The sequence below is a fragment of the Lolium rigidum genome, chromosome 5, assembly GCF_022539505.1.
Source record: "Lolium rigidum isolate FL_2022 chromosome 5, APGP_CSIRO_Lrig_0.1, whole genome shotgun sequence".
In the NCBI taxonomy this organism is placed as follows: domain Eukaryota; kingdom Viridiplantae; phylum Streptophyta; class Magnoliopsida; order Poales; family Poaceae; genus Lolium; species Lolium rigidum.
This window is the reverse complement of record NC_061512.1, coordinates 79426922-79499010: the sequence shown is the minus strand read 5'-3', so window position 1 is coordinate 79499010 and position 72089 is coordinate 79426922. Positions and strand designations below refer to the sequence as shown.

Here is a 72089-nt window from a genome sequence, read left to right as displayed (position 1 = left end):
TTGGGGAAGAAGGGGCCCTTAAATAGGCTCCTCCAAATCCAACCGTTATGTCCAGATTTGGCCTAAGCGGTACTACCGCTTCTGGGAAGCGGTACTACCGCTTCTGGGAAGCGGTACTACCGCTCTGAGTTCGAAATCCTCCCAGATCTGGTCAAAGGACGCAGAGCGGTACTACTGCACGAGGTACCGCTTGAGGTACCGCAATAGGGTCCAGACCTTACTGGATCCAAAGCGGTACCAGGGCGGTACCAGGGCGGTACGACCGTAATTCGGTTACGGTACCTAAGCTGTACCGTGAGCGGTACTACCGCTCGTGAGCGGTACTACCGCCCCAGGTACTACAGGGGTACCGTAGCGTGTTCTAGGAGATGAAGTCAGCGCAGACTCAGAGCGGTACCGAGGGCGGTACCTATAGGGGTAGCGGTACTACCGCTACAGGTACCGGTAGTACCGGCCTGGCTAAATCTGGTTTTCTTCCCTTTTTCTCTCCAACTATGTTACCTCGCTAAACACACACAAAACCAGAAAACCTATCAACTACGTTTAAGTCTTCCGTACTTGACGCGTCCGGCGAGGTCACCGTATACTTGCAAATCTAACAATGATACTCAAGGCACACGGTGAGATTACTCAAGTGTTGTCATCAAACACACAAAACTTGGGGTGTGAATTTTGCTCTTACAATCTCCCCCTTTTTGGTGTTTGATGACAACACAAGAGTTGACAATAACATATGATATTATGATGAGATCATTAGATTTGCAAAAACTCAACAGAGCTCCCCCTACACATGTGCATATCATGAATATGTATTTGAATATAAATACACATGTTATAGAGACATCACTCCCCCTAGTTTTTACAAACCAAGCACATATGCAACATAGATAAATGACATGTTCAAGTAGCATATGCACAATATGGAGGTAACATAAGATCATGCATGGAGATTTGGGTGAAGTTATCATACCATCGCCTTGAGAATACCCAAACTCACAATAAGATGCCTTCATAGGGTTGTTGATGTAGCCATAAGACAAGATAAGCAACTAGAACCAAACGGCTACAAACAACAAAAGGTCCCCATCCACCTAGGAACTTCTCCCCCTTTGGCATCGGAACACCAAAAAGGAGGGTAATGAAACTAGAAGGATGGAGGAAAAGAACATACAACCAAGCTTGCAAAAATCACGAGAAAACAAGCTTGAGGGAGGTTCTCAAAAACAAGAAGAAGAAAGCAAAGAAGAAAGACAAAACAAGGTCACAAAGAACCGAAAAACCCTCAAGGAGGGGGTGTTGGTGGCCGAAGCCACCGTGTAAGAGTATAGTAGTTGTGAGGTCGCGTAGATGTATCTAGGACTCACGGACTACAACTCAACATGAAGCTCATAAGTCACTTAATTGACAAATAGCAAATGTTTTGGATTTCTTTATGCATTATGGGGGAGGGATAGCTCAATGGATTTAAACCGCACTCCCCCTATGTCCATGCGTGCCTTTCATCTAGATAAGACGGTAAGATTGGTATGTGCGCACGACGGTCAAGCAAAAGATGGTAAGATTGCTTGAAACCGTGCACACATACCAACGCTTAACATTATATCCGGGCGAGAGGCACAAAGGTAGAGAAGCGAACCTATCATCGAACGGTAGAGCTTGGTATCCACCGCCTTGCCGCCCTCGTCAAGAGTGAGTTGACACTTGAGTTGCATCGGAGTTCCAATCCCCTTGGCATCCTTCATATCAAAGCGCTTGATCATGTCTTGGAGGTACTTTGCTTGATTGATGAAGGTGCCTTGTCGCATTTGCTTGATCTCGAACCCAAGAAAGTACTTGAGTTCACCCATCATTGACATCTCAAACCTATTTGTCATCAACATAGCAAACTCATCGTTGAATTTTGTGTTAGTAGAGCCAAATATGATGTCATCTACATAGAGTTGGCATACGAAAAGCTCCGCATTGACCTTCTTAGTAAAAAGAGTGGGATCGATTTTCCCCACTTTGAAACCACGGTCTTCAAGCAACTCCTTGAGATGCTCATACCAAGCTCTAGGAGCTTGTTTGAGACCATATAGGGCCTTTTTGAGCTTGAAGACATGGTCCGGGAAATGGGGGTCCCCGAATCCCGGGGGTTGCTTCACATATACTTCCTCATGTAGAGGACCATTAAGAAAAACACTCTTAACATCCATTTGTTGCAACTTAAAGCCATGATGTGAGGCAAAGGCCAAAAGGATACGGATGGACTCGAGCCTTGCAACGGGTGCAAAGGTTTCACCAAAGTCCACGCCTTCGACTTGAGAATAGCCTGCTTGTGCCACCAATCTTGCTTTATTGCGGATGACTGATACGTCTCCAACGTATCGATAATTTCTTGTGTTTCATGCCACATTATTGATGTTATCTACATGTTATATGCACACTTTATGTCATATTCGTGCATTTTCTGGAACTAACCTATTAACAAGATGCCGAAGTGCCGGTTCTGTTTTCTGCTGTTTTTGGTTTCGAAATCCTAGTAACGAAATATTCTCGGAATTGGACGAAATCAACGCCCGGGTTCCTATTTTGCCCGGAAGCATCCGGAACACCCGAGAGTCGCCGAGTGGACCCACGGGGGCCCGGACCATAGGCCGGCGCGGCCCGGGCCCCGGCCGCGCCCCCCTATAGTGTCGGCGCCCCTTCGACCTTCTGACGCCGCCTCTTCGCCTATAAGAAGCCCCTGGATCAGAAAACCCTACACCAATTGACGAAACCCACAAAAACCTTCCAGAGCCGCCGCCATCGCGAAGCCAAGATGCGGGGAAAGGATCTCTGTTCCGGCACCCTGCCGGAGCGGGGAAGTGCCCCCGGAAGGCTTCTCCATCGACACCGCTGCCATCTCCACCGCCATCTTCATCACCGCTGCTGCTCCCATGAGGAGGGAGTAGTTCACCCCTGAGGCTGAGGGCTTCGCTGTAGCTATGTGGTTCATCTCTCTCCCATGTACTTCAATACAATGATCTCATGAGCTGCTTTACATGATTGAGATCCATATGAGTTTTGTATCACTACTATCTATGTGCTACTCTAGTGATGTGTTATTAAAGTAGTTCTATTCCTCCTGCACGTGTGTAAAGGTGACAGTGTGTGCACCGTGTTAGTACTTGGTTTGTGCTATGATCATGATCTCTTGTAGATTATGGAGTTAACTATTGCTATGATATTATTGATGTGATCTATTCCTCCTACATATGCATGAAGGTGACGGTGTGCATGCTATGCTAGTACTCGGTTTAGTCTGTTGATCTATCTTACACTAAAGGTTACTAAAATATGAGCATTATTGTGGAGCTTGTTAACTCCGGCATTGAGGGTTCGTGTAATCCTACGCAATGTGTTCATCATCCAACAAAAGTGTAGAGTATGCATTTATCTATTCTGTTATGTGATCAATGTTGAGAGTGTCCACTAGTGAAAGTCTATTCCCTAGGCCTTGTTCCTAAATACTGCTGCGTTACTACTCGCTGCGTTACTACTTGCTGAGTTACTACTGCTTGTTTACTTGTTTCTATGCGTTACTCTGCTGCAATACCACCACCATCAACTACACACCCGCAAGCTATTTTCTGGCACCGTTGCTACTGCTCATACATATTCATACCACATGTATTTCACTATCTCTTCGCCGAACTAGTGCACCTATTAGGTGTGTTGGGGACACAAGAGACTTCTTGCTTTGTGGTTGCAGGGTTGCATGAGAGGGATATCTTTGACCTCTTCCTCCCTGAGTTCGATAAACCTTGGGTGATCCACTTAAGGGAAAACTTGCTGCTGTTCTACAAACCTCTGCTCTTGGAGGCCCAACACTGTCTACAGGAAAGGAGGGGGAACGTAGACATCAAGCTATTTTCTGGCGCCGTTGCCGGGGAGGAAAGGTAAACGGCACACACACACCGGCAACCCCGGCAACAAGCACTTTTCTGGCGCCGTTGCCGGGGAGGAAAGGTAAAAGGCACTCATACTCCGGTCCCAGGTAAAGTATTTTTCTGGCGCCGTCGTGCGTGTGCTCGAAGCTATTTCCTTTAGATCCTGCAATTGCATCTTGTTGTTTCTTGTTTACACTAGTTGGCATAATGGACAACAATGAGCTTCTTGTTCTATTTCCTGATTTAAAACATGGATTGTTTGATGCGGAAATTAAAAAACCTATGAAATCTTATTTGCATGCTGGTAGTAATATTAGTATGAACGCTTTGAACACCATTGTTGATAATGATATAGAAAGTTCTAAGCTTGGGGAAGCTGGTTTTCATGATATTTTTAGTCCCCCAAGCATTGAGGAGAAAATTTTCTTTGATGATACTTTGCCTCCTATTTATGATGATTATAATGATATTGGTCTTTTGGTGCCACCTACTATGGAGAGTAAATTTTGTTGTGATTATACTATGCCTCCAACACTTGATGAGAATAATAATGATAGCTACTTTGTTGAATTTACTCCTACTACAACTAATAAAATTGATTATGCCTATGTGGAGAGTAATAATTTTATGCATGAGACTCATGATAAGAATGCTTTATGTGATGGTTATATTGTTGAGTTTTCTCATGACACTACTGAAAGTTATTATGAGAGAGGAAAATATGGTGGTAGAAATTTTCATGTTACTAAAACACCTCTCTATATGTTTAAAATCTTGAAGTTGAGCTTGTCTAGTTTTTCTATGCTTGTTGCATTATGCTTGTTGAATTTGTTTATTTACAAGATTCCTTTGCATAGGAAGCATGTTAGACTTAAATGTGTTTTGAATTTGCCTCTTGATGCTCTCTTTTGCTTCAAATACTATTTCTTGCGAGTGCATCATTAAAACTGCTGAGCCCATCTTAATGGCTATAAAGAAAGAACTTCTTGGGAGATAACCCATGTGTTATTTTGCTACAGTACTTTGTTTTTATTTTGTGTCTTGGAAGTTGTTTACTACTGTAGCAACCTCTCCTTATCTTAGTTTTGTGTTTTGTTGTGCCAAGTTAAGCCGTTGATAGAAAAGTAAGTACTAGATTTGGATTACTGCGCAGAAACTGTTTTCTTTGCTGTCACGAATCTGGGTCTAATTCTCTGTAGGTAACTCAGAAAATTATGCCAATTTACGTGAGTGATCCTCAGATATGTACGCAACTTTCATTCAATTTGAGCATTTTCATTTGAGCAAGTCTGGTGCCATTTTAAAATTCGTCAATACGAACTGTTCTGTTTTGACAGATTCTGCCTTTTATTTCGCATTGCCTCTTTTGCTATGTTGGATGAATTTCTTTGATCCACTAATGTCCAGTAGCATTATGCAATGTCCAGAAGTGTTAAGAATGATTGTGTCACCTCTGAACATGTGAGTTTTTGATTGTGCACTAACCCTCTAATGAGTTTGTTTCGAGTTTGGTGTGGAGGAAGTTTTCAAGGGTCAAGAGAGGAGGATGATATACTATGATCAAGAAGAGTGAAAGCTCTAAGCTTGGGGATGCCCCGGTGGTTCACCCCTGCATATATCAAGAAGACTCAAGCGTCTAAGCTTGGGGATGCCCAAGGCATCCCCTTCTTCATCGACAACATTATCGAGTTCCTCCCCTGAAACTATATTTTTATTCCATCACATCTTATGTGCTTTGCTTGGAGCGTCTGTTTGTTTGTTTCTATTTTTGTTTGTGTTTGAATAAATTGGATTACATCATGCTTGTGCGGGAGAGAGACACGCTCCGCTGGTTCGTATGAACACATGTGTTCTTAGCTCATAATATTCATGGCGAAGTTTCTTCTTCGTTAAATTGTTATATGGTTGGAATTGGAAAATGATACATGTAGTAATTTGCTATAAATGTTTTGGGTAATGTGATACTTGGCAATTGTTGTGCTCATGTTTAAGCTCTTGCATCATATACTTTGCACCTATTAGTGAAGAATACATAGAGCATGCTAAAATTTGGTTTGCATAATTGGTCTCTTTAAGGTCTAGATAATTTCTAGTATTGAGTTTGAACAACAAGGAAGACGGTGTAGAGTCTTATAATGTTTTCAATATGTCTTTTATGTGAGTTTTGCTGCACCGGTTCATCCTTGTGTTTGTTTCAAATAAGCCTTGCTAGCCTAAACCTTGTATCGAGAGGGAATACTTCTCATGCATCCAAAATACTTGAGCCAACCACTATGCCATTTGTGTCCACCATACCTACCTACTACATGGTATTTTCCAGCCATTCCAAAGTAAATTGCTTGAGTGCTACCTTTAAAATTCCATCATTCACCTTTGCAATATATAGCTCATGGGACAAATAGCTTAAAAACTATTGTGGTATTGAATATGTAATTATGCACTTTATCTCTTATTAAGTTGCTTGTTGTGCGATAACCATGTTTACTGGGGAACACCATCAACTCATTGTTGAATTTCATGTGAGTTGCTATGCATGTTCGTCTTGTCTGAAGTAAGGGCGATCTACACTGAGTTGAATGGTTTGAGCATGCATATTGTGAGAGAAGAACATTGGGCCGCTAACTAAAGCCATGCTCCATGGTGGAAGTTTCAGTTTTGGACAAACATCCTCAAATCTCTAATGAGAAAAGAATTAATTGTTGTTGAATGCTTAAAGCATTAAAAGAGGAGTCCATTATCTGTTGTCTATGTTGTCCCGGTATGGATGTCTAAGTTGAGAATAATCAAAAGCGAGAAATCCAAATGCGAGCTTTCTCCTTAGACCTTTGTACAGAGCGGCATAGAGGTACCCCTTTGTGAAACTTGGTTAAAGCATATGTATTGCGGTGATAATCCAGGTAGTCCAAGCTAATTAGGACAAGGTGCGGGCACTATTAGTACACTATGCATGAGGCTTGCAACTTATAAGATATAATTTACATGATGCATATGCTTTATTACTACCGTTGACAAAATTGTTTCATGTTTTCAAAATCAAAGCTCTAGCACAAATATAGCAATCGATGCTTTTCCTCTATGAGGACCATTCTTTTACTTTCAATGTTGAGTCAGTTCACCTATTTCTCTCCACCTTAAGAAGCAAACACTTGTGTGAACTATGCATTGATTCCTACATATTTGCTTATTGCACTTATTATATTACTCTATGTTGACAATATCTATGAGATATACATGTTACAAGTTGAAAGCAACCGCTGAAACTTAATCTTCTTTTGTGTTGCTTCAATACCTTTACTTTGAATTATTGCTTTATGAGTTAACTCTTATGCAAGACTTATTGATGCTTGTCTTGAAGTGCTATTCATGAAAAGTCTTTGCTATATGATTCACTTGTTTACTCATGTCATATACATTGTTTTGATCGCTGCATTCACTACATATGCTTTACAAATAGTATGATCAAGCTTATGATGGCATGTCACTCCGAAATTATCCGTGTTATCGTTTTACCTGCTCGGGACGAGCAGAACTAAGCTTGGGGATGCTGATACGTCTCCAACGTATCGATAATTTCTTGTGTTTCATGCCACATTATTGATGTTATCTACATGTTATATGCACACTTTATGTCATATTCGTGCATTTTCTGGAACTAACCTATTAACAAGATGCCGAAGTGCCAGTTCCTGTTTTCTGCTGTTTTTGGTTTCAGAAATCCTAGTAACGAAATATTCTCGGAATTGGACGAAATCAACGCCTAGGTTCCTATTTTGCCCGGAAGCATCCAGAACACCCGAGAGTCGCCAGAGTGGACCCACAGGGGGCCCAGACCATAGGCCGGCGCGGCCCAGGCCCTGGCCGCGCCGCCCTATAGTGTCGGCGCCCCTTCGACCTTCCTGCGCCGCCTCTTCGCCTATAAGAAGCCCCTGGATCAGAAAACCCTACACCAATTGACGAAACCCACGAAAACCTTCCAGAGCCGCCGCCATCGCGAAGCCAAGATCTGGGGGACAGGATCTCTGTTCCGGCACCTGCCGGAGCGGGGAAGTGCCCCGGAAGGCTTCTCCATCGACACCGCTGCCATCTCCACCGCCATCTTCATCACCGCTGCTGCTCCCATGAGGAGGAGTAGTTCACCCTGAGGCTGAGGGCTTCGCTGTAGCTATGTGGTTCATCTCTCTCCCATGTACTTCAATACAATGATCTCATGAGCTGCTTTACATGATTGAGATCCATATGAGTTTTGTATCACTACTATCTATGTGCTACTCTAGTGATGTGTTATTAAAGTAGTTCTATTCCTCCTGCACGTGTGTAAAGGTGACAGTGTGTGCACCGTGTTAGTACTTGGTTTGTGCTATGATCATGATCTCTTGTAGATTATGGAGTTAACTATTGCTATGATATTATTGATGTGATCTATTCCTCCTACATATGCATGAAGGTGACGAGTGTGCATGCTATGCTAGTACTCGGTTTAGTCACGTTGATCTATCTTACACTAAAGGTTACTAAAATATGAGCATTATTGTGGAGCTTGTTAACTCCGGCATTGAGGGTTCGTGTAATCCTACGCAATGTGTTCATCATCCAACAAAAGTGTAGAGTATGCATTTATCTATTACTGTTATGTGATCAATGTTGAGAGTGTCCACTAGTGAAAGTATAATCCCTAGGCCTTGTTCCTAAATACTGCTGCGTTACTACTGCTGCGTTACTACTGCTGAGTTACTACTGCTTGTTTACTGTTTTACTGCGTTACTACTGCTGCAATACCACCACCATCAACTACACACCCGCAAGCTATTTTCTGGCACCGTTGCTACTGCTCATACATATTCATACCACATGTATTTCACTATCTCTTCGCCGAACTAGTGCACCTATTAGGTGTGTTGGGGACACAAGAGACTTCTTGCTTTGTGGTTGCAGGGTTGCATGAGAGGGATATCTTTGACCTCTTCCTCCCTGAGTTCGATAAACCTTGGGTGATCCACTTAAGGGAAAACTTGCTGCTGTTCTACAAACCTCTGCTCTTGGAGGCCCAACACTGTCTACAGGAAAGGAGGGGGAACGTAGACATCAATGACCGTGCCACTTTCATCTTGCTTGTTCTTGAAGATCCACTTGGTGCCGATAACATTGCGGCAATGATCAGGTCGCTTCATGAGAGTCCATACATCATTCCTCTTGAAGTTGTTGAGTTCCTCTTGCATTGCATTCAACCAATTGGGATCGTTGAGAGCATCATCAACTTTGAGTGGTTCCTCCATAGAGACAAAGTCATGGTGCGCACAAAAGTTTGCAAGTTGCCTCCGAGTGGTGACATTTCTCTTTAGATCACCAATGATGTTTTGCAAGGAATGGGACTTGAGACGCAAGTGTCTTGTGGTGGGGTCTTCACGGCGAGTGTCGGCTAAAGGATATGGTTCTTGTGAGTCCTCTTCGCCTTCATCACGGTTTAGGTCCTCGCCTTGACCTCCATTGTCGTTGAAAGAGGCAACTTTGTCATGAGATCCGGACGGCTCGGGGTATAGGGAATATTATTGTCCATGAAGATTGTCCCCGAACCACTCGGAGAAGAACTTGAAGCTTGACCTTGGTCACTTGATGTTGAGTGTTGAGGTAGACGAGCTTGCGGTGTATGTTGTTCTTGAGCTTGTTGAGGTGAACTTGGACTTGATTGTTGTTGTAGATGTCGAGGTTGATCTTGAGGTTGAGGTTGAACTTGAGGTTGTTGTAGAGGTTGACTTGCATTTGTTAGATCAATGGAAGAAGCTTGGCCTTGTGGTGTAGATGGCTCCACTTGGGTGGAACTTGGTCCTTCCCCGGTACTCATAGAAGGTAGCTTTTGAGGTAGGCGAATGCCAACACCCATCCTTCCTATGGTATCCAGGGGAATTGCATCTTCTTTCTCACAAGAAGCACTTAGCTCCTCCAAAGATCTATCATCTTCATCGAACGTCACATCACAAGACTCTACAACCCGTCCATTTGACTTGTTGAAGACTCTATAGGCGTGAGAATCCGTAGCATAGCCAACGAAAATTCCTTCTTGAGCTCTTGAATCAAACTTGGATAGGCGTGTGTCCTTGACAAGTATGTAGCATTTGCATCCGAAGACCTTGAAGTATGACACATTAGGCTTATTGCCGGTGAGGATCTCATATGGTGTCTTTTCAAGACCTTTGCGAAAGTAGAGGCGATTAGTAGCATGGCATGCGGTAGAGATAGCTTCCGCCCAAAAATTGTAGTTGGACTTGTATTCCATCATCATGGTTCGAGCGGCTTCAATCAAGGTTCGATTCTTCCTTTCGGCGACCCCATTTTGTTGGGGAGTATATGGCGTGGAGTATTGGTGTTGGATTGCTTCTTCGCCGAGGAAGTCATCCAATGTGTAGTTCTTGAACTCCGTTCCATTGTCGCTCCTTATTGCGAGGATCTTGTTGTCGTACTTGCGTTGAACTTGGTTGGCAAACTCCATCATGGTCCGTTGAGTCTCACTCTTGTACTTGAAGAAGAATACCCAACAATAGCGTGAATAGTCATCAACGATGACGAGGCAATACTTCTTTCCTCCAAGACTTTCATGAGATGGTGGACCAAATAGATCAACATGTAGGAGCTCCAAGCATCTTGTGGTAGAGATGATAGTCTTGGCCTTGTGAGGAGCTCCATGCATTTTTCCTTGTACGCAAGCCCTACAAACACGATCCTTGCAAAAAGAGACATCTTCTTTTAGTCCGAGAATGTGGCCACCCTTGTGAAGACTTTGCAAAGTCCTCATGTTGACATGGGCTAGTCGGCGATGCTATAACCAACCCTTGTCACCTTTGGCGAATAGGCAAAGAGCGGAAGACATTGTCTTTCCAGAGAAATCGACAACATACAAACCGTTCTCTACATATCCAACAAAAGCTACATTGAGTGTCTTGCTCCACAAGAGGACCACCATATGTTCATCAAAGAATGTGCATAAACCCATACGAGCAATTTGATGAACGGAGAGTAAGTTGTAACCAAGGGTCTCGACAAGGAGGACATTCACAAGTGAGATGCCGGGTGTTACCACCACCTTGCCAAGACCCAATACCTTAGAGCACGTGTTGTCGCCATATGAAACGGTAGAGAGAGAAGGCACGAGTTCAACAACAATATCCTTGCTTCCGGTCATATGACTTGTGGCTCCACTATCAACCACCCATTTAGCGCCACCGGAAGCATAGTCCTACAAGGAATCAAGTCTTGGATTAGGTACCCATTTTTCAATGGGTCCTAGCATGTTAGTAACAAGGGGTTTGGGAACCCAAATAGTCCAATCAACATTGTCCTTTTGAGGACCAATAAAGCGAGCACGAATATGTCCATAGTAATCAACAAAAAGAACATGAGAAGGGTTGTTAGAGCCGGCGAAACTCGTCGAGGCGGAGTTGGGTACTCCATCTCTTCTTGAGCTAGCATTGCTCCCTTCAAGGTTGGTCTCCATGTTCTCCTTGTCCTTCTTCTTCCGGGTCCTCCTCTTCCTCTTTCTCTTTGGCTTGGTAGCCACTCCTCCTTCATAGCACGAGCCCTGTTTGGCTCCATCTTTAGTTTCAATGATTCCTTCCAAGTACTTGGCTTGAACTTGGAGTCTATCAACCTTGGCCTTCAAGCGATTGACTTCATCTTCATGCTCCGGGTGTGGATGGCAAATATCAAACACTTGGACCTCCTTTGCCTTGTTCACGCGGAAGTGTTCCATCAAAGCTTCTTCTTGGAGAGCGTTCAACTTCATGAGCAAGCGCTTGTAATTCTCCATCTTGGCAATGTCGCTTTCATGAGTGCAACATGCACGATCCTTGCTCAAAGGAAAGTACTCCTTCAAGGTTTCTTCTTGCATGGAGTTGACCTCCATGAGCTTGGCTTCCCTTCTCTTCAAGGCGGCTATTTCCTCCTCATGATCACAACACGTATCCTTCTCCTTGCTCATGCGGAGACACTCCACCAACGACTCTTCTTGCTTGCTACTCAAACTCAACAGCTTGGCCTTGGTGATCTCAAGAGCGGCAATTTCTTCTTCATGGTTGCAACATGAGGTGTTCTCTTTGAACAAGCGGTAATATTCATCCAAGGCTTCTTCTTGAAGAGCATTGACTTCCAAGAGAAGAGCATTGTGCCTTCTCAAGGAAGTGACTTGATCCACAAGCTCATCATGGCAAGAATTGGGGTCTTCATCATCTTTCTCTTTGTTGGCTTCCTCGAGCGAGAGCATCTTCTTCTTGAGGTCACCAACCAACTCAAGAGCATGGTCTCGATCCTTGGTGACTCGTGAAACAATAGCTTCATTCTTGTCTTCAAGAACGATGACACTAGCTTCAAGAGACATGCGAAGATTCCGTTCATCATCAAGCTCCTCCTTGAGATTGGCAAGCTCAAAGGCCGCTTCCCTTTCCAACTTCTCCCACTTCTCGATAAGATCTTGTGCCGCACCAAGTTGGGCTAAGAGAGCCCCAACATGAATCTTGGTATCCCCCTTCATGTTAGTGAGAAAAGAATCCAAGGAATCCAAACCCATAATCTCACGTTTAACGGTGAGACTAGTGGCATCACCAATATATAAGGCATTAGTAGAAGATGATGGTTTGGAAGGAGATTTTACCTCCGTGGATACCTTTGCCATAAGGCACCGAGCATTGTTGGTGACGAGGTTCTCATTAGGAGAGTCAAAGAGAGAGTTGGAGGGAGTGGAAATGGCGATGGCGGCCACTCCCTCTCCTTCCTTGTTGGAGCGCTTGTCCTCATGCTCCCCATCTTCATCGGAGGTGTACTCTTCTCGAATGATGAAGGCTCTAGGCTTCTTGTTGGAGGAGACCTTGTCGTCATCGGACCTTGGGGAGAACTTGGAGAATCCTTTGGAGAGTGGCTTGTACCTATCCTTTGGGATAAGCTTTCCACCATGATCTTCTCTTCTCTCAAACATACAATCCGCGACAAAATGATTCTTGTCACCGCAATTGTAGCATGTTCTTCCCTTTGTCCCTTCTCTTGGGCTCTTGGAGAGTCTTCTTGGAGAATCACGTGATCTTCTTGGTCTTGTGTTTCGGGACATGTTTCCATCCCAAAACTTCTTGGCGGCGAGAGCCATGTGCTCATGGTAGTTGACCTTGAGATCATCCGATCCCCACTCAACGGGATCCTCATCGCTTTCACTAGCTTCATGCACCTTCATCTTCAATGCAAGGTTGGGCTTGCGGGAGTTGTGGGCGCGAGCAACAAGATCCTCCGCATTCTTCTTGGATATGTCCAAAGCGATGACTTCGCTATGGACTTCATCGGATGTCATAGCACGAAAGGAGGCGTTTTGGCGGATGGCCGTCAACTTCACTTCCTCATAAGGGAGGAGAGCGTTGTAGAACTTGCGCTTGATCAAATGGTCATCCAGGAACGTTGCTCCAAGATCTTGCATTTGCACGGCAAGAGCGATGAGGCGCCGATACATTTCTTCGGGGGTCTCTCCTTCAACCATGACGAAATTGTCGGCCATGTTGTTCACTTCATCTAAACGAGAGCTTTGGATGCTTGCATTGCCGAGGAAGAGCTTCTCAAGTTTGTCCCATGCTTCCTTGGCGGTCTTGAGCGAGCGGATATGAGCGCGGTCCTTGGGGGTGATGGCCATATGAATCATGTTGATGGTGGTGGCATTGAGTTGGTCATCCACCACATCTCTTCTTGTCAATTTCTTGGGATCTCGTGGTGAATAGCCCTCCTCAATGATACGCCAAAGCTCGGTAGAAGCGCTGCGCACATGAGAACGCATTAAGAATTGCCAATTCTCAAAGTTGTTTGACTCAAGAGACGGTGGTGAACCATGCGACAAGATATGCGGCATCGGTATCGGAACGTTGATGGTGTAATCATTTGGTGGTGGCATCGCATGATAACTCCCTTGACGTTCCTCAACCGGTGTGTCATCATCCTTCCCTTTTGTTGAAGTGTCGGTATCCCCAAGCCCTTCCTTTTGTGGATCTTTTGTCGCTTCCGCGACAAAATCAACAAGAGTAAGGGTGTTAGCTTTTGGTGGCGGATCCTCGGCACTTGCTTTTGGTGGAGGGTTTGGTTTTTGTACAACCAACTCCATCATCATCGCCTTCATTTGGGCAACGATGGATGACTCCAATTTCTTGAGGTCATCCAACGTAGCCGTCGTGGAATCGATGGGCGATGATGGAGCGGGTGGCACAAGGGAAGGTGACCCATTCTTATCCGCCTCTTGTTCGGCCATTTCTTAGGCGCTAAAGCCCGAACAAGAAAACCTTGCTCTGATACCACTTGAATGGATCATAGCGAACAAGAGGGGGGGGGGGTGAATGGCGCTACGACAAGTTTTAGTCTTTTCCAATTTTTATGCAACGGAAGGTAAAGGTGTGAACTTTAGCAATAGGGGTGATCCTACAATGAATATCGGATGAGTGCAATGATACGTCTCCGACGTATCGATAATTTCTTATGTTCCATGCCACATTATTGATGATATCTACATGTTTTATGCACACTTTATGTCATATTTGTGCATTTTCTGGAACTAACCTATTAACAAGATGCCGAAGTGTCAGTTGCTGTTTTCTGCTGTTTTTGGTTTCAGAAATCCTAGTAAGGAAATATTCTCGGAATCGGACGAAATCAACGCCGAAGATCTTAGAATCCCCGGAAGCATCCAGAACACACGAGAGAGGCCAGAGGGGGGCCACAGGCCCACCAGACCATAGGCCGGCGCGGCCTGGGGGTGGCCCGCGCCCCCCTATGGTGTCGTCGCCTCGTTGACCTCCTGACGCCGCCTCTTCGCCTATTTAAGCCCCCTTGACCTAAAACCTCGACACGAAAAAGCCACGATACGAGAAACCATCCAGAGCCGCCGCCATCGCGAAGCCAAGATCGGGGGGACAGGAGTCTCTGTTCCGGCACGCCGCCGGGACGGGGAAGTGCCCCCGGAAGGCTTCTCCATCGACACCACCGCCATCTTCATCAACGCTGCTGTCTCCCATGAAGAGGGAGTAGTTCTCCATCGAGGCTCGGGGCTGTACCGGTAGCTATGTGGTTAATATCTCTCCTATGTACTTCAATACAATGATCTCATGAGCTGCCTTACATGATTGAGATTCATATGAGTTTTGTATCACTATTCATCTATGTGCTACTCTAGTGATGTTATTAAAGTAGTCTATTCCTCCTCCATGATGTAATGTTGGCAGTGTGTGCATCATGTAGTACTTGGCATAGTTTATGATTGTGATCTCTTGTAGATTATGAAGTTAACTATTACTATGATGGTATTGATGTGATCTATTTGGTTATGTTGATCTTTCATGCACTCTAAGGTTATTTAAATATGAACATTGAATTGTGGAGCTTGTTAACTCCGGCATTGAGGGTTCGTGTAATCCTACGCAATGGTGTTCATCATCCAACAAGAGAGTGTAGAGTATGCATTTATCTATTCTGTTATGTGATCAAAGTTGAGAGTGTCCACTAGTGAAAGTATGATCCCTAGGCCTTGTTCCTAAATACTGCTATCGCTGCTTGTTTACTGTTTTACTGCGTTACTACTGCTGCGTTACTACTACTTGTTTACTGTCCTGGGCAAAGCACTTTTCTGGTGCCGTTGCTACTGCTCATACTTATTCATACCACCTGTATTTCACTATCTCTTCGCCGAACTAGTGCACCTATTAGGTGTGTTGGGGACACAAGAGACTTCTTGCTTTGTGGTTGCGGGGTTGCATGAGAGGGATATCTTTGACCTCTTCCTCCCCGAGTTCGATAAACCTTGGGTGATCCACTTAAGGGAAACTTGCTGCTGTTCTACAAACCTCTCGCTCTTGGAGGCCCAACACTGTCTACGGGAAAAGGAGGGGCGTAGACATCAAGCTATTTTCCGGCGCCGTTGCCGGGGAGGAAAGGTAAAAGGCACTCATACTCCGGTTCCAGGTAACGATACTTTTCTGGCACCATTGTGTTTGTGCTCGAAGCTATTTCCTTTAGATCCTGCAATTGCATCTTTTTGTTTCTTGTTTACACTAGTTAGGCATAATGGAAAACAACAAAAATATGAGAGATCTTTATGAACTTTATCTTGAATTAGGACATGATGTGTTTGAAGAGAGAATTAAAAAACCCATGGAACTTTATATGCATGCTAATGGGAATGTTATTAATATGAATGCTTTGAACACTATTGTTGCTAATGCTATGGAAAATTCTAAGCTTGGGGAAGCTGGTTTTGATGAGCATGATCTTTTTAGTCCCCCAAGCATTGAGGATGAAATTTACTTTGATGATACTTTGCCTCCTATTTATGATGATTATAATGATAGTAATCTTTTGTTGCCACCTGTTATGGAGGATAAATTTGATTATGATTACAATATGCCTCCTATATTTGATGATGAGAATAATAATGATAGCTACTTTGTTGAATTTGCTCCCACTACAACTAATAAAATTGATTATGCTTATGTGGGTAGTAATAATTTTATGCATGAGACTCATGATAAGAATGCTTTATGTGATAGTTATATTGTTGAGTTTTCTCATGATGCTACTGAAAGTTATTATGAGAGAGGAAAATATGGTTGTAGAAATTTTCATGTTACTAAAACACCTCTCTATGCGCTGAAATTTTTGAAGCTACACTTGTTCTATCTTCCTATGCTTGTTACTTTGCTCTTCATGAACTTGTTTATTTACAAGATTCCTTTTCATAGGAAGCATGTTAGACTTAAATGTGTTTTGAATTTGCCTCTTGATGCTCTCTTTTGCTTCAAATACTATTTCTTGCGAGTTCATCATTAAAGCTGCTGAGCCCATCTTAATGGCTAAAAAGAAAGAACTTCTTGGGAGATAACCCATGTGTTATTTTGCTACAGTACTTTGTTTTTATTTTGTGTCTTGGAAGTTTTTTACTACTGTAGCAACCTCTCCTTATCTTAGTTTAGTGTTTTGTTGTGCCAAGTAAAGTCGTTGATAGAAAAGTTCATACTAGATTTGGATTACTGCGCAGAAACAGATTTCTTTGCTGTCACGAATCTGGGCAAAATTCTCTGTAGGTAACTCAGAAAATTATGCCAATTTACGTGAGTGATCCTCAGATATGTATGCAACTTTCATTCAATTTGAGCATTTTCATTTGAGCAAGTCTGGTGCCTCAATAAAATTCGTCTTTACAGACTGTTCTGTTTTGACAGATTCTGCCTTTTATTTCGCATTGCCTCTTTTGCTATGTTGGATGGATTTCTTTGTTCGATTGACTTCCAGTAGCTTTGAGCAATGTCCAGAAGTGTTAAGAATGATTGTGTCACCTCTGAACATCTGAGTTTTTGATTATGCACTAACCCTCTAATGAGTTTGTTTTGAGTTTGGTGTGGAGGAAGTTTTCAAGGGTCAAGAGAGGAGGATGATACAATATGATCAAGAAGAGAGAAAGATCTAAGCTTGGGGATGCCCCGGTGGTTCATCCCTGCATATTTCAAGAAGACTCAAGCATCTAAGCTTGGGGATGCCCAAGGCATCCCCTTCTTCATCGACAAATTATCAGGTTCCTTCTCTTGAAACTATATTTTTATTCGGTCACATCTTATGTACTTTGCTTGGAGCGTCTGTATGTTTCTTGTTTTTGTTTTTGTTTGAATAAATGCTTGTGTGGGAGAGAGACACGCTCCACTGGTTCATATGAACACATGTGTTCTTAGCTTTTAATTTTCATGGCGAAGGTTGAAACTGCTTCGTTAATTGTTATATGGTTGGATACGGAAAATGCTACATGTAGTAATTGCTATAATGTCTTGGATAATGTGATACTTGGCAATTGTTGTGCTCATGTTTAAGCTCTTGCATCATATACTTTGCACCTATTAGTTAAGAAATACATAGAGCATGCTAAAATTTGATTTGCATATTTGGTCTCTCTAAAGTCTAGATAATTTCTAGTGTTGAGTTTGAACAACAAGGAAGACGGTGTAGAGTCTTATAATGTTTACAATATGTCTTTTATGTGAGTTTTGCTGCACCGCTTCATCCTTGTGTTTGTTTCAAATAGCCTTGCTAGCCTAAACCTTGTATCGAGAGGGAATACTTCTCATGCATCCAAATACTTGAGCCAACCACTATGCCATTTGTGTCCACCATACCTACCTACTACATGGTATTTCTCCGCCATTCCAAAGTAAATTGCTTGGGTGCTACCTTTAAATTTCCATTCTCTACCTTTACAATATATAGCTCATGGGACAAATAGCCTAAAAACTATTGTGGTATTGAATATGTACTTATGCACTTTATCTCTTATTAAGTTGCTCGTTGTGCGATAACCATGTTCCTGGGGACGCCATCAACTACTCTTTGTTGAATATCATGTGAGTTGCTATGCATGTTCGTCTTGTCTGAAGTAAGGGAGATTTACCACCTAATGGTTAGAGCATTCATGTTGTTAGAGAAGAACATTGGGCCGCTAACTAAAGCCATGATCCATGGTGGAAGTTTCAGTTTTGGACATATATCCTCAATCTCATATGAGAAAATTTATTGTTGCTACATGCTTATGCATAAAAGAGGAGTCCATTATCTGTTGTCTATGTTGTCCCGGTATGGATGTCTAAGTTGAGAATAATCAATAGCGAGAAATCCAATGCGAGCTTTCTCCTTAGACCTTTGTACAAGCGGCATAGAGGTACCCCTTTGTGACACTTGGTTAAAACATGTGCATTGCGATAATCCCGGTAATCCAAGCTAATTAGGACAAGGTGCGGGCACTATTAGTATACTATGCATGAGGCTTGCAACTTGTAAGATATAATTTACATAACACATATGCTTTATTACTACCGTTGACAAAATTGTTTCTTGTTTTCAAAATCAAAGCTCTAGCACAAATATAGCAATCGATGCTTTCCTCTTTGAAGGACCATTCTTTTACTTTTATTGTTGAGTCAGTTCACCTATCTCTCTCCACCTCAAGAAGCAAACACTTGTGTGAACTATGCATTGATTCCTACATATTTGCATATTGCACTTGTTATATTACTTTACATTGACAATATCCATGAGATATACATGTTACAAGTTGAAAGCAACCGCTGAAACTTCATCTTCCTTTGTGTTGCTTCAATGCCTCTACTTTGAATTATTGCTTTATGAGTTAACTCTTATGCAAGACTTATTGATGCTTGTCTTGAAGTACTAATCATGAAAAGTCTTTGCTATATGATTCACTTGTTTACTCATGTCATATACATTGTTTTGATCGCTGCATTCACTACATATGCTTACAATAGTATGATCAAGGTTATGATGGCATGTCACTCCAGAAATTATCTTTGTTTATCGTTTACCTGCTCGCGACGAGCAGAAACTAAGCTTGGGGATGCTGATACGTCTCCGACGTATCGATAATTTCTTATGTTCCATGCCACATTATTGATGATATCTACATGTTTTATGCACACTTTATGTCATATTCGTGCATTTTACGGAACTAACCTATTAACAAGATGCCGAAGTGCCGATTGCTTGTTTTACGCTATTTTTGGTTTCAGAAATCCTAGTAAGGAAATATTCTCGGAATCGGACGAAATCAACGCCCGGGGGCCTATTTTGCCACGAAGCTTCCGGAAGACCGAAGAGTCAACGAAGTGGGGCCACGAGGTGGCCGGGAGGTAGGGCGGCGCGGCCCCACCCTTGGCCGCGCCGGCTCGTCTCCTGGGCCCCTCGCGACGCCCCCTGACCTACCCTTCCGCCTACAAATAGCCTTCGTCGCGAAACCCCCAGTACCGAGAGCCGCGATACGGAAAACCTTCCAGAGACGCCGTCGCCGCCAATCCCATCTCGGGGGATTCAGGAGATCGCCTCTGGCACCCTGCCGGAGAGGGGAATCATCTCCCGGAGGACTCTACACCACCATGGTCGCCTCCGGAGTGATGTGTGAGTAGTCTACCCCTGGACTATGGGTCCATAGAAGTAGCTAGATGGTTGTCTTCTCCTCATTGTGCTTAATTGTCGGGTCTTGTGAGCTGCCGAACATGATCAAGATCATCTATCTGTAATTCTATATGTTGTGTTTGTTGGGATCCGATGAATAGAGAATACCATGTTATGTTGATTATCAATTTATATCTATGTGTTGTTTATGATCTTGCATGCTCTCCGTTATTAGTAGATGCTCTGGCCAAGTTGATGCTAGTAACTCCAAGAGGGAGTATTTATGCTCGATAGTGGGTTCATGTCTCCGTGAATGCGGGGAGTGAGAGAAACCTCTAAGATTATGGATGTGCTATTGCCACTAGGGATAAAACATTGATGCTATGTCCGAGGATGTAGTTATTGATTACATTACGTGCAATACTTAATGCAATTGTCTGTTGTTAGCAAGTTAATACTGGAGGGGGTTCGGATGATAACCTGAAGGTGGACTTTTTAGGCATAGATGCATGCTGGATAGCGGTCTATGTACTTTGTCGTAATGCCCAATTAAATCTCACTATACTCATCATAATATGTATGTGCATGGTCATGCCCTCTTTATTTGTCAATTGCCCAACTGTAATTTGTTCACCCAACAAGCTGTTTATCTTATGGGAGAGACACCTCTAGTGAACTCGTGGACCCCGGTCCAATTCTCTTTACTGAAATACAATCTACTGCAATACTTGTTCTACTGTTCTCTGCAAACAATCATCATCCACACTATACATCTAATCCTTTGTTACAGCAAGCCGGTGAGATTGACAACCTTGCTGTTTCGTTGGGGCAAAGTACTTGGTTTGTGTTGTGTAGGTTCCACGTTGGCGCCGGAATCCTTGGTGTTGCGCCGCACTACATCTCGCCGCCATCAACCTTCAACGTGCTTCTTGACTCCTACTGGTTCGATAAACCTTGGTTTCTAACTGAGGGAAACTTACTGCTGTACGCATCACACCTTCCACTTAGGGTTCCCAACGGTCGCGTGATGTACGCGTGTCACAAGCCAACTCCTGCCCCAAGCTCATCCAAGCCGGAGGTCAAGTAGACCACCCTGTCTTCTTACTTTTTTCTTTTTATTTCTTCCTTTTGATGCTGTTGCCAAAGTAGCTTTTGGCGACACTTCTCCCACTAGTTCGCTAGGGTGTCCTCCATTGTAATGCCTTGTAAATATTCTGAAAATCAACGGAATTCTATTTTGCTTGATGATTGATGTCGAACCTTTTGTTTTCAGTTGATATTTGATAACTACACTTCAACTCCTCGTCCCTCCGATGTTTTTCCTACTTCCTCTCGCTCGAAGAAAACGCCTATTGATAGTGAGTTTGGTGAAGATTCCTCGAGTAAGGGTTCAGTGCAGGACTTGGAGGAACTTCGTCAGCAACTTCAGTATGCGAAGAAGCAAACACTTGTGATGATGGAGCAATCTCGAAAATCATCCGAAAAAGAGAAAGTTGCGCTGCAGCAGGCTCAGGAAGCCATAGCTGCCAAGGAAGCCGCCATTTCTGAAGCTGCAAAGGCAACCACCTGAGAGAATTTTATGCTCAAGTTGATGAATGAAGCCAGTTTGGATATGTCAGGTATGTTTTTGCAAACCAAAACTTCTTCTGTTTTTTCGCTGTTTCCTCCTTTGAAATTCTTGTGCTGTCGCCAAATAGGTTCCTTTCTAGACACTGCTGCCGAAGACCAAAGGGTAGACACAAGGACAAATCTCCTGGTTAATCTTTCACTTGACCATGGTTCTCTGTTCTAGGCCACTCCAGAACGCACCCGACAGATTGTCAGATTTCAGGACCACGCTTGTCAAGTTCGTGAGTTCCTTGATTTCTGTACAAAAACTTTGTCCTTAGTTTATAGTATCATGTTTCCTCGGAACGAAATACCAGATACTCTTCCTGCTCTGATGGAAAAATTTCGGGATGCCCCTCGTATCCATAATATTGTGCGAGCTCAACTGTCTGCTGGGGCAAGATTCGCCATGATTATGATACAGATCTGCTACCGAAAATTGGATCTGACGAAGATTGTCGCTAAGTGTCTAGCCAAACAGTCGAAGCGAATTGACAAAGGATTAACTTGTCAAAAACGGGATCATAGCTACAAATACAACTATGATGGTTCTCTTTCCCGCCACAAAGCTCGTTGGGTTGTCCGCGGCTTCTCCCAACAACCTGGCATTGACTACGATGAAACCTTTAGCCCCGTCGTCAAACCGGCCACTATTCACCTTATTCTCTCCCTTGCAATTTCCTCCTCTTGGCCAATTCACCAACTAGACGTCAAAAACGCCTTTCTCCATGGAAATCTGAATGAAACTGTCTACAGCCAACAACCCTTGGGCTTTGTCGATACTCGCTATCCCAACCATGTGTGTCTCCTTCATAAGTCTCTATACGGTCTCAAACAAGCTCCTCGGGCTTGGTTCCAACGCTTCGCCACATATGCCTGCTCCATTGGATTTGTTGAATCCAAATCAGACCCCTCTCTCTTCATCTTTCACACACACACCACCACTGCCTATCTCCTTCTATATGTCGATGATATCATCCTAACAGCCTCCACATCATCTGCTCTTTCTGCCATCATCTCCTCCTTTTCACATGAATTTGCCATGAAGGACCTTGGCCCTCTTCATCACTTTCTCGGAATCTCTGTCTCCCGTACATCTACCAGCCTCCATCTCTCCCAGCGTCGCATACTGTCTTGACATCCTTTCCCGTGCCGGCATGAGTGAGTGTCACCCAGTCTCCACACCTGTCGATACACAAGCCAAACTATCCGCCACCACAGGCTCTCCTGTTTCTGATCCTTCTCTTTACCGCAGTCTTGTTGGGGCCTTGCAGTATGTCACACTCACACGACCTGACCTCGCCTATGCCGTCCAACAAGTATGTCTCCATATGCACGATCCACGTGAACCTCATTTTCTCCTCATCAAACGCATCCTTCGATATATCAAAGGCACACTAGATTTAGGCCTCACCCTTCACTCCTCTACCTCCACAAATCTCATTGCCTACTCCGATGCCGGTTGGGCTGGTTGCCCAGATACCAGACGCTCCAATTCCGGGTTCTGCATGTTTTTCGGTGACAACTTGATATCCTGGTCTTCTTGACGGCAGAACACTGTTTCCAGGTCTAGTGCAGAGGCGGAATACTGTGCAGTTGCCACTGCTGTGGCCGAGTCCTGCTGGGTTCGGCAGTTGCTACAGGAGCTTCATCGACCGGTCACCACTGCCACTGTTGTTTTCTGTGATAATGTCAGTGCGGTTTACCTGGCGCATAATCCAGTGCAACATCGGAGAACAAAACACATCGAGATAGACATCCATTTTGTACGGGAGAAGGTCGCCCTTGGCGCTGTTCGTGTTCTTCATGTGCCATCGACATCCCAGTATGCAGATATTTTCACCAAGGGACTTCCTCGAGCTCTATTCCTTGACTTCAGATCCAGTATTCACGTCGATGCTCTTCCCGGTTCAGACTGCGGGGGCGTGTTGGAGAGTACTGTACGGCAACCATCTATTGTATGTAATTTAGGAAATATACCAAAGTCGGTTCCTAACCGACTCAACTTGTAGCTCAAGCATATCCCTTGTACATGACTATATATATGAATCAATGAGAGGAGGAGGCGCACATATTGTGCATCCAAACACAAACTTACACATGTCTTTAAGCCCCAAACAAGGGCTCCTGCATAACCAGAAGTTATACTGATTCGAAGTTAACTAGTTGAGCGTGATTTAAAGTTTGTGAAGCTATCTAAAAACTTTAGAGCCTCTCGTGATGGTGTGCAAAGTCGGGCCCCCTAAACCAGAGGCTCTATTTTTTGTTTCGTCGTGTCTTTGGCCGTATACACAAACTCCATAATAATGAAATATGTTCCAAACTTTTATGTTTGGACTTCGGGCCGAGTCCATTTCAATTTTTTTTTTCAAAACCATATTAGAAAAATGGATTCAAATCCACCCGAAATTTAGACATCAAAACGGACTGAAAATGCACCGTATCATCGTTCATCCTCGTAGCAACTATCATCGTACATCATCCGAAAGCATATGGAGTAAAAAAAAAAGAAAAAATCATCCAAAAGCAAACATTTTGAGAGAAGACAAGAAAGTCATACACGTTACTCAACGCCATGAGCATCACACATCACCGTTGTCGTTGCCATTGTGGCAACGACACTCCAACATGCGGAGCTCCACACTCCAACATGCGGAGCTCCACTAGCTCCAACATACATGTAATGTTCAACTATTTGTATGTACTTCCTCCGTCCCATGAAACATGTTTGAGATTTATCTAATTTTGAATGTATTTAGATACTAAATAGTAGCCAGATATATCTAAATTTTAATAAATCTCAGACAAGTTTAATGGGGTGGAGGGAGTACTTTTGACAAATTTTGAGCCTATGTGTCACATTTTGTGGTGTTTTCAATGACAAATGAAATTTGCACTTAAAGTATGGCACCCAACCCATGTGTTAAGTCCTGGATCAGCCACTGACCAATGGCAATGTCACTCCAACATACGATGGTGCACTACTAACCCAAATCATCATCGAAGCTAATATCTTTCCACCATTATCTCCCAAATGTTTCTTGCCATGTAATTCATCCCACTTTAATCGACCACCATGATTATGTTTTCCTCAAGCTATGTTGTTCATTTCCCTGACGTGTCCTGCTTCAACCTCATCAACTCGAGTCTCGAGGGCAAAGCCTACATGGGCCTTGTACTCATTTAGTTCATGTTCGTTGAGTCCATGTGTCTATAGGACAACTGCCCCTTCCGGTTCCAGGATGTCTCGACCAGGTATTGGTATTTTTTTTTGAAACAACCTTCCAAGTCTTTTACTTCTTTTTCAGATTCACGTATTTCGTCTAATTTGAGTAGTCTTGGGGTCTCATTGGGTACTACATCTGATGAGATCTCGGTTTCGGCTAATGTGTTGAGACAGACAGAACTTGACAGTTTAACGGTTGTTTCGAACGTTCCGTCATAGCCGATGATGAAGAGGATGACATCCTAGATGGTCAGCTTCTCTCGGCTATCATTGGTAATATCTCAGAGATCGACTTAGAACACTCGGAGCTTAGTTCAGTTTATGACCTAAAAGCTTCAACACGTGGTTCTAGGTCTTCACCTGGTAAGAAGTCTCGTAGGTATTGCAAGAGGTCTAAATCTAAAATAGTTTCTCAATGAATGGCATGTTTCGGAATAGCAGAGGTCTTGGTGACTTGGCTAAGCATTCTCACATTGCCGATGGTTGTAGAGAGTATGATTTAGATTTTATTGCAATATCGGAGACGGGTAGGCGGAATTTCTCACAGAGTTTTCTCGACCGTTTATCGGGAGGGATTAACTTTCAGTGGTTTGCCCACCTCGTGGTAGGTCTGGGGGCATTTTACTTGGCGTCTGCATAGACACCATGACTGGTCTAGCTAGTTCTGATGGCGAGTATCACATTAAGCTCGACATTCAGAATAAGGCTGATGGGTTCATGTGGAGTCTGGTTGCTGTGTATGGTGCTGCCCAAGACGCTTTTAAGGCTGACTTTTTATGTGAGTTGGTAAATCTTACTAAAGATAATCCATACCCGATTTTGATCGGTAGTGATTTTAATTTACTAAGATTTCCTCATGAAAAAAATAAAGGTCTTTTTGCTGGACATTGGCCTTTCTTGTTTAACGCTGTCATTGATAGTCTTGACTTGATAGAGGTGTTTATGTCCGGTCGACAGTTTACTTGGGCCAATAGCTTGCCTGAGCCCACATACGAAAAACTAGATCGCGTGTTGATGGATACCGAATGGGAGAATAAATACCCCATGGTGTCTGTCCGTGCACTAGAACGTATTAAAAAATTGTCTGACCATGCTCCTATCCTCTTAACTACTGGGAACCCTAGACCTGTTTGTAAGCGGCCTTTCAAATTTGAACTTGGCTGGTTCCAGAGAGAAGGGTTTCATGAGATGGTTAAGACGGTTTGGGAAAGGCCAGTTGGTGGTAGTACTCCAATCTTGAGATGGAATAACAAGATGCGTGCAATGCGCAGACATCTCTCTGGTTGGGCTACCCATATGACAGGCATTCTTGAGAAAGAAAAGGCTCGCTTATCAACCTTGATTGATGAGCTTGAGGCTTTTGCTGAGGTAAGACCGTTGACTACGCACGAGATTGAAATTAAGAACCAGTCCAATGCGCAGATGGCGAGTCTACTTCGCGAGGAGAAACTCAAATGGTACCAACGGTCCAAGGCCCAATTCATTTTGGAAGGAGACTCAAATACGCGATATTTCCATGGTATAGCCAATGGGAGACATCGGAAAAAACGTATTCATTCTCTTATTCAAGATGAAGGGTTGATTGAAGGTCATGAGCAACTCAAATCTTACATTACTAATTATTATAAAGACTTGTTTGGTCCTCCAGATGAAAGCTCTTTTTCCCTAGATGAGGACTTAACAGCCGACATACCCCAAGTTTCTATTGAGAAAAATGGCTTACTTACTGCACCTTATTCAGAGGAAGAGGTGCAGAAGGCTATTTTCCAAATGGAATGCAACAAAGCACCAGGTCCTGATGGTTTTCCAGCGGAGTTTTACCAAACCTTCTGGGATACTATTAAAGTGGATCTTCTAGATTTGTTCAGTGCTTTGCATATTGGACAACTAGAATTATTTCGTCTAAATTTTGGTGAAGTAATCTTGTTACCAAAAGTTAATGAGGCGGAAAGGATTCAACAATATAGACCTATTTGCCTTTTAAACGTAAGTTTCAAGATTTTCACGAAAGTGGCCACCATTAGACTTAATACGGTTGCGGATCATGTAGTTCGGCCATCTCAAACCGCTTTCATGCAAGGAAGAAATATCCTTGATGGAGTGGCGGTTTTGCATGAGACGGTACATGAGATGCATACTAAGAAATTAAATGGGGTTATTTTAAAATTAGATTTTGAAAAGGCTTATGACAAGGTCAAGTGGTCTTTCCTACAACAGACACTCAGGATGAAAGGTTTTTCTCCTGAATGGCGTGCTTTAATAAATGATTTTGTGTATGGAGGTAGTGTGGCAATTCAGGTTAATGATGACACCGGCCATTATTTCCAAACACGAAAAGGGTTACGCCAAGGGGATCCGGTATCACCGATGTTATTTAACATTGTGGCGGATATGTTGGATATACTCATAGAGCGGGCCAAGTCTGATGGTCAAATTGAAGGGGTGATTCCTCATCTGGTTGATGGTGGTTTATCTATCCTTCAATATGCCGATGATACAATTCTGTTTATGGATCATGATCTCCAAAAAGCTCAAAACCTAAAATTAATTTTGGTGGCTTTTGAGCAGTTGTCGGGATTGAAAATCAATTTCCATAAAAGTGAATTGTTCTGTTTCGGTGATGCCCAAGATGATACAGCTCTCTATACAGAGTTGTTCGGTTGCGGGCAAGGCCAATTTCCCATTCGCTATTTGGGTATTCCGATTCATTACCGGAGACGCACGATCGCTGAATGGAAAATAGTAGAAGAAAGATTACAGAAGCGCCTTAGTAGCTGGAAAGGCAAATTGCTATCCCTGGGAGGAAGATTGGTACTCATTAATTCGGTACTGACAAATATGGTACTGTATATGTTATCATTCTTCCTTTTGCCAAAAGGAGTTCTGCATAAACTCGATTATTATCGATCCAGATTCTTTTGGAAAGGGAATAGCGAGAAAAAGAAATATCGACTGGTTAAACGGAGTGTAGTTTGTAGTCCCAAAGATCAAGGCGGGCTTGGTGTTCATGACCTGGAAGTCAAGAATACAGCCCTGCTGGGTAAATGGCTTTTTAAGCTCCTTACCGAGGATGGGATTTGGCAAACTATCCTTCGGAGAAAGTATATCGGCTCCAAGACGTTATCTCAGGTGGTTTGGAAACCTGGAGATTCACACTTCTGGGCTGGTCTAATGGCGTCAAAAAATGTCTTTTTTCGTCATGGTACTTTCTCAATTAAGAATGGGGCACATATACGTTTCTGAGAAGATGCTTGGTTAGACAATGCACCTCTAAGTGAACAGTATCCTGCGTTGTATAGTATCGTTCGTCGCAAAGGAGATACCATTGTCACAGTAATGGCTACCTCTCCACCGAATGTGACGTTCCGACGTGTTTTGCTAGGACAAAGGCTAGTGACATGGAACGCTTTAATTCATAGGTTGGGGGATGTTAACCTATCGCCTGAACCAGATGAATTTAGGTGGAATTTACATGTAGATGGCTCTTTCTCGGTAAAATCCTTATACACCGCCATAATTCATTCTGATTTACCGGTTGATAATAATAAGAAAATTTGGAAGATGAAGATACCATTAAAAATAAAAATATTTGGATGGTACCTTCGTCGAGGAGTCATCCTCACCAAAGACAATCTTGTTAAGCGGAATTGGCAAGGAAGTTCTCGATGTGTTTTTTGTCATCATGATGAAACTATTAAACACCTCTTCTTCCAGTGCCAGTTTGCGAGATCTATTTGGTCTGTCATCCAAGTAGCATCTACCTTGTATCCTCCCACTAGTGTGGCCAATGTCTTCGGTAATTGGCATCATGGTATAGATTCAAGGTTCAAGTTGCTTCTTAGGGTGGGGGCGCTAGCAGTTATCTGGACGCTATGGCTGAGTAGAAATGACAAGATTTTTAATGACATTAACTCCTCTTTGTTGCAGGTCATCTACAGATGTACATGGATTCTTCGTTCATGGTTACCTCTTCAGCGTATGGAGAACCGAGACCTATTTACGGAGGTCTGTACACGATTGGAGGCTACGGCGAGGGATACTTTTTCCCTACATGGGTGGCAGCATAGTCTACGGATTGAAACCCCACCCACACATTAGGAGTTTTGCGATTCATCGTTCCGATATGTATTTCGCCTAGTTTTTTAGTTTGGCATCTTTTTTGGACTTGATATTCATAAACGGCTATGTGCATCCTGGTTATGCAGAGGCTGGATGTAATTGCTTTCCCAAAAATAATAAAACATCCTTTATCGAAAAAAAATTAACTTATAGGCATAGCAAATTCGCTAGCCACCAAACCCAGTACATCACTGGGAACAGCGTCTGGCCAGAACTGGCCTTCACTATAAATACCCGAAACTCCTAGCGCCGCTATCGCATGCGCTACCTTATTACAATCACGTTTGGAAAAGACGAAAGAGCTAGCAACAAAGTTTAGTCTAGCAAGCATTCTTGCATCCCTCACCAAAACCCCAATCGGCGATCTGTCGTAGTCGGCCTTGTTCAAAGCATTCACCAGCACTTCGCAATCGGATTCCACTATAATCCGGGTCATCCCCCAATTCGATGCCGCTTCGAGCGCGTGTATACAAGCCACCACTTCAGTATGAATAGCACTTTGAGGAAAGTCGATCATACCCGCTCCTGCCCCAGCCACTTGGCCCATTCTATCTCTGATGACAAAACCCCACCCCCCTCTTTTTGGGTTGTCCGAGAAAGCTCCATCAACATTGATTTTGAGCAGATCATGTCCTGCCGGCGGTAGCCATCTTCTTACCTCCTCGGGCTGCCTGGCTTTGACTCCCTTGTGTGCATAGAATTCAGAGAATTTCATTGCCCATCTTCGCACCTGGAAGGCAACCTCATCCACTGTCCTCTCTCCATCATTTGCATTTCTTTTGTTCCTCGCCGTCCACCACTGCCAAAGTAACGCAATAATCCGCAGCCTCATCTCCTCCTTCATATCGAAAATGGTCATCAGCATATCCTGTGCATTGGAACATTGGCATAGTCTCAGTCTGATCTAGTATTAAACCTGTGTGAGTTGGCCCCACAATAATGTGAACGATCTTTGTTATTCAAATTGGTACCCATTTTTGTGAAAATCTTTAAACTGACATTCAACTCAAATGGGCCGACACGACGTTTACCAGCACCACATCATCTTTTTTGGGGGGGGGGAGGGAGAAGGGGTAATTACCTCAAAGTTCAGCTGAAACAAAGGGCTAGGCAATCCACATATACACTTCACAACACCCCCACTCGCGTGTGACGGGAGAAGAGTGTAAGGGTACATTGCCCCTATGTGTGGTTTTGGTAATTAATGACAACCCCTATGGACTAATGTTTTCATTGAGTTTATATGAAGGAATATTCCATAGGTACTACTTGCTCTCCATGTGTTGGATTCAAGTATGGATGCCATGAAGATAAAGGTATACCTTGTGTATTGGCATCAAGATCATCGGTATGAAGATATATATGTGATATGATCAAGAAGAAGAAATGAAGATGGAGTTCTTATGTGGAACTCAATATTAGCCATGCTCTATCTTATGTGAGTATGAGAAGATACAAGGTTGAGTTGGGAAAGTTCAAGATGAGCATCTTGAGTGAATCACATGCTTGAAGCTTGCCGTCCATTTGGTGATAATGGACATGTGAAGATGTGCATCAATAGGGCTTTCCCATCATAGTGTATGGGGGAGTATTTCTGAGTCTTCACGGAGCAACATTGATCAAGTGAGGCATTCCGGCTTGAGTGAAGCTTGAAGAGTTATCATCAAGATCAAGCGGGATGCGCAAGGAAAAGGTATGGACTTGCTAGGTTTTCCTTTTACCGGTCTCAAGGTGGATGTTGGGAGACCGGATTATAGGATAGATAGCCGCACTATTAAGAGGGGCTTTCGGTTGGGTAACTTGATCACATCGTCTTAGGGAGCTCAATCCTTTGCATACTTTGCATATCCCTATTGCTTCTTGGTGTTTCTCTGTGAGAGGTTCTTGAGCTTGTTGCTAGCTTTACAACAAGCCCAAGTTCATCGAAAACGGAATCCGCATGCATCTTCTATTGCGTTTTCGAGTTTGGACGTCTTCACTGTTTCTTAACGGTGGGAGACTCCCTCTCTAAAATCATCTAAAATGTTCTGTGAGGAGTCTCCATATTTCCAGTTTTTGTTGGGGTTCTATTCGTCGTTATCTTTCCAACAAAATTGGTTTCATGTCAATCGGGGTCCGGACACAAAAGTTATCACAGTTTTTGTATAACATGATTTCCTGCTGGCCTGGTTTCTAGCCCGGCGTGACCGGCCGTCTGACCGGATGGCCCGGTTCAAACCGGCCCCTGGACCGGTGCCATCCGGGCACTATCCAGTAAGCTTTTAATCTTGGTCCGGTTTCTAGCCCGGCGTGACCGGCCGTCTGACCGGATGGCCCGGTTCAAACCGGCCCCTGGACCGGTGCCATCCGGGCACTATCCAGTAAGCTTTTCAGCTTGGTCCGGTCACTAGCCCGGTCGACCGGTCTGTGGACCGGATGGCCCGGTCTGTGGCCCGGTCTGACCGGGTCCTGAACCGGACGGCCCGGTCCCAGACCCGGTTGACCGGCCTCCTCGACGGCTGACTCAACCCAACTTTTCCCCAACGGTTATATTTGCTCTTGGGCTATAAATAGCCCTTCTTCCACCTTGGGCTGAGTAGTTCTTCCCATTCTATCACCTCCATTGTTGCTATTTGAAGAACTTGCTCTCCCCCTTGATTCCTCCAATCATTCTTGCTCATATTTGAGGATTTGAGAGAGGAGATCTAGATCTACACTTCCACCAAACCATTTCTTCTCTAAGTGAGGGAATCTCTTGGGATCTAGATCTTGGAGTCTTTGGTTGACTTTCCCCCTTGTTCTTCCTCTCCAATCTCATCCTAACATTCGTTGCTTTGGTGGGATTTGAGTGTGAAGGACTTGAACACCTCCGGTGTTCTTGCTTTGCATCATTGCATAGTGTTGAGCTCTCCACCACGATTTGTTCGAGTGAGAGACCGTGAGCTTGTTACTCTTGGAGGGTGACCTCCTAGTTGGCTTGGTGATTGGTGCTCCGGTGATCTCTTCAAGAAGATTGTGAAGAGGCCCGGGCTTCTCCTTCGTGGAGCTTGTGAAGTGGTTGTGGAGCTTGCCATCTCCGGAGCGGAGGAAAAGCTAACCATAAGGAAAGGGCCATTATCCTTCGTGGGTGTGGTTCGGAGAATAGGGTGAGCCTTCGTGGCGCGGGGAATCCTTCGTGGGACCTCCACTCCTCCAAACGTGACGTACATTGTTGCAAAGCAAGGGAACACGGGAATACATCCTCGTCTCCGCGTGCCTCGGTTATTTCTATACCCGAGCTCTCTTTCCTTGTGATAGCCATCGTGCTTGAAGTACATATATCTTGCTATCACCTGTGCTACATATATCTTGTGCCTATCTTGCTTAGCTCTAGTTGCTATTGTTACACTTAGTTGAGCTTAGCATATTTAGGGTTTGTGCTTGTAAACTAAACGATAATTTAATTCCGCATTCATACAAGATAAATCCGCAAGAGTTTGTAATTGCCTATTCACCCCCCCCCCCCCCTCTAGGGGGCATCTCGATCTTTCAAAGAGAAAGTCAACACGTGAAAGAAGAAGAGCACACCGAAACAGCGGTGGCTAAAAAGGGGGGCAACATCAATTTTTAGGCTTAATTGCGAAAACCTGGATTTGAACTCGAGACCTGGGCTCTGATACCATGTTAAGCTTCATGCACTAGCCACTTGAACCAAAAGTCCGAACTGATGGAAAGGGCTAGGCAATCCACATATACACTTCACAACAACAAAGACAATGTTCCTTGCTGGAACTCAGTTAACAAAGCCATCAAAATCCCCTTTAATCACTTCCCAAAACATTTGATAACACTCGGTGGGGACCCATCTACCCCCGAAGCTATATTATGTTCCATTTGGATGATAGTTTCTTGAACTTCCTTCTCCACGAAGGGAGATCCTTCTCTTTGAGGTAAAAACTTGGGGCACATCTTCCACCATGGACTCGTCCATGGGAAAGAAATTGGTAACCGGATAACCGAACAAAATTTTGAAATAATTCCCATATCTTTGTTTTTTGGTAGATCATGCTTTCGTTTCCAAGACAAGTAGACAACATTATTCTATTACATAGAGATTGCCAAGTAAACAAGGGCAATTACAGGCCTCCAGCTTTACAAGGAAAGGACACCTTCAAAGTTTACTAGACGGACCAAGATACTTGGAGTAGCGGGCTTGAGCAATGATTTTGCCAGATTTCTTCTTTAGTTCCACAGTAGCCACTCCTACTGCTTTTCCAGCACGCAGAACCTTGGCCTCGATATCAATCTCTTCCTACAATTGACAACATAGGGTGTCATCATTATTGTACAATACAAGAGAACTTATGCAAAGAAACATTGATATTCCAACAGCTTAACTTCTGTCTCAAGATTGACATGTTCGTCCATACACTTTAGAATAAAACTGCAACTTGGTTAGGTTTTAGCACTAGAGAATTTTTAACAAGAATTATAAACTAAACAAATCTTGGTACACCAAAACTGATAATTAAACGGAATTTTCCATGTATACAACAATTTATCGTCTTCAGTGGCATCTCTATCTGGTGCTCGCAGAGTGCAGTACAATTGTTGAATATAGCAATTATTGGCTCTTGGTGAATATACACTATGTTGGGCTCACTGTCAGTCATCAAATTTCAACACAGCAGCACTAGATAATGTAACTGAGCTTATCTACTCTATTATCTATATACCAATAAAAAAGCACCACTCACGTTTGACACAACCGAGCCTGTCTGTCCGTAATACTACATCCAAGGGCTCTCAATTAAGTGCAGATTACAGAAAAACCAGCCTTAGGTAGTCTTTAATTTTCCCATTAACACCTAATCGCCTCCCTATTCTCGGCTTTTCTCCATTGTTCACCGGTGTTGGACACAACAACTTTGAGTCCTGGTACTAGTTTTAACACATATGAACCTTATTGATAGCGTGCCCCATAGCAAGAGATTCCAAATAAACTAAGTATAAAAATTGACATGCATATTTTGAGTTCAGCTATCTCAGGTGCACCTGAGAAGAAATGATATTTGGAAAGTGCTCAGAATGCATTAATTTTCACTCTTTGGTGTCAGGAACACTCTATGTGTTCATATACTGCCAAACTGACCTGCATATTATGCCATCCATTTCGTTAGAGAATTTCACTGGTTAATGCAAGAAGAGTTCAGTGGACAGGCTCAGTTTCATCGAAGCATAATTTAGCACCTGATGTTCTTATCTAATTTTTTGTGACTTCATTTGTATCGCCAAGATTTAAAAATATATGTAGCATTGTAGCAGCATATCATTCGCATTAGTGGGAATTTGGATAGCCATTTTGTGGAAGGCTTGTTGTCTGCACCCAGAATCTGGTGGCCATTCTTGTTGGGACCTGATCCAAGCTACCACCCTAACATGCTTATCTTCCAGGCCGTAAGAATTGAGTCATAGCTTTTGTATTTCCACTGCTGTTAGTGAAACTGTTATGACCGGTCTGGTCTACCGCCTGAGGGGGCCCATTGGCCCAACCGGCCAAGCTTAGTTAGGGGCTTAGCCCAGTTAGCAGATTAGGGTTTCGCTAGTTCTCTTATATATACAAGTTGTAATAGGCTAAATCAAGCAAGCAATAATCAGATATCATTATTGCCGACTCCCAGAGGAGTCGGCCTTCTCCTGTCCGCGCCGCCCAAGCCCTAGCCGCCGCCACCGCGAGCTCGCAACGGCGCCCTGCCGCCGGCGCCGCCTTCCTCCCTCTCGCTCTCCGCACTTCCACCCCTACAATCTACGCCTCGCCTCGGTAGAACCCTAGTTTCTACCAATTTGGTATCAGAGACATCTACGATCATGTCTTCGGGCCAGATCACCGCCACCTCCGCCGCCGCCTCCGAGACGCCGCCGGCCTCCTCCGCCGCCGCGCAACTGCCGCCGCCCTCCACGGGCGCCGCGGCGCCCCTGGCAGATGTCGCCGGCGCCGCCCCCCTCCTCTCGCAGCAGGAGCTGTCGACGGCCATCCGCGACCTCGCCACCGCCGTCCGGGGCATCCGCCCGTACCTCATCGGCACGCAGGGGATGACTACGCCGGTCCCTGTCGCCACCCCTCGGTGCATACCCGGCCGCGCCGACAGCCCTCCCCGGCCAGGGAGCGCCCACTCCGCCCCCGGCCTCACCGCCGCCACCATGGGCGTCCTGGCCGCCGGCCCCCAGCCCGGGCCCCGCCTCGCTGGCCCAGGGGGTGCCCATCCAGCGGGTCCAGTTCCCGCCATCGCCCTCCCGACTCCCTGCGTGGGTGACCGCGACGGAGCCCCCGCCGATCCACTCGGCCGCACCGGCGCCATCCCCCGTCTACACCACCGCCGGGGACCCTCCGCGGCCGTCCTTCCCAGACCCGCCGCCCGCCCGCTTCGCCGAGCCGTCCGCTGGTCGCGCGGAGTACCCCGCCCAGGGCGCCACCGGCCTCGCTCCCCCACGCTACGCCAAGCTGGAATTCGCCACATACGACGGCGTCGAGGACCCCTCAGCCGGCTCAACCAGTGCGAGCAGTTCTTCCGGGGACAGCGTACCCTGGCTTCGGACCGGACGTGGCTCGCCTCGTACCACCTCCGCGGCGCCGCCCAGACATGGTACTACTCCCTGGAGCAAGACGAGGGTGGCATGCCTCCATGGGACCGGTTCCGTGAGCTCTGCCTCCTCCGCTTCGGCCCTCCAGTCCGCGGCAGCCGCCTGGCGGAACTTGGGCGTTTGGCGTTCACCACCACGGTGCAGGACTTCGCCGACCGCTTCCAAGCCCTCGCCTGCCATGCGCCCGGCGTGACGGGCCAACAGCGTGCCGAGCTCTTCATTGGTGGCCTCCCGGACCATATCCGCGTGGATGTCGAGCTACAGGCCCCGCGGGACCTCCAGACGGCGATGCACTACGCGCGCGCTTATGAGCGTCGCGCCCAGGCGGTTCAGCAGACGCCCCTGACCCGCGGCGCCCGCGCCGCCCGTCCTCCTCCTCCGGCCGCGGCCGCCACCCGCCCCGCCCCACATGGACCGGCTGGCCCTGCCCCCGCGCCTACACGCACGTTCCGCCGCCTCACCCCGGCGGAGCAGCTCGAACGCCGCCGCCTGGGACTCTGCTTCAACTGCGACGACCCATACACGCCCGGACACGTGTGCCCTCGCCTCTTCTACCTGGAGACCGTCGACGTCAAGGAGGGCGACCCGATGGCCGGGCCGGTTGCCGCGGCATCCGAGATGGCCGGACCGACCGACGCAGCTGCCACGGCCTTCGTCGTGTCCCTCCACGCGCTCGCCGGCATCCGCCACGAGCGGACGATGTTGCTTCCGGTCACCATCCAGGGCGAGCCCCTGGTGGCGCTACTGGACACGGGGTCTACGCATAATTTCCTCCCCGCCGCCACTATGCGCCGCCTCGCGCTCCAGCCGACGGGTGGGGATACCCTCCGCGTGACCGTGGCCAACGGTGACCGCCTCCACTGCCATGGGGTGGTCCAGCACGTCCCCCTTACCATCGGCGACGAGCACTTCGTCATCACGTGCGCCGGCATCGACTTGGGCTGCTTCGACTTCATCCTTGGCGTCGACTTTCTGCGGACGCTCGGACCCATCCTCTGGGACTTCGACGCCCTGACGATGACCTTCTGGCGCCAGGGACGCCACATCCGCTGGGAGGGCCTTGGGGGCACATCTCCCGCGCCGCAGCTCCAGCTAGTCTCGGGGGCCGACGACGCCGACCACCCCCTCCTGACGCACCTCCTGCAGCAGCACGGCGACATCTTCGAGGAGCCGCAGGGCCTGCCGCCCCCACGAGCATGTGACCATCGCATCCACTTGCTTCCCGGGTCGGCGCCGGTGGCCGTGCGCCCATACCGCTACCCCCGAGCTGCGAAGGACGAGCCGGAGCGCCAGTGCGCGCTCATGTTGGCGGCGGGCATCATCAGGATCTCCACGTCCCCGTTCTCCGCGCCGGTGCTCTTGGTGCGCAAGTCGGATGGCACGTGGCGATTCTGCATCGACTACCGCGCCCTCAACGCCCTCACACTCAAGGACAAGTTCCCGATCCCGGTGGTTGACGAGCTGTTTGACGAGCTCCATGGCGCGAGGTTCTTCACCAAGCTCGACCTCCGCTCGAGCTATCATCGAGTGCGCATGCACCGGAGGACATCGCCAAGACGGCGTTCCGGACACACCATGGCCACTTCGAGTTCGTGGTGATGCCCTTCGGCCTCACCAACGCGCCCGCGACCTTCCGAGCCACGATGAATGATGTCCTTCGCCCATACTTACGTCGTTTTGTGTTGGTTTTTTCGATGATATCTTGATCTACGACGCATCATGGGCGGAGCACCTGCAGGCATGTCGCCATCGTCTTCAACGAGCTTCGAGCGCATCGACTTCACCTCAAGCGCTCGAAGTGCTCGTTTGCGACGACCTCGGTGGCCTATCTCGGTCACGTCATCTCCGCCGACGGGGTGGCCATGGATGCGGACAAGGTGGCAGCGGTCGCCGCCTGGCCGACGCCGCGTTCACCCCGCGCCCTCCGCGGGTTCCTGGGGCTCGCCGGCTACTAACGGAAGTTCATCCGGGACTTCGGCCTCATCGCCTCGCCGCTCACGCGCCTGCTGCGGCACGAGGCCTTCGCTTGGGACGACGAGGCTACCGCTGCCTTCGAGGCCCTCAAGGGGCCCTCACGACGGGCCCCGTTCTCCAGATGCCGGACTTCGACAAGCCGTTCATCGTCGACTGTGACGCTTCCGGGCGGGGTTCGGTGCCGTCCTTCACCGGGGTGACGGGCCGCTCGCCTACTTCGGCCGGCCGTTTGTCGCACGCCACCTCAAGCTTGCGGCGTACGAGCGAGAACTCATTGGCTTGGTCCGGGCCGTCCGCCACCGGCGCCCCTACCTATGGGGGCGCTCGTTCCGCGTACGTACGGACCACTACAGCCTTAAGTTCCTCTTGGACCGGCGGGCCGTCGACGGTGCCCCGAGCACCGGTGGATCAGCAAGCTGTTTGGCTTCGACTTCACGGTGGAGTATCGTCCGGGGCGCCTCAACACGGTGGCCGACGCCCTGTCCCGCCGCGACGCCGATCCCGACGCCACTGAGGGCGACTCGGACGGACACCTGCTCTGCATCCGCTCGGGTCCCTCCTTCGTCCTCTTCGACCGCATCCGCCAGGCGACGGTGGCCGCGCCGGATGCCCAGCTGCTGCGGCAGCAGCTCGACGCGGGTGAGTTGGACGACCCTTGGCGCGTCACCGACGGCCTTCTCCTCCACGGGCGCCGCGTGTTCGTCCCCGACCATGATGACCTCCGCCACCAGGTGCTGCTCTTGGCGCACTCCGCCGGTCATGAGGGTGTCCAGAAGACCCTCCATCGCCTTCGCGCGGATTTCTACATCCCTGGCGATAGGGCCATGGTCCAGGATTGGGTGCGTTCGTGTGAGACGTGCCAGCGCAACAAGACGGAGACTTTGCGTCCAGCCGGTGTCTTGCAGCCGCTTGACGTTCCTTCACAGGTGTGGGCCGACATCTCCATGGACTTCATCGAGGGCCTTCCGAGGGTGGGCGGCAAGTCTGTCATCCTTACGGTGGTTGACCGCTTCTCCAAGTATGCCCATTTCATCGCGCTTGGCCATCCCTACACGGCGGCGTCTGTGGCCCGCGCCTTCTTCGACGGTATCGTCCGCCTACACGGGTTTCCCTCGTCCATCGTCTGTGATCGAGATCCGGTGTTCACTGGGCACGTATGGCGGGACCTCTTCCGCATGGCTGGGGTCCAACTCCGGTTCGGCACGGCGTTCCATCCTCAGACGGACGGCCAGTCCGAGGTGGTCAATAAGGTGATCGCCATGTATTTGCGCTGTGTTACAGGTGATCGTCCTCGCGCTTGGGTGGATTGGCTTGCATGGGCGGAGTACTGCTACAACACCTCCTACCACTCCGCTCTGCGTGCCACGCCGTTCGAGGTGGTCTACGGTCGACCTCCACCGCCTATCCTACCGGTGGATCCATCGACAGCGCGGACGGAGGCAGCTGGCGAGCTCATCCGCGCTCGCGACGAGATGCTGGCCGAGGTGCGGCAGCGTCTTGTCCAAGCTCAACGAGTCGCCAAGCACTACTATGACGGGCGACATCGGGAGGTTGAGTATGCGGTGGGTGATCGGGTGTGGCTTCGCTCGTTGCACCGCTCTCATCGGTCCCTCGACCCGCGTGCCAAGCGTAAACTTGGTCCGCGCTATGCGGGGCCCTTCATCATCGTCGAGCGGATTGGGACCATGGCGTACGGGCTTCGGCTGCTCGGGAGGGGCTCGCATTCACGACGTGTTCCACGTGGGCCTCGCCGAAGCCCTATCGCGGTGCCCCGCCGGTGGCCACTCCACCACTTCCGCCGACGGCCGAGGGTCGTCCGCTGCCCGGTCCCGGCCAAGGTGCTCCGCGCTCAACTACGTCGTGATGTGTGGCACTTGTTGGTGCGGTGGGAGGGCCTTTCCGAGGAGGAGGCGACTTGGGAGCCCCGCGAGGAGTTCCGAGCAGCATTATCCGGACTACCAGCTCGAGGACGAGCTGTTTGCGCGAGCGGGGAGAGATGTTATGACCGGTCTGGTCTACCGCCGGAGGGGGCCCATTGGCCCAACCGGCCAAGCTTAGTTAGGGGCTTAGCCCAGTTAGCAGATTAGGGTTTCGCTAGTTCTCTTATATATACAAGTTGTAATAGACTAAATCAAGCAAGCAATAATCAGATATCATTATTGCCGACTCCCAGAGGAGTCGGCCTTCTCCTGTCCGCGCCGCCCAAGCCCTAGCCGCCGCCACCGCGAGCTCGCAACGACGCCCTGCCGCCGGCGCCGCCTTCCTCCCTCTCGCTCTCCGCACTTCCACCCCTACAATCTACGCCCTCGCCTCGGTAGAACCCTAGTTTCTACCAGAAACATATCAGATAACTGTGAGAAAAATGACCACACATCATCCGCCTATAATGATGTTGGATTAATGTTCCATTAATTGAGCCTTTAAATTCCTTATTGTCACTTACATGTTTGACAAGATTTTCTGAATTTTGGACCATTCATACATCTGCGTAGTGCTTAAAAATGAGTCGTTCAAGAGGTGTTACTTTGGTAACTTGATCATCAGGCCATGTTTAGTTTTAGAACGCAATCACTGTTTTCATTGGTTATTAACGAAGTTATATTGAGATCGTAAATCATCTGGGTTACACAGATAAAAAGATAATGGCCATACTTGAGCACTGTTGCCATGTTCATGGTTGTATTTAAGTGTTTCCTTACTAACAGTCACATACTTTTGCAATGAGGGGGGTAATGAGAGTTAGATGATGTCTATTTACAACAACAACAAAAAACAGTAAAACTTTAACACACTAATAATGATGGCCCTCACATTGTGAGGGCCACCTATAGTAGTTTCTCTGAAATAATAAACTACGCTGAATTTAGGTTTGGTGTTCGCCAACATTCAGGCACAACAAACAAGCATACAATTATGATATAGCAGTTGGGTCATGGGGATTATAAGTAGGAAATACAAAGAAAACACCCCATGTAAATTGATCACGCGCCATGCATTCACACCCAATTCGTTAAGAAAGTCACTCACATCCGAAAATGCAGCATCCAGGTAGGAGATGTTCATCTCTAGTGGCGAGCCCCTGGTCTGTGCCCCAGCGGTGTAGAAGACAGCAGAGCCCACCAAGTCAACCAGCGACGCGGTTGCACCACCGTGCAGGAAGCTGCCCGAGTTCTGCGATTGATCAACACCGCAACCATCAGCGGGAGGCAGCACAACTCGTGTTTTATTGAACATTTAGATGGTGAACTACGCAGGTTTGAGTGAATACTGAAGCAAAAGGCTAACTCAGTTATTCTGAAATTAAGTTGCTCACCTACAGTGGGAAGGCAAAGTTGCCAATGAAATTGAAATAGATGGGGAAGCTATGCTGGGGGTACTACTGAAGTAATTAGCAAGCATCAAGCAGGAATTGAACGGGGAAGGGGCTAGATCTGCAGGAGGCTCACGAGGAGACGGGAGGGGACGGTGAAGTGGCATAGGAGGCGACCGGGCTCGACGGCGTGGACGCGGATGCCGCAGAGCACGAAGGCGTCGTAGAAACCGGAGGGCAGCGCGTCCACCTGCTCCGTAGGCAGCGACTCCCCCGCCGCCTCCTCCAGTAGCCGGCGAGCCTTCTCCAGCGCCGCTGACGTCGACGCCATCGGCAGGTCCGCTACCACCGATTGAGAAAGAGGAATGGAGATACAAACTGCGCCTTCCTTGCTGTCAGTGACCATTGTACTACAGTACTACTGCTTTTTTCTTTTTCTTTTTGATTGATTAACGATATAGACCCTCGGTACTAATGGGCTGAACATCCACTGAAGTATAGGCATCCGCTGACTGAAGTATGGGTAGCTTGGGCTGAGATTTTGAGCCGGATGGTCGGGCCAGGCCGGAATTTGGGCCGATGCAAAACATGGTTTAAGCCGCTTGGGCCGGCCCAGGCTTGGGCCTAGATTTTCTACCTCGGGCTTTTTTGGCCTGGCCCGAAGCCTGGCCTGGCCCGAGTTTTGCCTAGTTATAATTCCAAGTAATGAATGTATGGGAAGAGAATGGGAGGTACAAGAGCATCCCACTAGTCTTTGCCCCTCCCTTTCCTCTCGCCCACCTCCGCTCCTCTTGAGAGTCGCCAGAGAATACCCGGCTCGCTCCCGCTCCTCTCCGACGGCGTTCCCGACCGGCGTGGAGACGGATGCGTAGCATGTGATGTACAAAGTAGGTGTAGGTTTAGGGTTAGGGTTATGGTCCGTTTGGTGTTTGCCTAGGTTGCGTATGGTGTGGTGCCATTCTAGAGCTCGTCCTCTACGCCGGCGAGCAGTGCTGAGACGCGGAAGACTTGGTTCCCAATTCGATGTCCATGGAAGGCGGAGGCAGAGATCAAGTCTGGCCGGAGCTCCTTCCCCAATAAGATCGCAGTCTCTTGCCGAGCAAATTCTCGCGAATTTGTTGATTCCTTTCTCTCTCTTCTTCCCATCGAGGTGATGGTGGAGGAGGTTGGCGAGGTAAAGCTCTATGGTCATCTGCAAGGCTGGAAGTTCAGCTGCTGCACACTTCAGCGGCCCTTCGACATCCCAGTGTTGTCTTCCCGTCGACTCATATGGCCGAATTGCGGCCGCTCTAAGCTATGACGTCTACGATAGGTCTTTGGGTCTCGTGCCGGCGTCATCTCACCTCTAACCTCCCGGCTGGAGTGCCAAAGGGGGGCCCTTCAGCTCCACCAGCGCGGCTTTCTTCGGTGACTTCATCCCAAGTGGTCTCATCCCTGGCGATGGAGTGGCTGGCCGACCGCAATTGGAAGCTTAGGCGCGAGCTCGGTGGTGATGGCTTGATTGTTTTTATCTATTTGTTCTAGAGTCCTACTACCTCCAATTCAAGGAATAAGACATCCTTTTTTTACGTGTTTTTTGTTTGACCAAAAATTACTTTAAATATATAAAGATTGTTTGTATGAAATTAGCATTTTTAGAAAATGATTTTCAGTACGAATCCAACGGTGCTAATTACATATAATAAAATTAAAATTTTATTGCTCAATTTTTATGGTCAAAGTTCGTCTTGAAATACGTGTGCGCCTTATTCTTTGAAACGGAGGTAGTATTTGTAAAAGAGGAGGACTTGTCTACCGCTCTAGTTTTCTTGACGTCCTCTATGTAATTTGTATCAGTGATGATCTTTATTAATGCACCATCGGGTCCTTCAGGACCCTTCTACGTTCCAAAAAAGAGAGCATTGCACCGGTGCCCTAAAGGCGCTTGTCAACTGTGTCTGAATAATTATTTAGGAGCGCCGACAGAAATTACTAGCGTGCCTCCCAAATAGATCCCTCAAACACATATTTAATTTAAAATAGAGAAATAAAATGTGATGTCTCATTGTGTTGGAAAACGATTTTAAAATGTAGGTCTCGGTACGTTGTGTCAGTGAGAGATGGGTTACTTTATGTGATAAATTGTCACATAAATATGTGGCAAGTTGTCATATAAAGTAACCCATCTCTGTCCAACACAACACACGAAGACTGTATTTTAAATCTGCTTGCAGCACAAACTAGCACGATATTTTGTTTATTAGAACTGTGCACAAACTGTGATGTCCTCTTGTGTTGGAAACAAAATTGAAAATGCAATGCCTTTGTATGTTGTGTCAGTGAGAGATGTGGCATTACTATATGCGACAAGTTATCACATGTCGTAATATCGCATCTCTCCCTAGCACAACGCAAGAAGACATTGTATTTTAAATATGATTGCAACACAAGTTGGCATGACATTTTATTTGTTAGAATTATGCATAAATGTGTTTGGTTTGTGTGACATTTAGCAATGAAGACTATGTCGACGCCTCGTATAATAGTTTTCATAGCACATAGTCTCACACATAAATGTTTTATGACTACTAATTGTTTTTCTTGAGCCCATACACTCAATACATAAATCTCACTCATCATAAATTTGACGGATCTTCTTCAACTTATCCTTGTTCGCATTCCCAGATTTCAGAATATCAAACGAGGTGTATTCCAACGTTTTCTCCTCTTTTAGTTTTTTGTTTTCATCCTCACATATCTTATTCTCTTCTAGCAGCAAATATCTGCCCTTCTTCATTTTGCGTAACTCATTTTCAGAATTGTCCGCACCCTTCTTCAATTTTGCATACGTTTGCTCTATTGCATGCTTCACGGTGGCATCTATCCATTGATTCACTTCCCTATTTAAACATGAATGTTTTATTTCACCTTGCCCTTTTCTTCAACCATATTCCCGTACATGCCCCACAAATAGGTCATTGCATGTTGGCATGGCAAAAACCACTGAGTATCAGCCCAACCCACAAACGCACAATTGATACCATCTTACAAATATGAAATACTGATGAATTTAAGCTATTTTTTCTCCGTACTAAATTAAAACAATGTAGCACATCCCTAGCACACAACTACTTACTTTTTCTTTGAAGTAAGAGTGTCGAATCGATGGTGGAGCTGACTGGTAATGATTTTATTGCTTGTTGTTACCTTTACTTAAAAGTACTTGTAAGTTATCTTTAAATCCGAAGCAAGCATAAAAGTAATTGTTTTTAACAAGTTATGAACAAAGTAAAATAAATTAAACTAAAGTAAATGAGACTATGTGAATGATAGTAAAGTAACTGAAACTCTAGGGGTAAAGAATTCTAGAGGAATGTTGATTTTGTCTTTTATATTTGTATGTGTGTGGCAAGGTTCCTTATATGGATGCTCCTAGAAGCACTGTTTCACATCCCTCATGACCACTACCTTATCCCATCGCATGCCGCGCAGGTTCAGTAATTAAGGGTTTCCTCATGGTCATGGTTATAGGTACTGGTCATTGTGATCCTCGTATGTACATGATTGACAGAGGATACGGATTGATGTCACATGTACGCCCACGTACAGCCAACCATATACTACGATGATTCGTACCAACGTCCCTTAGGCAAATATTTCGTGGTAACACACAACATAGTTCATATGAACCAACACACCACATTTATTAAACAATCAACAAACTTCATTTAATTTCATAATTTGGCTAGGTTTATCCATTTCCCCAAGTACAAATAGATCAACTCACACATGGAGGCAAATAACATCATCATGAATGATGTGGACATGAATACCTTGAATACGACCAAATATAATACACGCATATATATTTATCAGGTGATTTCTAGTACTACATTCAAAATATATTATTCTATTATTAGAAGCAAAATATATTATTCGATTTGTTGGTGGAGTTCGTGCTTGACGATCCGACTACACGTGCAAAGCTCGTGCGCCAATGCAATCGCTAGGACAATCTCCGGGAGTTACTGAGCACGATCAGCCTAACCAGTAAGGGTCTTAATTCATACCTGAAATCGAGAACAAGTAAGAACTAAAGATGCAATCAGAATATTGCGAATAGAGATGAAAGCTTGATTGATAATGGTGGGATTCCGAATAGGCGGTCTTGTTCTGGACGTTGGCCTCAAAAGAAGTACACGTAGTTGCAGCAATTGGCTAACTTTTATTCTAATTAAAATCCAAATTCTAAACCCTAGATGAGCTAGCTATTTATTAAGAAGTTACGTGGACACAGCAGACACGGCCGCCGCCTGGAAACCCATGCGTCTCGCGTCGCCTGGCTCCAACCTTGTGTCGCTGGGCCGTTGATGTCGCTGGTCCTGTTGCATGGGCCGACCCCTCCTATTGCAGCTGACTCCAAGCCATATAATTACGGATGGATTGGCAGAATTCTCACAATGGCGTGGTCGGTTTATGCATGCATGGTCTCAAGTCTTGAACTGCATGGTGCTATGCATGGCTCGCTAGGCTAGTACCAATATATGAACCCAAATCGTCTAGCTTGAATCAAGTGCATGAGGTAGTAACGGGTTGTACATACACACACATATGCCTGCATGTGTCTATGCATGTACGTTTCCTTCCAACACTTCATCTTAACTATTTGCTTGTAGAAATCATATGTAATTCTGCTCGACTTGATCTCACATTTTCACCCGAGGTTTGTACGTATCTCTTTTATTTCTGCATATTAAAAATGCAGATGTAGTAATTTTGCTTTTAATAATAGAATAATATATTTTGAATGTAGTACTAGAAATCACCTGATAAATATATATGCGTGTATTATATTTGGTCGTATTCAAGGTATTCATGTCCACATAAATGAATCTATGGATGTAAAATGGGGGGTCGAATGAATAAAATATGAATCCAACTCAAGGTTAAGGATTACAACGAGATGACCAATGATGATGATGACGAAGATCGATGTCCTAGCCTCCAATGATCCCAAGCAATGGTGGTGATGGATCCCCTTCGGTGAGTTCCCCCTCCGGATCCCTCTCGGGGCAGGTTTAGAAGTTTTTTGGTGGCTCCGTGTCTCGCCTCTCAGTGTCTCGCTTCTCAGTTCATCTTCACGGGGTAAATATATTTGACGAGGTGACATCAACGCCATGGTACGGTTAGATGGTATGGGCAGCCCTGGCCGTAATACAAGTCCTCAAGTCTTCTGTGAACGCCACTTCACGATTTTTCCTTGGCTTGGTGTGGGTTGTTGTTGGAAGGTCTTTAATACTCCAAATCATCATTATTTCGCCTAGATATGGTTACTTAATTGGTTGCAAATCCTTCTCTTTATTTCCAAGATCATGTGAAACAAATAGAATAGGTGTGCACATGTCGTTGCCTATTCGACGGTACCCCGGAGGAGGGATCCTCACGAAGGGGGGAAGAAGTAGAGGGCCATTGGGCGGAATTCTAACGGTACGGTGGTACGTCAGTTACCTAGCTTCGGAACACGTTGCACAATGGCAGAGCCTACTGATGCTTGTCTAGAATTATCTAGGCGCTTTCGCGTTGTTACAATGAATTGTGGTTGTCTTGTTTCTAGTTCGAGATCTGCCTCTAGGGCTCCCGCGATCTGGCTTATAAAGGCGCCAGGATCTAGGGTTTACACGGGGAGTCCTACCCGGAATACAAGTTGCCTAACTACGGAATATTACATTGACGTGCATATCAAGGATCCACCTATTCCTAACTTTTCGTCATGGATCCGACTTCCTTCATGGGCGTTCACAGATCTGACTCCTAGCATAGACCTCCAAGGGTCCGGATACCTTCATGGGCCTCCATGGATCTGGCTACCTCAGTAGGTCGGTTCGGTTATGGCTACCTTCGTAGGTCGGTTAGGATCCAGCTCCTTGTTTCTGGGCTGGACATCTTCCATCTTGATCAACAACAACTGGGCCGCCCGGTGGGCCATATGCCATCACCACCATCCTTGGGCCACCCGGGCTGGCCAGAATTGAGATCATGTTGTTGTATACCTAGTTAGCATATCCACAACACTAGGCCCCGAAGTTCTTCGAGATTCACCGTTCTTCCGTCCAGCTTAGTTTGCGCATGTATTTTCATCCTTTGGTCGGAACGAATAACATAGAATCTTGAAGGACTCCCAAACTTCATATCTTCAACCAAGTATTGGTCGGAAACTTCATTATCCAATGGTCTGACTCTTTGAAGGTTCCATCAAACGGTCACTTCACGTAATCTTCGGTATGGATCCAACTAGCCAAATTTTAGGTGCGGATCTGACTACCAAAATATAGGTACAGATCCGGCTACAAAAAATTAGGTGCGGATCCGACTACCAAATAATAGGTGCGGATCCGGCTACCAAAAATTGAGGTGCGAATCCGACTACCAAAATATAGATGCGGATCCGGCTACCAAAAATTGAGGTGCGGATCCGACTACCAAAACTTAGGTGCAGATACGGCTAGTTAGCCGGATTTCGCCATTTTCTAATTTTTCTTGACATAACCATACGTAGCCCCCGAGCGTTGAGTTGGCTTACTCTAGATGCTCAGAAACTTAGCCCCCAAGCATCAAGGTGGAATTTTTTTGGCTTGTTGCTCCAAAGAGAACTTCACCGATGTAGCCCCCGAGCGCCCAAGGTGAATTTACTTGAAAATCTGGCTTGGAGCTTTTATAGTAGCTTTATCTTTATGCGTGAGTTAGGAATAGCGTGAATCCCAAGCATTTAGGCGGAAATTTCCAACACTGATACTCGAAAGGAAACACACTTTTCACCTAAGATCAAATCGCAGCCCTGAGAGTTGGTTCCATCTAAGCATAGCGGAATCAAGACTCAAGTTACTTTTCCAGTTTTCCAGTTGTGCACGCTATGTATCCACCTAACCTTCTCTCATATGGATCCAGCTAGCTTCCCCTGGGCTTCGCGCGAGTGCTAGGCCTGCTTGAAAACATCTTAAATTGAGGACTGTTGTACGCCCAATCGTCATGTACCTGATACATAAACATGAAAACACTTTGTATTAAATTGTTTTTTTATCATGTTCAATGAACAAATGTAAGGCGTAACAAAAACAACCTTTGAACAAATGTTTTGAAGCTGAAACTATGCAGCAGTTGAACAACATAAAATTGAAGAGTTGAACAACATAAAATTGTCAAGGCGGAAAAAATTCAACTATCTTGTTTATAAAATTGAAGAGTTTATCCATTTTTCTTGTTTATATGCTTGACTTTTTGCGAGACGGCAACTTTAAACATAAAACATCTGCTGAGGCGATAGCTCTCAATAGCGAAACAATAAAGAACCTCAGAAACAGAGGCCGGCTTTAAGTATCGAAATGTCATTAATAAGGAATCCACACATAAAACAACAGAAAACATGTAGGCCAACAAAGTTAAGCTAACACCCGAAGGCGGAATTTTCCAGCGTACCGAAGCCTTAGGTGGCTAAAACAGTACAAAGTTTTTCACGAACGCGTGGCAAATCGTGAAAAAGATATGACCAACAGTGAAAGCGGTAAAAGACTCGAGATATTAGTGAACCAATCTTAATCTCATGATCATAAATTTTAAAATATTAAATATAAATAGGAACATAGCTGTTTTGAGCGGAGTTAACGTCTGTCATGGAGGAGACAAATCCGTGTGCGGTGGAGGCGACGAAGGTAGCAGTTTTTCCGCCTAAACCAGGTGAAGTCAAGTCCAGCTGTAACAAGGTCGGATCAAAATAGTCGTAAGGCAAAATTTCCAGCTGACGCTAAGCGCGACGAGCAATGTTGCCGCTGTATTTTCCAACAGCTCCAGGCGTGCAACCTCCAGGTTCTAGGTACTCCCTCTCTCTTAGTTTATTAGGCGTACACGTATCTCTAAATCGCAAATTTGATCAAGTTAACATTAGTTATATGTTATAAAAATTATATCATTAGAAAATTTAGATGCTCTATTTTCTAATTATATATGTTAAATTGGTGACCTAGGGATACGGGGAAGACTAATAAACTGAGATGGAGGGAGTAGCAGCTTGATTGATCTTTGCTTCACGTGAAGAGGTAATAAGTGATACGCTCCACGATGCTTGGTTATTTTTTACGGCCTCTAGATCCAGACTGCCTATGGTATATGCTTCCGCCTACCAGTTCCGGCGAAAACTATCTTGTCTTTGTTGCAGGTCGATCCGGCTGTTAAGCTGTCCGTGCCACAAACCATGCCGCAAGATGGTCGCCGATTCTGACAGCATGACCGCGATTATTTTTTTCGTATAATCCGATCCAGCTGAATAGTTGAAGACTCGTACGTACACGCAACTGACATTGGATCCACGATTTGCTTCTCACGGGCGGTGGACCTGAATCAAAGATCCAGGCCAACTCGGCCACGTGACGAGATCGATATGGCGGAACCAAATTCCTAACATCCAAAATTTAGGTATGCATCCGTCTACTAAAATATTGGTGCGAATATGGCTACCAAAATTTATAGGTGCGGATCTACCTACAGAAATTTAGATGCAGATCCAGCTACCAAAACCAGGATTTGAAATTTACAGATATAAGGCGGAATCTTTCTCAGGAAGCTCTAGCAACTCAGATCGATCTTTGCAGCTGCGCCCAGCTCAGCGGCGGTCGTAGCTGCAGTACTTAGTAAGGCATTCCCGTCGGAATCGATGGTCTCGCTGATGAAGATATGTATCCCGCCGATCGGGATGATGGAGAGCTTGACGGGGACTGTCCTAGCCGAAATCCAGCACTTGTCCGACGAGCCGATCGGAAAGATGTCGGCATACAAGACGCGCCCCACGGTGATGTGTCGCCGATGCCTCCGAAGGTAGAACCCTCCCGGTTCCGGCCTCCATACGCCGCAGGCCCTACGGTGGGTGCCAACTTTCGTTGCCTATTCAACGGTACCCAGGAGGAGGGATACTCACAAAGAGGGGAAGAAGTAGGGGCCATTGGGCGGAGTGCTAACGGGACGGTGGTACGCGAGTTACCCAGCTTCGGAACATGTTGCACGATAGCAGGGCCTATTGCTGCTTGTCTAGAATTATCTGGGCGCTTTCGTGTTGTTACAATGAGTTGTGGTTGTCTCGTTTCTAGTTCGAGATCTGCCTCTAGGGCTCCCACGATCCGGCTTGTAAAGGCGCCAGAAACTAGGGTTTACACGGAGAGTCCTACCCGGAATACAAGTTGTCTAACTACGGAATATTACATTGTCGTGCACGTCAAGGATCCACCTATTCCTAACTTGTCGTCATGGATCCAGCTTCCTTCATGGGCCTTCACGGATCTGACTCCTGGCATAGACCTCCAAGGATCCGACTACCTTCATGGGCCTCCATGGATCCGGCTACGTCATTAGGTCGGTTCGGTTCCGGCTACCTTTGTAGGTCGGTTGGGATCCGGCTCCTTGTTCCTAGGCTGGACATCTTCCATCTTGATCAACAGCAACTGGGCCGCCCGTTGGGCCATATGCCATCACCAACATCCGTGGGCCACCCGGGCTGGCCAGAATTGAGACCATGATGTGGTATACCTAGTTAGCATATCCACAACAGCACCAATGCGATAAAATATGAAATTCTTAACACTACTTAGGACCATGATGCTTTTGCGCTCATCAAACACACATAGAAATTACGTCATGTGCTCGTCCCTTCTAAGGCAATGGACTTGTCGGACATAAGGTCGTGCATGCGACAACATGGGGCCAACTAGGTATTAGCAAGACATCCACGCAGGGTTATCAATGGTCTCCGGCGCATAGTCCATGTCAAGGTACTACACAATTTTAGGCTATGAACACAATTCTAATTTTTTTCCTAAATCGGCAACCATGTGGAAACCCTAAACCTAAATCACATCTCCGATGTTGGGTAGGGGGTATAGGGAAGGGATGACTCACATCGCGAGCCAAGACTCGCTTGAGGTCTCGCCATCGTTCTAGCTCGACATTCTTATGGCGGCATTTGTGGCTTTGGTCCGACGACGGGGAGGGTTGCTGTGGCGGCCACATGGGCGATGTGGTCGCTCGAACAACAACCGATGCAAAGAGTGCTTGGGTATTTTATCCTCCGAGCTTCCGGTGTGTCGATTCATAGGCAGCGATGTGGACAACGGCGACCGTGATTTGAAGGCGGTGAAGGAGGTGGAACACATTTACGAGGTCGGTGGAAGAAAGTGGATGGCTGGAATGGCGTTGTCTCGCTGCCAGAATAACCCTACCTTGATTTTTAAGTGTGCCGCGTGTTGCTAGCACCTCCCGTTTGACCCCCACGCTACGGGGCCGACATAAGGGGGTGACAGTCCATTTATCGGGCCGCAGTTCATGCTGGCAACGTTTGGGGGCGCCGATGGGAGCCTTTTTTGGCCAGACCCCCCAAAGGCCTTTTGGGGAGCACCGATGGGGATGCTCATCGAGCAGGTGAAGTACAAGCTGTGATCACTATCCAACAGTCTCAACAGCTGGAACCATGACACTTTTGGCAATGTCAGAAGGAAATTAAGGGAGCTAAAAGTAGAACTAGAGCGGCTATGCTCCCTGCTTGATAGAGTTGAGCCAACCCAAGTGGAGCTCAAGGTCTGTGACCATATCCCATCACCAGGAAGAGGTAATGTGGCGGCAACATCCCGAGTCCAGTGGCTCTCAAAGGTGGATAAAAAGCACACATTTTTTCCACCATTGAGCAAGTAAGCGGAAGAAGAAAAGTAGAATATCAAGGATACAAAAGATGGATGGGGAGTTTGCTGACAACCTGCATGAGCTTCAGTCTCTAGCGCGATAGTTCTACTCGAACCTATATGCATATGTGATTGATGACCCACAAGTATAGGGGATCGCAGCAGTCTTCGAGGGAAGTAAAACCCAGATTTATTGATTCGACACAAGGGGAGGTAAAGAATACTTATAAGCCTTAACAACTGAGTTGTCAATTCAGCTGCACCTGGAAAAGCACTAGCAACAAGGGTGATGTGAAAGTAGCAGTAATATGAGAGCAATAGTAACAGTAACACAACAGCAGTAATAGCAATATGAGAGCAATGGCACCAGAAAATAGTTGATACTACTTCCAATGACATGTAGAACGAGTATATGATGATGAAAGATGGACCGGGGTTCCTAGCTATCTACACTAGTGGCAACTCTCCAATAACAAGTGTTGGGTGAACAAATTACAGTCGGGCAATTGATAGGATTGAAATAGCATTAAGACAGAATATCAAGATCACTAATCATGTAGGCATGTTTTCCATATTTAGTCGTACGTGCTCGCAATGAGAAACTTGCACAACATCTATTGTCCTACCAGCCGGTGGCAGCCGGGCCTCTAGGGAATCTACTGGATATTAAGGTACTCCTTTTAATAGAGCACCGGAGCAAAGCATTAACACTCCGTGAAAACATGTGTCCCTCACATCACCGCCATCCCCTCCGGTTGTCCCGATTTCTGTCACTTCGGGGCCTTTGGTTTCGGACAGTGACATGTGCATACAACTTGTAGATACAATCTAAGCAATAAGTATAGAGCTTAAATCTAAGATCATGCCACTCGGGCCCTAGTGACAAGCATTAAACATAACAAGATTGCAGCAACAATAACTTCATAAACTTTGTAGATAGACAATCATAACGTAACAATCCATCGGATCCCGACAAACACAACACCGATTACATCGGATGAATCTCAATCATGTAAGGCAGCTCATGAGATCATTGTATTGAAGTACATAGGGGAGAGAATACCAACTAGCTACAGCTAGAACCCGTAGTCCATGGGGGAACTACTCACGGAGCATGATGGAGGCGATGGCGTTGATGGAGATGGCTTCCGGGGGCACTTCCCCGTCCCGGCAGGGTGCCGGAACAGAGAGTTCTGTCCTCCGAATTGGAGTTTCGCGATGGTGGCGGCGCCCCTGGAGTCTTTCTGGAGTTTCGTCTTCTGGTACTGTGTTTTTAGGTCGAAAGGGGTTAAATAGGCGAAGAGGCGGCGCAGGAGGGTCGACAGGGTGGCCTCCCCCTAGGCCGGCGCGGCCAGGGTCTGGCCCGCGCGGCCCTATGGTGTGGGGGCCCCCTGGCTCTCCTCCGACTCCCCTTCGGTGTTCTGGAGCCTTCCGGGAAAAATAAGATCTTTGGCGTTGATTTCGTCGAATTCCGAGAATATTGCCCGAACAGCCTTTCTGGAACCAAAAACAGCAGAAAACAGGAACTTGCACTGTGGCATCTTGTTAATAGGTTAGTTCCGGAAAACGCATAAAATCATTATAAAGTGCAAGCAAAACATGTAAGTATTGTCATAAAACAAGCATGGAACATCAGAAATTATGGATACGTTGGAGACGTATCAGCATCCCCAAGCTTAGTTCCTGCTCGTCCCGAGCAGGTAAACGATAAAAAGAATAATTTCTGTAGTGACATGCTACTTACATAACCTTGATCATACTATTACAAAGCACATGAAATGAATGAAGTGACACAAGGCAATAATCTATAGTTGCTAGATAACATATAGCAAAACTTTCCATGAATAATACTTTCAAGTCAAGCATCAAAAGTCTTGCACAAGAGTTAACTCATAAAGCAATAGATTCAAAGTAAAGGTATCGAAGCAACACAAAGGAAGATATAAATTTCAGCGGTTGCTTTCAACTTTCAACATGCATATCTCATGGATTATTGTCACTACAAAGTAATACGATGAATGCAAATAAGCAAGTATGTAAGAATCAATGCACAGTTGACACAAGTGTTTGCTTCTAAGATGGAAGGAAGTAGGTAAACTGACTCAACATAAAAGTAAAAGAATGGCCCTTCGCAGAGGGAAGCAGGGATTAAATCATGTGCTAGAGCTTTTTAAGTTTTGAAATCATATATAGAGAGTATAAAAGTAAAGTTTTGAGAGGTGTTTGTTGTTGTCAACGAATGGTAGTGGGCACTCTAACTACCTCATCAACCAGACTTCCAAGAGCGGCTCCCATGAAGGACGTTATCTCTACCAGCAAGGTAGATCATTCCTCTTCTCTTTTGTTTACACATGTATTTTAGTTTCATTATTTATGGATGACACTCCTCCCAACCTTTTGCTTACACAAGCCATGGCTAACCGAATCCTCGGGTGCCTTCCAACATTCACATACCATGAAGGAGTGTCTATTTGCAAAATTAAGTTGCTTACTGATAGATCAGGGCAAAACATGTGAAGAGAATTATTAATGCAAGTTAATTAATTGGGGCTGGGAACCCCATTGCCAGCTCTTTTTGCAAAATTATTGGATAAGCGGATGTAGCCACTAGTCCATTGGTGAGAGTCTGTCAAGAGTAAATGACAAGGTTGAAAGATAAAACACCACATACTTCCTCATGAGCTATAAAACATTAACATAAATTGAGAAGCATTTTGAAGGTTTAAAGGTAGCACATGAAGTATTTACTTGGAATGGCAGGAAATACCACATAGTAGGTAGGTATGGTGGACACAAATGGCATAGTTTTTGGCTCAATGGTTTTGGATGCACGAGAAGTATTCCCTCTCAGTACAAGGCTTTGGCTAGCAAGGTTGTTTGAAGCAAACACAAGTATGAACCGGTACAGAAAAACTTACATAAGAACATATTGCAAGCATTATAATACTCTACACTGTCTTCCTTGTTGCTCAAACACTTTTACCGAAAAATATCTAGACCTTAAGAGAGACCAATCATGCAAACCAATTTCAACAAGCTCTACGGTAGTTCTCCACTAATAGGTTTAAACTACATGAAAAAACTTAATCATGATCTACTTGAGAGCTCAAAACAATTGCCAAGTGTCAAATTATCCAAGTCAATATGAGGCATTTTGTGTTTCCAACCAAATAAAAATAATTATTGTAGCTTCCAACTTTTATCATTGAACATTAAAAGTAAAAACGAAGAACACAAGTGTTCATATGAAAAAGCGGAGCGTGTCTCTCTCCCAAACAAGGATTGCTAGGATCCGAATTTATTCAAACACAAACAAAAACAAAAGCACACATACGCTCCAAGTAAAGCACATATGATGTGACCGAATAAAAATATAGTTTCAATAGAAGAAACCTGATAAGTTGATGAAGAAGGGGATGCCTTGGGCATCCCCAAGCTTAGACGCTTGAGTCTTCTTGAAATATGCAGGGATGAACCACGGGGGCATACCCAAGCTTAGGCTTTTCACTCTTCTTGATCATATATCATCCTCCTCTCTTGACCCTTGAAAACTTCCTTCACACGAAACTTCTCATAAACTTCATTAGAGGGGTTAGTACTCAAAAAATTTGAATCCACCTTGGTCCTGTAGTGACACATTGCAAGAACTCAATAAAACATTAGCTACAGCTCTCCACGTGTAGAAAGCCTTGCTTAAAGTCCACAAGAGACAATGCAAAAAACAGAGACAGAATCTGACAAAACAGAACAGCCAGTAAAGACGAATTTTAATGAGGCACTTCCGTTGCTCAAATCAGAAAACTAAAAAATAACTAAAGTTGCGTACATATCTGAGGAACACGCACGTAAATTGGCATATTTTTCTGAGTTACCTACAGAGAAAACAGCCCAGATTCGTGACAGATAGAAATCTGTTTCTGCGCAGAAATCCAAATCTAGTATCAACCTTCGATTAGAGGCTTCACTTGGCACAACAAAACACAAAACTAAGATAAGGAGAGGTTGCTACAGTAGTAAACAACTTCCAAGACACAAATATAAAACAAAATACTGTAGCAAAATAACACATGGGTTATCTCCCAAGAAGTTCTTTCTTTACAGCCATTAAGATGGGCTCAGCAGTTTTAATGATGCACTCGCAAGAAATAGTGTTTGAAACAAAAGAGAGCATCAAGAGGCAAATCCATAACACATTTAAGTCTAACCCACTTCCTATGCATAAGAATCTTGTACACAAATAAATTAATGAAGAACAAAGTGACAAGCATAAGAAGATAAAACAAGAGTAACTTCAAAATTTTCAGCATATAGAGAGGTATTTTAGTACAATGCAAATTTCTACAACCATATTTTCCTCTCTCATAATAATTTTCAGTAGCTTCATGAACAAACTCAACAATATAACTATCACATGCAGCATACTTTTCATGATTTCCAAACACATAATTTTTATCAAGCTCAAAAATAGTGCAATTAAAACTTTCAAACGCACTTTTATCAATAATATAACAAGATGGTTGATCAATCTCAAGAGATATGTGACTCATAGATAATGTCAAGACCTCTCCAATCCCATTTTCATTAGTAGTACAATTAATATTATCAAGTAACATAGGACCATCATCAAGAGCTTTATCATAAACATTTGCTACGCAAAATTCTTTAGTACCATGCATTTCGACATCGAGCACAAACAAAGCATTATCATAAGATTTATCAAAGTAGCATGGATTATCATATATAACAGTAGCATAATTATTCTCACAAGTTTTACTCATAGGTAATATTTCAAGAGAATCCACAGGAACATAACATTTAACCTTTTTCGGTAAGCATGGAGGACAATCAAATAGTGTAAGAGATAAAGAGTTACTCTCATTAGAAGGTTGGCATGGGTAGCTAATCCATTCTTCCTCCTTTTGTTCGTCGCTCTTCTCTTCTTTTTCATCCAATGAGCTTTTAGGTTCATCAATTTCCTCCTCTTTTTCATCCAATGAGCTTTCAGGTTCATCAGTTTCTTCTTCCACAGGTTCCTGCAAATTGTGAGTGCATTCTTGTGCATTAATGAGTCTCTCTTTATAATCAATGATATAAGGATTATCACCGAACCATTCTATGCAACAATTAAGGATAGAAGAGACATAATCTTTAAGGTCCTTGCAAACAACACAAGTTTCATAATTCTCAACCATGAAGGATTCGATCTCAGAAGCTCCCATAAATACGACAAATTGTTCTACCTCTTCGAACCCATAATGAATATAGCAATTCCGATTATAGTTCTTAATTAAAAATTCCTCACTAAAGCCACATTGAAATTTAAGATGTTTAGTATCCTGTTGAGAGCAACAGTTTATATCATGGCGTTTAAGCAAGATTTTAGCAATTGTATTCAATTTTTCTATCATAGCACTCATTACTTCACCCGCTCTTGATTTCCTATAATTATTATAACATTCTATGAGCTCCAAGTAGGTTGTTGGTTCTCCAATAACAGCAGTTTTTTAATTTTTAGATTTTTCAAATTTTTATGGATTTTTGGGTATAAAATAAAACAAGACAAAAAGAAACTAAGCAAAAGTAAACTAAGCAAAATAATACTAGACGGAAATAAACTAAGCACAAGTAAACTAGTAAAAAGTAAACTAAGCAAATCAAAATAAAATAAAACAGAGAGAGAGTGTACTCCCCAGGTGAACTTATGAGTAGAGCTATGCCTCCCCAGCAACGGCGCCAGAAAACAGTCTTGATGACCGACAAGTATAGGGGATCGCAGCAGTCTTCGAGGGAAGTAAAACCCAAATTTATTGATTCGACACAAGGGGAGGTAAAGAATACTTATAAGCCTTAACAACTGAGTTGTCAATTCAGCTGCACCTGGATAAGCACTAGCAACAAGGGTGATGTGAAAGTAGCAGTAATATGAGAGCAATAGTAACAGTAACACAGCAACAGTAATAGCAATATGAGAGCAATGGTACCAGAAAATAGTTGATACTACTTCCAATGACATGTAGAACGAGTATATGATGATGAAAGATGGACCGGGGTTCCCAGCTATCTACACTAGTGGCAACTCTCCAATAACAAGTGTTGGGTGAACAAATTACAGTCGGGCAATTGATAGGATTGAAATAGCATTAAGACAGAATATCAAGATCACTAATCATGTAGGCATGTTTTCCATATTTAGTCGTACGTGCTCGCAATGAGAAACTTGCACAACATATATTGTCCTACCAGCCGGTGGCAGCCAGACCTCTAGGGAATCTACTGGATATTAAGGTACTCCTTTTAATAGAGCACCGGAGCAAAGCATTAACACTCCGTGAAAACATGTGTCCCTCACATCACCGCCATCCCCTCCGGTTGTCCCGATTTCTGTCACTTCGGGGCCTTTGGTTCCGGACAGTGACATGTGCATACAACTTGTAGATACAATCTAAGCAATAAGTATAGAGCTTAAATCTAAGATCATGCCACTCGGGCCCTAGTGACAAGCATTAAACATAATAAGATTGCAGCAACAATAACTTCATAAACTTTGTAGATAGACAATCATAACATAACAATCCATCGGATCCCGACAAACACAACACCGATTACATCAGATGAATCTCAATCATGTAAGGCAGCTCATGAGATCATTGTATTGAAGTACATAGGGGAGAGAATACCAACTAGCTACAGCTAGAACCCGTAGTCCATGGGGGAACTACTCACGGAGCATGATGGAGGCGATGGCGTTGATGGAGATGGCTTCCGGGGCACTTCCCCGTCCCGGCAGGTGCCGGAACAGAGAGTTCTGTCCCCGAATTGGAGTTTCGCGATGGTGGCGGCGCCCCTGGAGTCTTTCTGGAGTTTCGTCTTCTGGTACTGTGTTTTTAGGTCGAAAGGGGTTAAATAGGCGAAGAGGCGGCGCAGGAGGGTCGACAGGGTGGCCTCCCCTAGGCCGGCGCGGCCAGGGTCTGGCCCGCGCGGCCCTATGGTGTGGGGGCCCCCTGGCTCTCCTCCGACTCCCCTTCGGTGTTCTGGAGCCTTCCGGGAAAAATAAGATCTTTGGCGTTGATTTCGTCGAATTCCGAGAATATTGCCCGAACAGCCTTTCTGGAACCAAAAACAGCAGAAAACAGGAACTTGCACTGTGGCATCTTGTTAATAGGTTAGTTCCGGAAAACGCATAAAATCATTATAAAGTGCAAGCAAAACATGTAAGTATTTTTTTTGACACGCAAGACTGTGAGGCAAAAGCCCCACAGCAATTTTCTTTTATTTAACTCTCAAAAAATAGTCCAGCCTTATGTACAAAAAAGAAAGAAACTATACAAAAGGGCTCTAAGGCAGAGCCCTAATCCAAGATAAAAGTCTATCCTTATGCTTCAATTTAATCCTATATTGCGGTAAAGATATATCATGAATGAACTTTGCCTTCCACTTAATGAAAGAGCTTTTCTCAAGCATCGAAGATTTTCCCATTCCTGATCAACCAGATATTCCAACAAGCCAGAATAATGACTTCCATGAAGAAAGGCTGAGCAAAACTTCTCCTGGCCTTATTCAGCACTACTTGCAAATTATCATCACCCTCCCAATCAATCTGAAGATAGTTCCATATTCTCGAGCTAAAGGTACACTCAAAAAACAGATGTATACGGTCCTCAAGAATTCTCCCAGGACACAACACACAACGCTCATCTTCAGTCACTTTCCAATGTCTTCTCTTCAACAAATCTCTTGTATTCAGCCTGTCTGACAGAAGTAACCAAGCAAAAACCTTATGCTTCATCACACAGCTAGACTTCCAAAGCCATTTATACACACTAGGCACCTGAATATGTTTATGTATGTGACTATAAAAATTAGCTGAGGAATAGCTATCTCCCCAACAATAGGCCCACAGATCTTTCCCCTGGGTCAAAGGATTATTCTGCATCAAAAGCTTGAGTTGCTCTAGTTCCTGATAAGCTTGAGGAGACAAAGGTAAATAAAACAGAGATGTAATGTCCTCCTCCTGATAAACCTTTAAAACAGAATGATTGGGGAACAAGGCATAAGAAAATAATCTGGGATATCTCTGACACAGTGGCACAGATGAACCATTCACCTTCCAATTATCAGACCAGAAGAGCATAGTATCCCCAGCACCATGAGTTATAACAGCCACTCCTCTGTAATTATCAACATGCTTCATAACATCCCTCCACCAAAAAGATCCACATAATTTCTCCTCATGAGGTATTTTCCCTTCATAATATGCATACCATACCAGACTCACCCATGGTAACTCCCTTTTATTGTAGAACTTATCTAGGAACTTCAGCAACAAAGCAGCATTTTGTTTCTGGAAATTTATTATGCCTAGTCCACCCTTTAACTTTGGCTTACAAATCATATCCCATGCAGCCAAAGATTGTTTAGGCACCCCATCTTTATCCCTCCACAAGCACTGCCTCAAAATTCTATCCAACTGATTTGTCAGCCCCACTGGTAGTTGCAAAGAACACAGAAAATGCAAAGGCATGGAAGCTAAGGCAGAATTGATTAACTGCAGACGAGCTCCTTGTGACAAAAAACTTGAACTAGAAGTCAATTTTCTCTCCAAACGGCATACTAAAGGGGATAATTCAGTAATAGTTGGCTTGGTAGTACCCACAGGTAGACCTAGGTAAGTAAAAGGCATCTTACCTATTTGACAGTCAAACACAGCAGCTAATTCCTGCAACAAATCATCTGGCACATTGATGGGCAACATTTGGGACTTGTCAAAATTAATCTTCAAGCCAGTAGACATGGAGAACTTCATTAGAACCTCCTTTATCAACGATGAATCGGTCTTTGTCAGCAGGAAGTATCAACAAAGTATCATCAGCATATTGTACAATAGGAAAGTCTGGATCATTAGTGATAATTGGTAGGGACAACAATCCTTGCACCACTAAGTCATTTAGCACTGACTTCAAAAGATCAGAGCCAAATAAATAAAAGAGTGGTGATATTGGATCACCCTTCCTAACCCCCCTTTTACACTCAAACTGCTTTCCAGGGATTCCATTCAACAGAATAGATGAAGTCCCAGTGGATAAAATGATTCTAGCCCAATTAATCCATTTGGCATTAAAACCCTTATGCTGCATCACTTGCAAGATTGCCTCATGCTCAATAGTGTCAAATGCCTTAGCAAAGTCCAACTTAAGAAGAATAATTGGCTTCTTAGAGGCATGGATAGGAACAAATATTCAAAAGACCATGCCAAACAATCCTGTATAGATCTATTTCTCAGGAACCCATATTGATTCTTATGAATACATGTCAGGATCTTATCCTGCAATCTGTTGGCAGCCAATTTTGTTAAAAATTTGACACACACACTAGTTAAAGAAATGGGTCTAAAATCATTGACTTGCACATGAGCTTGCTTCTTTGGAACCAAGGTGATCAAAGATCCATTGATATTCTTCAACTGTATGGTCTCATCATGAAAATCAGCAGCTAACTTATAAAAGTCCTTCTTGATAATGGGCCAGCATGTTTTCAGGAAAAGACCATTAAACCCATCAGGCCCTGGAGCTCTATCCACTGGCATATTCTTAATAACCTCATCCATTTCCTTTTCCTCAAAAGGTCTAGTTAACTCATGCAATCCATCCACCACCTGTAAAATTCTAGGCAGGTCAAACTGCATAGATATAGGCTCAGATCTACCCATTCTATCTTTCTATTCCCTCCAAAGCAAACCAGCCATACCCTGATGATCTGTTACCTCATTTCCATCCACATCTCTCAGCATAGCAATAACATTCCTCCTATATCTTTCTGTTGCCATTGCATGAAAAAACTTTGTGTTATCTTCACCCTGCTGTATCCAACGTATGGTGCACCTTTTCTTCCAATAATTACACTCAGCCAGGAGCAACCCATCCAAATGAACCTTCACCACATTTGTGAAATTGAACTCCATTACATATAATGGTCTCTGTTCTTCTAATGAGTCCAAGGTTAGTATGACATCATTACAGTTTTTTATTAGCTGCTTTAGCTTAGCCAAACTGACATGCCATTTTTTCAATTCATGCCTCAAAGTTTTCAGCTTGTCAGCCAATATGGCAGAACTATAACTCTTTATAGACCCTTTATTCCATGAGTTTTTGACACACTCCATAAACCCTGGCATGCTAACCCAATAATTATCAAATCTGAATATTGAAGCTTTGGGTATATCAGTATCAACATTCAATACACATGGCACATGATCAGATCCAATTTTGGCCAAAGGTAGCACCATAGTATTTGGATAGTCAGATATCCAATTAGCACTAGTAAAAAACCAATCCAATTGCTCCAGGAGTGGATCCTTTTGCATATTAGACCAAGTGTAAACTCTACCTTTTATAGGCAATTCCAAGAGCCCTAAATGCCCAATTATTTCATTAAATAAAAACATGTCATTGACATCCCCACCAGGTTTATTCCTATTATCTTGTGATCTCATGAAATTAAAATCCCCCAGAATAATCTAGTTGTCATCAGCAGGGATTTGAAGATTATACAGCCATGACACAAAATTATCTCTTTCTTCACCTTGACAAGGCCCATAAACACACACCAGACTCCAAGAATTATTATTATGTTTTGAGGTGAAATTAACCTGCACACCATATTTCACGGACTGCACTAATAATCCTGAGAAGACAGAGGAATTCCAAAGGATGATAATACCCCCAGAAGCTCCCACCGAGGGTGAGTACACAAAATTATCAAACCTCTTTGGGCAGAATTTCCTAATCAGCTTCCAATCAAAAGATTCACATTTTGTTTCTTGCAGGCATATAATATCACATTCACTTTCCTCAATTTTAGCTCTTACTTCCCTTTGTCTGTTCTCAGAGTTTAACCCACGCACATTCCAACAAAAAATACGCCATTTCCTTCGAGATAACTTATTCATATGCAGCAAAAGGGAAGAACAAACCAAACTGACACATAATGTCAATCACATAGCACACAAACAACCCAGGAAATGTAGCCTCATTACTGACAGAAATATGAAGGTCTTTAACAAAAGTACCAGAGCACACACACCACCCATGACAGGCAACCACATTACTGACAGCAGAAACCAAAGCTTTAACAAAAGCCAAGCCCAGCACCCACACAAGGCCCCACACCAGGCCCCACAGCACACTCCACAGACTGGATTCCTTTTGCACATCAAAAGTAGTACATAAAGCCCACCAGAGAACCCCTATAAAAACCATGCCCCACAGCTTATTCATCAGCAGGTCTCTTCTTCTTTTCCTTCCCAGGTGCAGCTTCAAGCTGCTCCTTGCTCAATTTATCAGCTGCAATTCCTAGAGCATGCCCTACTCTTTGAAGCACTTCAATAGGGATGGCAGGCACCTGTGCTTGATTCTCACTATCATGAGCTTGTGATGCCTCCTCCTGCCCTTGGGACTGATCTGTTTTCTCCTGAGCCATTAACAGATTCCTTGCCCTAGACTTCTTCTTGATCTTTGGCTGCACAGCTAATATAGGGGCAGGCCTATATCCATCAGTCTTAAGGCAACTCCTAGTGAATCTTCTTTCAGTTGACTGGACTAATTGTGCAGCAGATTTCTTCTTAGACCTACTCTTGGCAGGCACAGACCTGTATTGTTTAGGGGTCAGCTCTCCCAGATCTTCTATCTGATCTTCATTCCCTCCACTAGACCAAGAAAGGTTCCATTGTTGTTGTGCACATACCTTCCTACTGTTCTCTCTCTGGAACTGAACAGCTGATAGAGCAATACCAGACAGCTTAGTCAGAAATCCAAAAGGGGTCCTTTTGATTATCTCTGGGATAACTCTGCTGCACAAAGAAGGTAAAACTAATTGAAAAGCACTTGCACACAACATCTCAGGAGGTAAGACAGGCCCAAACACTGTCTGAACCATCCCAATATTCAACTCATTATATAGGACTTGCATGTTATTGTTTTGTTGCTGTGGCTGGACCTCCATCATATTAACAGAGGAACTGGAGCTATCTGAAAGATTGAGGACCATGGATTCCTGCATCTCCTGCAACACTCCCTGGGCCTCTTGCTCTTCTATCACCTGGTCCACCACCTGGTCCACTTGTTGCCATCCTCCCTGCTGGCCCAGACCAGCTGCCTGTTCACCTTGCATGCCCTGCCCCAAGTTCTCCACCGCATCCCATCCAATCTCTGGGAATTGAGGGTTGACAAACATGTTATTGTTGTGCTGTTGTAACTCACCTAGGAAGGGATGAGGATTCCCATCAGGTGGCATCTGGTCTTCATCAGCAGGCAAGGCATCAGCAAAGTCAGCTGACAAGATGTACACAGGAGCTGTCCAAGACTCCTTGACCCCTCCAACTGTTGCAAACTTGTTAAAAACCACATCACGAGGGACCATCTGGGGAGAGGGAAAGGATGCATAAACCAGCACTCTATCCTTGACCGGATCATGACTGTTCCAAGTGTGAAACTGGCCAAAAGTAGCAACAACATGTGCAATGTCATAGTCATTGCGATAATCTGGGTGCACCCCAAGCATCATCAACCATCCACGACGAAACCCTAAGGTTGCGCGATGATTCTGCGGAGCCTCACCAACATGCACAAATCTAAGTACCTATTCTGAATCTGGTATTGTCCATGCTGAACCAGCGCGTTGACAAAATTTGGACTACTCAGCTCATAGAGGCCCACACCAAACAAACTAGGCTGAGAAGTTACCACATTACGCTGTAGCGGCCCGATGAGGAAGTCACGCACTTGCTCTCTCCACAGAGCCAATGCCGCCGGCGGTGGCGTCGGCTCGACAAGAGCGATGCAGTAGGAAAGGTGCCGCGCCGGAGGATCTTGCGCAGGGAAGTAAAAAGTGCGCGGCAGCCGAGTTGGGCCTCCATCGATGATCTCATGACCCCATGGCAGCCATGGAGTTGGATCAACCTCAAAAACCGCCATCGCCTGGGAAGAAGGAGACGGAGCAGTCGAGACAGAGGAGGGAATAGATTTAATGTGCTCGCGTGGTTGCTGTAAGGACTCCACAGGGTTATTAAACAAAGAAGAAGCCGAACCGGCAACTCCTGATAAGTGCACTTCCTTATCAACCATAGTACTTCGCGTCGTGTTGGATTGTATTTTCTTTGGAACCCAAACCTTCCCATTTGAACGTGCAGCTAGACAATTTTTCCTGACATGCCCGTAACAATAGCATGATCTGCATCTCACCTCATTGGTACAATCTTTAGTAAGATGACCCATATTAAGACATTTACCACAAGACCACACTTTATATGCCATATCATCAATCATATTTTCAAAATCATCCATCTCTCTCGTTTTATTGCCTGGTGGCTCTTCCTTATCAGCAGTGGAGGGTTCCTCTCCAACCACAGCACATTGTTGTTTAAAAGGGAAAGGCTTCACGACTGCAAAAGTTATATTTGGCTCAGATGTAGTCACAAATTCTTCAGAATGAGCCTTTTCTTTATCCCTTACTATCTTTGGGTCCTGATAACCCAAGCAAGCCTCATAGTCAATGGAGGAAGCAAAAGACAGCTTCTTTCCCATTCCAGAAGACTTCCCCAAAATTGACTTGGACGTACGTTTTTGTAGAGCAGCTAGACCATGTTGCAAGATTTTCCTCGAGGGACTAACCAGAGTCCACTCCTCATCACATTCTTTTTGCCATCGCTGGAATTCCCACCTCCAATTAGGTCCACCACGACCCCAAAGGTGAAAAAAACATTTGAATTGTGCACATGAGAACTTTCTCAACTTCAGGATATGAAAGCCAACTTCTTTAGAAGATACACAAAAAGAGAAAACTCTATCCCGTCTCATAGATACCTTCAGCTGTCCACAAAACCCACCAATAACTGCCTCCAAGGCTATACCCACCAAATCTTCTTCCATTTTGAAAGTAGCGTGTCCAAAAGATACCACCATGATAAAATTAGCATTTCTAGCTCTAGGATGAACCTCTTTATTGAATTTAGACAGAATATCCTTAGCAAAATTAATGCCATGAGAGAAGTCCAATCCCTTAAAAAGAGCTGCCTGCACAGAACTAGTCGAGGAAGAAATATCATGACCTACATTTCCATTAGCAATCTGTTGCGTAAGAAGAGGCATCACTGGATCCTGCACTGAGTCAGAGCTGCGGACTCCATGATGAGTATCATTAAGAATCCTCTCAGGCGTGATCAAATCCACAGCCAGGCCAGATTTAATGAGTTTGCCCATTCGGACCACTTGATTTGAGAAATGAATTTTCGCCCCCGCATGGAACATATCCCTAGACGACAGGCGTTGACATCCAATAGGTGCACTTTTGGCATTAAACAATCTCAGAAAATGATCCTTGGACAAACTCAAAGAACCATCATAAGCTTTCATACGTCCTCGATCGAGATCCTTAACCGTGGAATAAGAAACTTTCCACAACTTCACCAAATCTGAGAGATCTTGGGCAGTAGACTTTTCTATGATCAGTTCATCCCCAGATCCATTGTCCTCAGGGGGGAGAGAATGCAGTGATCCACGAAAGCATGAAATATAGAGAATTCCACGACAGATCCCTCTTCCAGCACATCCTCTTCCATTCCCAGAAACTTACCAATGATGGGGGTGCCTTCCGCACCAACCAGCACGATCCATCGCTTGGCTGGCCAGACATGCAGCTCACCATCCAGCAGATTACGAACACCAGAATCTATGTCATCCACCGACATGTAGGACACATTCCAGATCCATGCAGGAGAAGACATGGCGAGAGACGAGGGAGAGACCATTTACCTTGATGCAGGGAGAGAGGGGAACCGATTGATCGGATCAGAGAGATCAGATCACCGAAGACCCTCCGGCAATCACCATCGGCAAGGTCTAGGGTTTAGGAGGAGCGTCAGTCGCCACGTCGCCCTCCATCACACTGCAACGAATTTGAATCTTCCTACTCTGCCACTGAAAGTTATTATCATTGATGGAGGGAGTTGTAATAATCTGGCCAGCGTTGACATGGTGGAGAAGCTTTCTCTTCCTACAAGACAGCGCACACATCCATACTACATACAATGGTTTGAGAGCTCTCGGAAGCTCAAGGTAACAAGAACTACACGTGTGCATTTTACTATTGGTACATATTCTGATTTTGTGGATTGTGATGTTGTACCTATGCAAGCTTGTTCTTTGTTACTTGGTAGACCTTGGCAATTTGATAGAGAATCTGTTCATAATGGTAAAACTAATCACTATTCTCTTATGCATGATGGAAAGAAAATTGGTCTCAAACCTATGACTCCTGAACAAATACTAAAAGATGATCTTGCTAGAGCTAGTAGAGTAAAAAATGAGGAGAAACTTAAGAGTGAGAATCAGATTGTTGCTGCAGATTTTGTTCCACATAAGACTAATACTAAATCTGATTCGAACCATGCTACTGAAATTCGTTTGAAAAATCCTTGTTTGCTTGCTAGCAAATCTGATATTGCTGAACTTGATGTGAACACTACTCAATGCTATGCTATCATTTGCAAAGAAGTTCTGTTTTCATTTGAGGATATGCCTCCTTCTTTGCCACCTGCGGTTGCTAATCTTTTGCAGGAATTCATTGATGTGTTCCCACAAGATGTTCCCCCTGGACTACCACCTATCAGTGGCATAGAACACCAGATTGACTTGATTCCAGGAGCGTCGCTGCCCAACCGTGCACCATACCGTACCAATCCTGAAGAGACGAAAGAGATTCAGCGACAAATTCAGGTTCTCCAAGATAAAGGTTACATTCGTGAGTCTCTTAGCCCATGTGCTGTTCCTATTATCTTGGTACCTAAGAAGGATGGTTCCTCACGCATTTGTACTGATTGTAGAGCTATTAATAATATTACCATTCGATACCGTCATCCTATACCTCGTTTAGATGATATGCTTGATGAGTTGAGTGGTTCTATTATGTTCTCTAAAGTTGATTTGCGTAGTGGTTACCACCAGATTCGTATGCAATTAGGAGATGAATGGAAAACAGCGTTTAAAACTAAGTTCGGTTTATATGAGTGGTTAGTGATGCCTTTTGGTTTAACTAATGCACCTAGTACTTTCATGAGACTGATGCACGAAGTTTTACGTGCTTTTATTGGACGTTTTGTGGTGGTATACTTTGATGATATTCTGATTTATAGCAAATCTTTGGAGGATCATTTAGATCATTTACGTGCTATTTTCAATGCTTTACGTGCTGCACGTTTGTATGGTAATCTTGAGAAGTGCACCTTTTGCACCAATCGAGTTGCGTTTCTTGGCTATGTTGTTACTGCGCAGGGAATTGAAGTTGATCCAGCGAAGATTGAGGCAATGGAGAGTTGGCCGCAGCCAAAGACGGTCACACAAGTGAGGAGTTTTCTTGGCCTCGCTGGTTTCTATAGGCGCTTTGTGAAAGATTTTGGATCCATTGCTGCGCCGCTGAATGAGCTTACAAAGAAGGATGTGCCCTTTGTGTGGGGCGATGCACAACAAGACGCCTTCATGATTCCGAAAGATAAGTTAACACATGCTCCATTACTCCAACTTCCCGATTTCAATAAGACTTTTGAGCTTGAATGTGATGCTAGTGGAATTGGTTTGGGAGGTGTGTTATTACAAGAGGGCAAACCTGTTGCATATTTTAGTGAAAAATTGAGTGGGCCTAGTCTGAACTATTCTACTTATGATAAAGAATTATATGCGCTGGTTCGGACATTAGAAACTTGGCAACATTATTTATGGCCTAAAGAATTTGTTATACATTCTGATCATGAATCTTTGAAGCATATTCGTAGTCAAGCTAAGTTGAATCGTCGCCATGCAAAGTGGGTTATATTTATTGAGTCTTTTCCTTATGTTATCAAACACAAAAAGGGTAAAGATAATGTTATTGCTGATGCTTTGTCGCGCCGTTATACTATGCTATCTCAACTTGACTTCAAGATTTTTGGATTAGAAACTATAAAGGAACAATACTCTCATGATGCTGATTTTAAAGATGTGTTGCTGAATTGTAAATATGGTAGAACATGGAACAAATTCGTCCTCAATGATGGATTTGTGTTTCGTGCTAACAAGCTATGCATCCCAGATAGTTCCGTTCATCTTTTGTTGTTGCAGGAGGCGCATGGAGGAGGATTGATGGGTCACTTTGGTGTGAAGAAGACGGAGGATGTACTTGCTGCACACTTCTTTTGGCCACGTATGCGTCGAGATGTTGAGAGATTTGTGGCACGCTGCACTACATGTCAAAAAGCTAAGTCTCGACTTAATCCACATGGTTTATATATGCCTCTTCCTGTTCCTAGTGTACCTTGGGAGGATATTTCTATGGATTTCGTTTTGGGTTTGCCTCGTACACGAAGGGGAGGGATAGTATCTTTGTTGTTGTGGATAGGTTTTCTAAGATGGCACACTTTATTCCATGTCACAAAACTGATGATGCTTCACATGTTGCTGATTTGTTCTTTCGCGAAATTGTGCGTTTACATGGTGTGCCAAATACTATTGTTTCGATCGTGATACTAAGTTTCTTAGCCACTTTTGGAGATGTTTATGGGCTAAGTTGGGGACTAAATTGCTGTTTAGTACTACATGTCATCCCCAAACTGATGGACAAACTGAAGTAGTAAATAGAACATTGTCTATTATGCTGCGGGCTGTTTTGAAGAAGAACTTAAAATTGTGGGAAGAATGTTTACCTCATATTGAATTTGCTTACAACCGTTCGCTGCATTCTACCACTAAGATGTGCCCTTTTGAGATTGTGTATGGTTTTGTTCCACGTGCACCTATTGATTTATTGCCTTTACCATCTTCGGTGCAAAATGATTTGGATGCTACACTACGTGCTGAATTGATATTAAAATTGCATGAGACTACTAAAGACAACATAGAACGCATGAATGCTAAGTATAAAATTGCTGGGGATCGAGGAAGAAAACATGGTGTGTTTGATGTTGGTGATCTTGTTTGGTTGCATTTGCGCAAAGATCGTTTTCCTGCATTGCGCAAGTCTAAACTAATGCCACGTGCCGCTGGTCCTTTTAAGGTGTTAGAGAAAATAAATGATAATGCATATAAACTTGAGCTTCCTGCAGAATTGGGTCCGGTAAGTCCTACATTTAACATTGCAGATTTGAAGCCTTACTTTGGTGAAGAAGATGAGCTTGCGTCGAGGACGACTTCAATTCAAGAAGGGGGCATGATGAGGACATCCCATCTATTGATACAACCGCTGTACCTACAGCCACACAAATACAAGGACCAATCACTCGAGCTCGTGCCAAACAACTTAACTATCAGGTACTTTCGTTTCTTGGAACTATTCTTCATATACATGAGAATATGATGCTGCCTAAATCAGATATATTTGTTACTCTTAGGAATGATGGACCTAGCATGGATGAGGAGGACAAGCATTGGAGCATGATCACACATGGAGGAGATGGCAGCAAGCATTTGAGGATAGAAGATGACGCCGCAAGTGGAGATTTCAGAACTTTGAAGCCACCATAAGAAGAGATGAAGACATGGACGAAATATAGAGTTTTCCACTTCATAATTTCGTCCATAGCATAATATGGTGATGCGTCACCTTTAGTTTTGGGCCAGGCCCATGTCATTTTCGCAGGAATTAAGTCAGCCACTTTTTAGAGTCCGTATTGAAGGGGGAAAGGCCTTCTAGGGTTTGGTTCGGCCACCACATGTATGGCTAGCCGAAACCCCACCTTTTCCTCCTTTAAATACCCCCCATAGCCGTCACGTTTAGACTCGGATTTTGATTAGATTAAAAGTTAGCCAATTGCTGCAACTACGTGTACTTCTTTTGAGGCCAACGCCCAGAACAAGACCGACTATTCAGAATCCCACCATTATCAATCAAGCTGTCATCTATATCCGCAATATTCTGATTGCATCTTTAGTTCTTACTTGTTCTCGATTTCAGGTAGGAATTAAGACCCTTGCTGGTTAGGCTGATCGTGCTCCCGCAAGATCAGTAACTCCCGGAGATTGTCCTAGCGATTGCATTGGCGCACGAGCTTTGCACGTGTAGTCGGATCGTCAAGCACGAACTCCACCAACAAATCGATTTATCCCCATCTCATCGAAAGATCGGACACCTTCGCCCTATCAAGTGGTATCAGATTTCAGGTTGCTCGGTGAGATTTTACTGTTTTCCTAGTGTAGATTGCATCTGCCATCATACCCATAAACCACGAAAAAGCCAAAAAAAATACAGTTAGGGTTTCGATCATATCGTCCCATAAACCCCCTGCCACGCCTTGCATTGTCTTTTCAGTTTTGCATAGTTGAATTTGTGTCTGCATCTTCGTGTCGAGTTGCTGGTCTTAGCGTCTAGTTCCTTTAGAGTTTCGAGTTCTGGTCATATTAGTTACGCCGCCACCGCCACTCGCACCATACGCAGATCACCGCCATCATCACCATATACATCTGCCACATACTTCCGCCATCACCATCTACATCCGCATACACGCCCCACCATTACTGTGTCCATAGTCGTGTCCAGATCGCCGCCTTCCGTTTGTGAGTAGAGGAAAAAAAAACTTGCGAAAAAAAAATCGCAAAAAAAAAAGTCAAATCCGCATCCAAGTCGGGTTGACCCGATTTCCACTAGTCAGGTCGGATTTAGTCCGAATTGGGCAGTTTTCGACAGCAAACTTTGACCGAGCATAACTTTTGCATACGAACTCCGTTTTCGACGTTTTACCAGTCAAAATCACCGGGAGAAAAAGTTCTATCCAGCCACAAGAACTTCGTCGTTGTGCGGCCTCCGGAACTCTCAGAATTTCCAAAAAACGTCGGGAAGGTTGAGATTTTTTACGTTTTCAGTTTACTACCCGGAAATTTCTGTGTTTTTCACTTATATCTTGCTTTTGAGCCATTCCTTTGTGCTTGTTGGAGCCAACCACCACCATATATCACTCCATAGCTGCTCGTTGCTTGTGTGCCGCGCCGTGACTTCGTTGGTGAACTAGGCTCGCGTCTCTAGTACGGTCTAGCCTAGGACAAGCATGGAACATCAGAAATTATGGATACGTTGGAGACGTATCAGTGATGAGGACATCCCATCTCTTGATACAACCGTTGTACCTACAGCCACACAAATACAAGGACGAATCACTCGAGCTCGTGCCAAACAACTTAACTATCAGGTACTTTCGTTTCTTGGAACTATTCCTCACATACATGAGAATATGATGCTGCCTAAATCAGATATGTTTGTTACTCTTAGGAATGATGGACCAAGCATGGATGAGGAGGACAAGCATTGGAGCATGATCACCCATGGAGGAGATGGCAGCAAGCATTTGAGGATTGAAGATGACGCCGCAAGTGGAGATTTCAGAACTTTGAAGCCACCATAAGAGGAGATGAAGACATGGACAAAATATAGAGTTTTCCACTTCATAATTTCGTCCATAGCATAATATGGTGCTGCGTCACCTTTAGTTTTGGGCCAGGCCCATGTCATTTTCGCATGAATTAAGTCAGCCACTTTTTAGAGTCCGTATTGAAGGGGGAAAGGCCTTCTAGGGTTTGGTTCGGCCACCATACGTATGGCTGGCCGAAACTCAACCTTTTCCTCCTTTAAATACCCCCATAGCCATCACGTTTAGACTCGGATTTTGATTACACTAAAAGTTAGCCATT

At 44.9% G+C, this 72089-nt stretch overlaps 1 protein-coding gene across 1 annotated transcript; it reads right to left on the bottom strand.

Annotated features, from left to right (window-relative positions):
- Positions 1-32788: 32788 nt before the first annotated feature.
- LOC124653942 (acyl-coenzyme A thioesterase 13-like) lies at positions 32789-41129 on the bottom strand. The gene is made up of 3 exons (XM_047192998.1): positions 40833-41129; positions 40414-40557; positions 32789-33082 (listed from the first exon to the last, which is right to left on the bottom strand). Exons 1-3 carry the CDS (start codon positions 41100-41102, stop codon positions 32942-32944), a joined length of 555 nt encoding a protein of 184 aa, XP_047048954.1. The 5' UTR covers positions 41103-41129; the 3' UTR covers positions 32789-32941.
- Between the last annotated feature and the right edge of the window lie 30960 nt (positions 41130-72089).

Bases quoted from the DNA above. Each gene is read 5' to 3' on its own strand.
- LOC124653942 (XM_047192998.1), bottom strand. From the start codon at position 41,102: ATGGTCACTGACAGCAAGGAAGGCGCAGTTTGTATCTCCATTCCTCTT. The intron at 40,558-40,832 runs GTGAGCCTCCTG...GATCAATCGCAG, and splicing joins CCGTCCCCTCCCGTCTCCTC to AACTCGGGCAGCTTCCTGCA. The intron at 33,083-40,413 runs GTGAGTGACTTT...TGTCAATTGTAG, and splicing joins TGGATGCTGCATTTTCGGAT to GAAGAGATTGATATCGAGGC.